The sequence below is a fragment of the Carya illinoinensis genome, chromosome 7, assembly GCF_018687715.1.
Source record: "Carya illinoinensis cultivar Pawnee chromosome 7, C.illinoinensisPawnee_v1, whole genome shotgun sequence".
Classification (NCBI taxonomy): domain Eukaryota; kingdom Viridiplantae; phylum Streptophyta; class Magnoliopsida; order Fagales; family Juglandaceae; genus Carya; species Carya illinoinensis.
The window spans coordinates 17,048,095-17,120,183 of NC_056758.1; the positions used below are offsets into that span (position 1 = coordinate 17,048,095).

The 72,089-nt window shown below is 37.0% G+C and overlaps 4 protein-coding genes and 1 long non-coding RNA gene across 5 annotated transcripts; 4 read left to right on the forward strand and 1 right to left on the reverse strand.

The window, feature by feature from the left end:
- The first annotated feature begins 19,858 nt into the window (after nt 1-19,858).
- On the forward strand, nt 19,859-21,100 carry LOC122317173 (receptor-like protein 53). The gene is made up of 3 exons (XM_043134127.1): nt 19,859-20,422; nt 20,661-20,729; nt 20,820-21,100. Exons 1-3 carry the CDS (start codon nt 19,927-19,929, stop codon nt 21,014-21,016), a joined length of 762 nt encoding a protein of 253 aa, XP_042990061.1. The 5' UTR covers nt 19,859-19,926; the 3' UTR covers nt 21,017-21,100.
- Nucleotides 21,101-37,359: 16,259 nt separating this feature from the next.
- Nucleotides 37,360-38,673, forward strand: LOC122316825. The gene is made up of 2 exons (XR_006244312.1): nt 37,360-37,522; nt 37,607-38,673. It is a non-coding gene; the product is annotated as an uncharacterized LOC122316825 (long non-coding RNA).
- A 396-nt stretch (nt 38,674-39,069) lies between these two features.
- Nucleotides 39,070-49,859, forward strand: LOC122316210 (probable LRR receptor-like serine/threonine-protein kinase At3g47570). Its single transcript, XM_043132745.1, has 3 exons — nt 39,070-39,792; nt 49,016-49,145; nt 49,492-49,859. The coding sequence occupies exons 1-3, from the start codon at nt 39,070-39,072 to the stop codon at nt 49,857-49,859; spliced, it is 1,221 nt and encodes a 406-aa protein (XP_042988679.1).
- A 12,027-nt stretch (nt 49,860-61,886) lies between these two features.
- LOC122316211 lies at nt 61,887-62,525 on the reverse strand. The gene has a single exon (XM_043132746.1). The coding sequence runs from the start codon at nt 62,523-62,525 to the stop codon at nt 61,887-61,889; it is 639 nt and encodes a 212-aa protein (XP_042988680.1).
- A 2,551-nt stretch (nt 62,526-65,076) lies between these two features.
- Nucleotides 65,077-69,181, forward strand: LOC122315318 (tyrosine-protein phosphatase DSP5). The gene is made up of 6 exons (XM_043131173.1): nt 65,077-65,488; nt 65,862-65,955; nt 66,499-66,556; nt 66,647-66,690; nt 66,803-68,250; nt 68,469-69,181. The coding sequence occupies exons 1-5, from the start codon at nt 65,337-65,339 to the stop codon at nt 67,058-67,060; spliced, it is 606 nt and encodes a 201-aa protein (XP_042987107.1). The 5' UTR covers nt 65,077-65,336; the 3' UTR covers nt 67,061-68,250; nt 68,469-69,181.
- The last annotated feature ends 2,908 nt before the right edge of the window (nt 69,182-72,089 follow it).

The window sequence follows — 72,089 nt, forward strand, 5'->3', positions numbered from 1 at the left end:
TGAATGAGAGTAAACGATGGAAATAAACACCAAACACCACTTTCACTATTTGCATCATGACATTAGCAATAATATAGTAACTTTCTCGCTCTAGTATAAGGTTAGCCTAGCTAGAATCTGGGAACAAGATTACATTGCTTTGCCATTCTTCTGGATTTGGCTGCTCTACAATCCCCCTATTCTTTCCTACAATTAATGTGAGTACATGATGAAAAGAAACACCAAATAGTACTACTTTTACTATCTACATAATGTAATTAATAATGATTTAGTCACCTTCTGTCTCTAGTACAAGATCAGCCAAAATGGAGTCTTGGGCTAGGGCTACATTGCTTTGCCCCGTTCCTGCAATTAGTGAAGCTGAAATAGAGCCTTGGGCATGGGCCACACTATTATTCCCTTGTCCTTTTGGCTTAGCACTCCTATTCTTACTTTTTGCAATCAATGAAGTTGAAAAAAATCTTGGGTTGGGGCTACGCTTCTTTGCCCTTTTCCTTTCTGCTCAACTTTCTTCCTCTTCTTGGTTCTTGCAATAAGTGAAGTTGATATAGAATCTTGGGTTGGGGTTACACAAATTTGCCCTTCTTCTTTTTGCTCAACTCTCTTCCTCTTCTTAGTTCCTACCATCAATAAAAGTATACAATGTAAAGCGAAACTAACAATAAGACAGTTTTTATTTTATTTTATTTTATTTTTTTGGATAGGAAACATAGTCTACAGCAAGTAACTAACAACAGCATGATTACCTTTTAGGATAGTTTCTTCCATTTTAAAGTAATTAAGTACATGCTATATCCAAATATCATCAACCATTTTTCTTTTTATGGCTTGATCTTTAGACTCAGATGAAAACAATGTTTATTTTCTTGCTTCACTTCCATGGTTCAAGCTACTATTTGTACAATTGAGAAATTTCTCATATCAAACTGCTAACAAGTGCTCCACTATTTTGGATGTATATCTTTCATGAACCTTAGATGAGAAACATTTCTTCTCCTTATTTGATTTATAACTGCTTTTGGAAACTAGAGATGTCCACTTTCTCTTAAGACTAGCACAAAATAGGAGATTATTTTGTCAACTAGTTAAACAATGGAAGTTAGAGATTGAGACTCAGAAATATCACAAACAAAGATAAACTCTGATATTAGAGTTTTACTAATAAAATAAATAAATTATCCTTTGAAGCCCACAAACCAAGCTTAAATAGTTAATAAAAATGGTAAAATTGTAATTAAGGCCAAACAATAGAATATGGAATAAGATAACTATGGTTAAAATCTAGCCAAAGAATCTGGAATAAAATCGTTACTAAAGATAAGCATTACCATAAAAGAAAATTAACCAAAAATGAAAGAGTTAACTAAAATTGACGATTCAAAGGTAAAAAATGGCTAATTTTGGGGTCGACAAGGGGACCAAAATGTTTACGCTGAAGAGAGTTTTCTGGATTGTGGTCATATGCACGATTTTGACACCTGTAGCCAAACTTATAGTTAAAATACAATTGTCACTACTTCTCCTCGCCCAACCAAGAGATAAGTCTCCTCGCCCAACTAAGGGATAAGTCGCCTCACCCAACCAAGAGATAAGTCTCCTTGCCCAAATCTACTGCTTCTCGCCCAAATCCTTATCTCTTTCTGCCAAATTTGTGCTGGTCTACCTTCTTGAAGTAGTCTAGTGCTTTTAGCGTCGCATCTCTTAGCTAAGCCTCATTAGTCTCGAGTTTGGACTCAGTTCATCCTGCATAATCTCTTTAGTATTTTTATCATATATTCATATTTATGTGCCTGAAAAGATGTATGTACCATCAATAGAATTTACAATCACTATGGAATAATTTACTATGTAATTAATATATATATACAACTCGCTGAATCATCTCCTTCTAATGCTCCCTTGTTTGCCTTCTGTAGTTTGTCTGGATACGCCTTGTATAGTAGAAAGTTTTCAAGCTCAATGGTTGACCTAAACGTTCGGCACGCCTTTTCATGATAGTAATACGCATGCATGGAAGATTCCATCGTGTATATATATGATATGATTTACTAAAATTAACTTTGTAGTTATGATCCTTTCCACAATAAATAGGTACCTTTTGATTTTATATGTCCACATTTGAATTGATTTCATTAATAATTTGTTTTGCTTTAGAATTAATACTAGCCAATAAAAATAGTATTATTAGAACAAGAAGTGAACATAAGTACCAAGTCAAATCTTCCATTATTGTGTTGCCTATTTCAATTCTCCATCCTTCAAGCCTTTTAGGAAAGGAAAATTGATGTGTTGGCAATCTTTGTAACTGCAAGAAAATCAAGTAATCACTATGTAATCAAGGTAGGATTATAACACAAAACACATGTACACACACACATATAGCTAGTCACAGAAAGAAAATTTCCTAGGCAACAGCTTCACCAAGCAAGAACTCCCATCCTGTACCCAACACAAAGGAAAATCTACTTGTCCACTGCTTGGTGTTAGAGTGGCATACCTCTAGTTGAGTGAGTTGAAACATAGGATGACAGTAGAAACTGCAAATATTCCCCTCCCAGGAGCAGACAACATTGGTAAACAAAAACCCCTAGGCTGTCAGGTTGGGTTACTCTTCTCCAACAGACTCTAAGACCATGTGCCACGCCAATCTAAATGACGTCAAAATCCTCCAAGCATTGGAATGCACCTGAGCTAAGGCTAGTCCCAAGAAGTCCAAGGCATTGCAGACTGGGCAAAAAGTGATCATTAGACCATGTGAAAACATGCCAACGCATAGGGTGACCATCTCGGCATTACCCTCAAATCAACAGCCCTGCGGTCAAATTTTGGAACCTCTAAGAGAACAGAATTTGGAATTTTATGCTTGTTCTAAGAGGGAGGCTCAAGACCATCTATGCTCGTTATAAGCGGGAGGCTCATGACTAGAAGTGTTCTTAGAAGCCATTGAGGGTAGGTCTAAGGAATAGTGAAAGAGGAAGAGTTAAAGTTGAAGAAAAGGGGAAAAGGCTACTCCAGGAAGTTGATGGGACATGGAGATGTGACTGTTACACCAGTTCCCAAGGCATGGGGACGTGCAACAATGAAATGAATTTAAGAGGGGGAGTTGAAACTTGCAAGGAAATAAAGTTCTCGTCATGTTCACGTGGCAAAAATCGGTGTAATTGGAATTGAGTTTTTATAGTTGGCTGAGCTAGGCTCAGGTCACTCCAGCAAAATCCATGACCCATGACTTGGAGGGCTAGGAGATCACAGGGAAGAAGTCCAATTGGCCAAGAAGGAAGAAACAAGTGGCCCTCCCTTGAACCCAGTGCATTAATGAGGGAAAGATTGGTCGGGATCCTATCCTCTACAGGATCGGCACATTAAATGCGACGTCAAATGGTCAGCACCAAGGTAGAGTCCCTACTGCTGATAGGAATGGATGCATTAAATGCAACGCCATGTCACTCAGAATAGGAGATGATCATTACAATGATTGAAAGGTTATGGATCCTTCAACGAATTTAGTATAAATAGGAAAAGGCTGGTGACAAAAGGAGGTTAATCACTATTAGATCTCTCTTACTGTTCCATCTCTTGGTTCTCCATAAAAGAAACATTCTGACTTTTGCATCAGAGGTGTCTTGGACACACCGACCAACACTTCTTCCTCCCTTACTAGCACTCAGAGCATCATCGAAGCTGGTGGTTACAAAACACAGCTTAATAAGCATTTCTATGGAAAATGTAAATGAAGAGTACCCCAAAGGACTATTGATCTCCCACCACAAATAAGATATTGCATTATCCCTCGAGCATATTCTCTAAGTTAAAGAATTTTTCTCAATGCCTAACTATATCACCTAGAAGTTTAGGATGCTAGAAGCTTTAATTCATAACAAAAGTTCTTACCAAGTTGGACCAAACTGACTTATAGCTCTCTTTGCATGGCAATTTAATCAAGAGTACGCTTGATTCCAACACTCCAAATGCCTCACGCTAGGGCCACTTTTCATCTTTGGGAGCTAAACAATATCCTAAGAAACTTTGACAGATGGTTGCTTTCATAAAAAAGACCCGAGTATATTTTATCTTGTCTAATGATTGCTTTAGGTAATGGAAATACATATGGCCAATAGACTATAATAGCAAGAGGATCAAGTTTAGGAGCCAAATCTTGCCAACAAAGGATAAAGACCTTCAAGGCCAACTCTCTTAACCTTTGCAGGAATTCTCTCCATAAGGTTTGAACAATCTACTTTCTCAATTAAAAAGAGACTAAAGGCAGTACCAATGTCACCTTTATTAAAAATAATTTAGTTATTAGTAAAACACAACTGGGAGATCTTCCCTTTCTTGCACCTCCAATGGTATTTGAATTCCCTTAGCCATGGTGTTATTCAATAATGCAAAAAAAGCTTTCATAACCAAGACAAAGAGGTAAGACAAAGCTGGGGATGATCTTGAGGAAGAGTTTATTTGAAGTAGCTCACTATCAATAGTAGAAGGGGGCGGAGCACTAGTTAGAGAGCTTTTGAAGTAGCCAACCACAATGCTTGACTTTGCTTGTGTATGTTTGTTGCCATGGTTCAATCCTCTTTGCATATGGAGACAATTTTACTTCTACCATAGAGATGTGTCATAGCTCGAAAAAGAATAAGGTTGTGGTTTTGTCCGCAACGTTAAACCATGGATGCAATCATATATATTGCATATAAAGCCTCTCCTCTAATCTCTTGAACTCATCATAGTTTGTGGGGTACGATTGCTCATCCTTCATGTGCTCCTAAAGGTCAGATTGAAATTGAAGAATCATACTTAGTATCACCTCAAGTTCGAGCTTGGTTTGTTGGACATGCGACAATACATGTAAATTACAGTGTTCTTTGTTGAGCACCATAAGTGGAATCTAGCTTCTTGAGCTTTATAACCTGCTCAGTAGTAATCCATCCTTCTTTTTATTTGATCAAGTGAAAATCTTTCTTTCATACCTTAAAAAATCATCCAGTTTTACTTGAATTAATGTAGGTTGTAAAATTATTCAATAATATAGGTTGTAAAAGTCTGTAAATAATTTGAGATTTTTTCAAATATTAGTATCATTGATTTATAAGCACACAAAACTCAGCATAATTGTGCTAATATAAGCTTACAGTTAAAAGGCTTACATATTAAATTGTAGGATGACCAAAAAAGTAACATTTTAGGTAAGATTATTAACCATACTTAATTTGCTAATCACGTGGGGGCCACTATATATCAGTACACCATTCAGAGCCCTTTATCGTTGAAACAATCATACGTGATGTACAACAATATTCTGCATTTATCAGACTAATCAATGAGGTATTAATATTAGTAATTATTTTTTTAAAGAAACGAATTTGTTTAAAGTGGGTTGCATGTCTTGGGTAAACGTATCTAGTTACAAAGGTTTTGTAAATGTTTTACTTGTAATACTCTCAATCAATAAATTGGCTTTCCTGGTGTTGTAAAATTTCGCAAGTGTACGAAATCGTACGAAGTAATATAATGATAAGAAAGATGTCGAACCCATGAGAACTATTTACCTATTAACTATTGAAATTGTTCTAATTCTAAGTTATTTGAAAATCAAGAAAAGTGGCAGATTTTTAATTAGAAAAATAGCAACAAATTAAATTAAATCAACAACTAAAGAATTGACCAAACACTTAAAAAGAAGAAGATTTCACCCAAGAAGAAAACACTAAGGCATCCAACTCACCTAAGCAATCTAATCCTAACCATACAATCAATCAATTATTGTCCTATTTGACAATGAAATATTCTAACTTATCTAAGACCCTCTCTCGAGTAGAATTAGAATTACTCAACTTACGATAACCCGTGACATGTCTATGCAAATTTAAAAGCATTTGAGCACATTAAGTTTAATAATATTTCACATAAAAGCCGCATAAATCATGTTGGCACATTCCTGTCTTTCATTCAATTCATGGCATACATCATACGAAGCTAAACGACATGCATCATCTCTCGAATTAACATGCACAACAAATCATTCAACTATTGGCCAAATAATTGAAGGCATTAAACTCAATGATGTATACTCAAAAGGAATGATAAAATTATGATAACAATGAAATAAGATATGGTATTGTCATGAAGAGGCTACGTCATAGCCTTAGTAATAGAAATTAGTTCATAATCTAATTAAAACAAACCATAATAATTATGGAATTCATAATGAGAATTATACAAAGAGAATATTAAAGAGTTAAGAAGGAAACTATGTGTAGATCAAGAATCTCTATCGTTGATGAACTCCAATTCTGTAGATTTTTTACCTTCTGCTTGAAGTGCCATTTTATCCCTCAAGATGTTTGTTTTTGGCCCTCTGTTAACAAAAAAGTTGTAGGTTTTTATCTCAGCTTTCTGTAGACACAGAGATTGCATTTATTGGAGTTTTCTACAAAAAGTTATCCTCCAATTACCAAAGGGTATTACAGAAATTTCGAGAATTGAATGTTTTCTGTGATGCCCCCAAATCCCCACGCACAGACACGGGAAAATCGAGACGTCCGGATGATGACATCACGGGTCACCACCCTAACGACGAGTGCCAAGTGTGTGTAAAAACAACAAATGTGCAAAAGAAACATGCAGCGGATAACGAAGCCATATAACTAAGTACTAGAATTTTTCTTAGTCTAATATAAAGCTGTTCAAAACATACATAATAAAATATTACAAACTACAAATATTATTCAAATCCAACAACAAGACATTAACTTCCACTCAGAACTCTGACGGAGCCGCATCCTCGGGCTTAGCCTCCTCCTCCTCTTCCTCGATCTCTGCACCAAAATCTACGGTACCAGAAATGGTGCTGCAGGTAAGTAAAATCCAAACACCACTAGATAAAAATATATAAAACTCAAACAATATGCATGAAAGAAAAGCCAATGCACATGTCCAGTAAAACCTCATTTTTCCACGCATGCCAAAAACCCGTTTGGCCCAAAAACATAACCTTTAAAACCAGTCCTCGCCATTATCTCAGATAATGGCCCAAATCAATAATCCACCATTTTCCCAGAAAATGGATCACAAAGCCTCAACACATCCTCGCCATTTTCCCAGAAAATGGCCCGTATCCGAAAACCATAAAAGCAATCCAATTATGCATGCACCATGATCTCCCCTAGTGATCATCCGCAAACTCTGGCTCTGTGCCACACCGCAGGTAACGACTACACGTGTGACACCTAAACGAGCGATGCCTAGACTCGCGCCCAGCGCGTCCCTGGCCAGGCCATCCTCTAGTCCCTGCCACTCTAGGGACCATGGAGTTGACATGATAGTGTTACCGTATCGTGTGATCCAGTTGTCGCCCTGCGACAACCCAGGGGATGTCACTCAGTATTATCCACTCCCGAGTGACCAGAGGAGCTCCACCGAGATAATAACCCATCCCGGCTTGGGCTCGTGAGACACACGCACCCAAAATTCTATTTACGCCAAAAAAACATGATTTTCTCAATTTAAATAAAATGCACGTGCATGCACCATGTAAATGCAATCTCAATGGACAAAACAACCAACCAACCATAAATCAACAATCCAAGCAACTCCGTCCTCAATCCATCCGACCTCCGAACTCCTCGGACTCAGTGCGGAATCAACCAACCAATAGCAAATATTTATTGTAAGAGCAAAATATATTAAATCTAAAATAGAGTTTAGAAAATACTTACAGCGCTATACGGTATTTTTTGAAAGCTCGCGACGTTGCAAACGGTGGAGGAAAAGCAACGTAACAGTTTATTTTACACTATGGCCGTGGGTAATAAATTACCCACTTTCGAACAGGGACAAACCAAGGCACAAAATTGATAGGGAAAGGTCTTGAGATGTTTATGAAGCTAAAGGAAACGAGTTTTGGCCGTGGGTGGTGGTGGAAACGGCGGAGGAAGCGGAAAAAGGCCAAATCAGAGTTGAACTCGTGGGAGCTGCTCCGGCAATGTATCGAGGCCCAAAATGGGTGGGTTAGGTCGGCAAGAGGTAGGGGAAGGAGCTGTGAAGAGGTGGTGATCATTCGGGTTGTATTATTTGTATTATTTTTTTCATTTTTTTATTTTATTATTATTATTATTATTTTATGATAGAATAAGAAAACTTGCTCTTGCTCTTTTAACTCTTTAACAAACTTTTTCTCTTCTCCAATGATTAAGCAAGTAACAAATTTTCTTGCAAAGGTAGGCTGATTGTTTATGGTTTAAAAGGTATGGTATATATGGGTTAATGAAAGAAAAATGGCCAATGTGTTTAAGGCTCAAAGGAGTGACTAGAGATAGATAATTAGGGTAGGCTAGAAAAGCTCAAACATTCCAAAGATGGCCTAGATCATTTCTCTAATGGTGTGCTGTCTAGGATTTCACCTTGAGAGATTATCAAATAGGTTCTAGAGTTCAGTGAGATCTTAGAAAATATCTAATTCACGTAAATATACTCTAAACCAACAAAGCAACTTATTGATCATGGTATTGTACAAAAGTGTTCAAAGGAATTCAAATAACCCAACTTAACACAAGAATTAAGCACAAACAAGACAAATTTAACATTTTCCAAGAATCAAACTCAATTTCAATCAAGTAATATCATAGGCTTGTGGTCATCAACCCAAAAATAAAATAAAAGGAAAATAGGATATTTTGGTGATTTTGAAAATTTTTCAATAATTTTTTTTTTCTTTTTTTGTTTATGAAAATAACTAGATAGTCCCAAAATAAATGACACCTACCCCCAAACTTAAAGAACACATTGTCTATAATGTGAAAAATCAAAAGAGATGACAAATTGAAAGGATAAAAGTAAACTTCCCTGAAAATGTTACATGAGTGCAATGCTAGGTCTGGGGAACATTTGAGGCAATCATTTAGGTGCTGCGGTGCCGACTCTCAAGTGTGTGTGCCTAGGTGTGTTTCAAAGGAATGTTGTGGAAGGCTTTTCTAGCACAGTGGTGCGGAGTTGCACTATTTGAAAAGTGAGAGCATGAAAATTTGGAATAATCAAAAAAATAAACAGAAATAAAATAAAATAATGGAAAGAAATTTGGGTTGCCTCCCAAAAAGCACTTGGTTATAGTCTTTAGCTTGACATTTCTTTCTTTGAATCACCAATCAATCAAATCAATGGAAACTTTTTGCTTGTTGAAATCTCCTTCGAAGTAGGGCTTTAGACGTTGAGTTTGCGGTTGTCTATGCACACTCTCCAACCCGTGACTGTTCTTGCTGGGATGAGTTCATTATTTTTATTCTCTACCACTTTCACTTCTCCCTTCTTGGGCACTACTTGCACCAGACTTACTCATGAGCTATCAGAAATAGGGTAAATAATTCCGGCATCCAACAATTTGAGAACTTCATTTTTTACAATTTCTTGCAAGTTCGGATTAAGTCTCCTTTGTGGCTGCACCGTAGGCTTATAATTATCTTTCATTAAAATCTTGTGCATGCAAAGTGAATGTCTCATTCCCTTAATATCGGCTATAGTCCATCCCAAAGCTTGCTTTTGAGCTCTCAAAACTTGAAGTAACTTCTATTTTTCAAGACCTGTCAAAGATGAAGAAATTATTATTGGTAAAGAAGAATCATGTAAATAAACATATTTAAGATGAGAATGAAGAGGTTTGAGTTCTAAAGATGGGGCCTCAATAATGAATGGTTTTTGTAGTGTAGTGCTTTCGCCCAATGTTATGTTTTCCAACTTCCCTTTAGGCAAGTAAGGTGGAGATGCTTTCAAATGGTATGCACAATTGCTTATCTTGGAATTCTCAAAATCAGAAGTGTCAGATTGAACAAGACATGCCTCAAGTGGTTCATTAGGATAACTCTCTTCAAAAATTTCTACTACAAGTTCATCAATCACATATATGTTGAAGCATGTATCAGTTGTTGACAGATATTTCATTGGCTCAAACGCATTGAATGTAACTTGTTCATCTTGCCCGTAGTATTAGTTTTCCTTGTTGCACATCTATGAGAGTTCTTCCCATGGCTAAGAACGGTCAACCAAGAATAAGTGGGTTTCTCTATCTTCCTCCATATCTAAAACAATAAAATTTGCAAGGAAAATAAACTTGTCAACTTTAACAAGAACATCCTCTACTGCTCTTGGTTGTTTAATGGATCGGTCCGCCTATTGAAGTGAAACGATAGTGGCCTTCACCTCTCTTATCCCCAATTGCCTGAAAATAGAAAAAGGCATCAGATTTATGAAAACACCTAAATCACACAAGACTTTTTCGAAATAAGAGTTTCCAATGGTGTAAGGAATAGTAAAACTCCCTGGATCTTTAAGCTTTGGTGGCAACTTATTTTGCAAAATGGCGGTGCACTCTTCGGTCAACATCACAGTCTCATACTCTCCTAATTTCCTCTTGTTTGATAGAATCTCCTTCATGAACTTCACATAACTAGGCATTTGTTCCAATGCATCTGCAAAAGGAATGTTAATATATAATTTTTTGAAAACATCAAGGAGTTTAGAAAATTGTTTATCTAACTTATTTTTCTGAAGTCTTTGAGGAAAAGGTATAAGAGGAACATAATGAGAAGTAAGAGAAGAAGACTCGGGAGGATTTCCCGAGTCTTTGAGGGTAGGTAATGCGGCTCTCACAGTCATCTCCTCTTTTTCAAAATTTTTTTTCTTTCTCTTCTAAAGTAAGCTCCCTTCCACTTCTTAAAGTAATGGCCTTCACTTGCTCTTTTGGGTTGTTTTTAGTGGTGCTTGGAAGTGATCCTTGAGGCCTTTCAGACATAAATGTTGCCAATTGACCAAGTGTCCTTTCAATGCTTTGCATAGTATTGTCATTATTCTTTAAAGCAATGTCATGTTCTTGAAATTTAGCATCCACCTTGCCCATAAGTTGTGCCATTACCTCCTCCATATTCATCTTCTTCTCTTATTGTTGATTTTGAAAACCTGGTAGAGGCTTGACAACATTTTGGGAGTTGCTCCATGAGAAATTTGGGTGATTTCATCATTCTGGATTATAAATGTTGGAATAAAGATTTCTTTGTCATTGGTAATTCGACACAAAGTTTGCTTGCTCCGAACTATTGTTGGCAAATGGATTTTCCACTTGAAAATCTACCCCCATACGATTTCTTGCACAAAATTCACAAATTGCATTAGTAGATTGAATGGAACTCACATTGACATTGTCTAATTTCTTAGATAAAGCTACAATTTGAGCAGCTAAAGCAGATAAAGAATCAATTTTGTGAACTCCCTGAGTTCTTTTTGTCGTCACTCGATCCACTAGCCATTGATAAGAAAGATGTCGAACCGACAAGGTACGATAACTCGTGACATGTCTATGCAAATTTAAAAGCATTTGAGCACATTAAGATTAATAATATTTCACATAAAAGCCGCACAAATCACGTTGGCACATTCCTATCTTTCATTCAATTAATGGCATACATCATACGAAGCTAAACTACATGCATCATCTCTCGAATTAACATGCACAACAAATCATTCAACTATTGGCCAAATAATTGAAGGCATTAAACTCAATGATGTATACTCAAAAGTAATGATAAAATTATGATCACAACGAAATAAAATTCAGGATTATCATGGAGAGGCTACATCGTAGCCTTAGCAATAGAAATTAGTTCATAATCTAATCAAAACAAACCATAATAATTCTGAAATTCATAATGAGAATTATACAAAGAAAAGATTAAAGAGTTAAGAAGGAAACTATATGTAGATCAAGAATCTCTATCATTGATGAACTCCAATTCTATAGATTTTTGACCTCCTGCTTGAAGTGTTGTTTCGTCCCTCAAGATTTTCATTTTCAGCCCTCTCTTAAACACAAAAGTTGTAGGTTTTTATCTTAGCTTTCTGCAGACACCAAGATTGACCTTATTTGAGTTTTATACAAAAAGTTATCCTCCAATTACCGAAGGGTACTTTAAGAATTTTGTGAACTGAATGTTTCCTATTTTCTTGATGACTCCTTCAATTTATTTATTCCTAAACAAAAATAAATAAAATAAATAAAATCTCTAATGAATAAGAAAATTAAACACAAATAGCATAAAATTAAGAATAAAAGTATGACAAAACTTATATAGAAATTAAGCATATCACCTGGGTTTAGTTGCCTTGTAAGGTTTTACCTTTCAGAAGTTCTTCAAATGGTTTCCCTTCATAACTAAAGTATTGGGTTGATATTCTTAATATTTTATATTGGTTACTAATTCATGCTAATAGCTTTTATTCAGCATTAACGTGTATAACTAGGGGTACTTGAGAAATTTTAGTACTATATATATATATCTGTCCTACCAAGGTAGAGAATCCACCTTTGTTGCCCCCACCTATCAATTTTTAATTTTATTTAAAAAAAAAATCAACCAAATCAAAGGTGGTTTAACCTCTTATTCTCCACACCATATTTTGTTCATTATAATGAGCTCTATTTACAGAAGAGTTTTGCAGCAAAAAGAATAGTAAATAGTTAATGGAAACATCATTAATGCTTACATAAGCTAGAGTAGTTCAAGACATAATTTGTCAACATTCTCAAGCTTCTCATATCTTTTTTTGTTTTTTAAACTTCTCCAACCACTTCTAACTTCTCCAGCTTTTTTTTTCAAACTTCTCTAGTTGTCAAGTTTATTTTTTCAACATAGACGGCCGCATGCAGCATGTGAAAGAGAGACATTTGTCATAGAATATGTTGACCAATCTCTTTAAACATTTCTCTCCTCTTAGTAGTGTCACTGTAATACCCACTCCTTCTTTCTTGTAATACCTGCTCCTTCTTTCTTTTTTAATTACGGGCTTTGATCTACACGCCAAGCGTCGATGGCGTGTTTTAAAATATATCAAGTAGATTTTAAAGCAAGTTCGGTATTTTAAGACTTACGGATATTTTAAATATTCTAAAAATGTTTATATGTGATATTTTTAATGTTATTAGACTAAACTTGTTTTTAAATAACACAATTATAATATTTTGATGAGCTCTAAAAAACTATTATAATTGTGAAAATTTATTTAAATTAAATATTTTAGTAATTTAAAAATATTAGATTTAAATTTATGTTGAAAACTCTAAATTAATTTAAATGGTTTTATTCTCTTCGAGTGATCAACGAGACTTCATCATTTTAATTAATGATGAAGGAATATTCTTTTATAAATTTTAGTTTATAAAATAATATTCTATCTTAATTATTCTCAGTTTAAATAAAACACTTACACGTTTTCAAATCAGTATTTAAACTCACCGTTAGATTATTTTGTAAATCCTGAAATGAAGGGCCTGGATTAAATACCCAAACCCCTCTCTTTTCTCCTCACTTTTCCTCTCCTCTCTCTCTCTCTCTCCTCTCCTTCTCTCCCAGACGACGGAAGTAACTCCTCCCCCTCCACCTGTGCTTGTCCAACCCAGCCTCACCTCACCACCATCATAGCTCCACCACCCCACTGGCAACTTCCCTCACGCCGGCAAGCCCCATGTACTCTCTCTCTCTCATCCCATGGTATCTCTAGTCGAAATGGGTGAAAACCCACTCCTCTCTTCCACAACGCCGGTCACCAGCTGCCCCTCTCCCTCCTTCCCACTAGCAAGCTCTCACGTGCTCTCTCTCTCCTCCTAAAGCAACTCGACCAAAATGGGTTTCACACCCATTTCTCCACTGTAGCACCACCATACATGACCAGCTTGGCCTTCGACCACCACCAACGGCATCCTCACTCCATGGGCTTCATTTTCATGTTCTCATTTCCCCTACCTCTCTCTCTCTCCGATGGGCCACACGCACGCACACACACAATTTCACCATCGTGCATCGTCGTGCACGGCTATACATGCCACCTTACCACCACCACCATGATCCTCTCACCACCACGACCTTCCCCAACCATTTTCATGCCCAACCGAGTTACCCATAGCTCTCACTCTCACCCTCTCTCTCATGCACGATTTACACTACTCATGGCCAATCAGCCGCCATGAGCCACAGTCCAGCCACCACCTTGCCACCACAGCTCCACCAACCCTCTCTCAAGCTCTTCTATGTCTAGCCATAATGTCCAGCCCGTCCCCATCTCTCTCACGCACTCTCACACTTTTAGGTGCACTGTTCACTGCGGGATGCCGCCATGCTCTACCACCCAGACCACCGTGAGGCCAGCTTGAGCCTTTCCAAGACCGCGCCTAGCTCCCAAACTCAAACCGCCACTTTATGTGGTGGACAGGCACTGTACATGGCTAACTGTCATTGTACGCGGTGCTAACCGCCACATATGACTCCTCCGATGTCTTGATTGTGACAGGAAACAAGCGATGTACAGGTTATCCCATCGATGGTATAACCCTCTATCTCTCATTATTTATGATATATGTTAGTTGGTTGGTTGGACTGTAGACTGTGTTGTTAGTAATTGTGGAGTTCGCTACATAGTTGTGAAGTGAAGTATGGCTGTGTAACGAAGTGTTGTGCATAATCATGTAGTGTTGTAGAATATACTATGAAGTATGGGTGTGAGGTGTATGTCGTAGTTGTGATGCAATGTGGTGTGAAGGGAGTACACGTAAAGTGTACTCCATGTAATGCAGCGACACACTGTGTAACATGTGCCATAGTGATGTGTGGCATAGAGTGAAGAGAGTGCACGTGGTGTGTGCTCTGTGTTGTGTAATGATGCACTGTAAAGCGTGTCACATATAAAAGGATGGTTGTGTAGTTGAGGAGCATAGAGTGTATTATGTAGCATCGGGAACTGTGTAATAGTGTCCTGAAGAAACTATGACGTGGCCTGTAGTTTCAAGGTGATGGGTGTCACTTTGTGGTTGACTTATGGTTGAGAGTATGTGAAGTGGTGGAAAAGTGTAAGAGTAGTGCAGCAGAAGCATGATGGGCATCATGACGTGACTCGGGATTTGTCTCGAGCTATGTAACATGACAGGGGTGCATTTGTGGATGCAATCCTCTTGTTAAGTGTTGGGATGAACTTGTATAAGGCCAAGAAGTAGGAAGAGTCCTATCGATCGGGTCTAAGCAAGTTGGTATTGAAGTATGGAACTTGTTTATACAAGCGGGCGTTCATTGGACTATAAGTTAGTCTTAGGTGATAAGAGGGACAAGATACACGTGCATCTGGCGAGACACATGTGCCAAATATGTTTACCATATGTAATGGGTAATCTATCCTCAGCATAGTTGCACGATGTTTAAGCCTCAGAGTTGGCTTAAAATCATGTGGCATGTATGGATGGAAATGAGGATTGAGTAAGGGCTAGGATACATGAAGGTAGTAATGGGTAAGTTGTCTAAGGTTGGAACGTGTGACTCTGTCTATCAGAATTATGTGTCGAAATGTGGAAATAGAAGAGTAAGACAAAAGTCTTAGTGTCTTAACCCTAAGGTGAATTACGGAGGTTCACTTTAAGGAATAGGACCCCGAAGGTTTTAGCAAAGTAAATGGCATGTAAGAACCTAGGGATGGATGGAGAGTGTTCCAAGTGAGGCATAGTTCTATTTCTAGTATAGTTACTTATGCATTAAATAGAGAATGATGTGAGTTTATGTGTAAGCATATAGGTTGCTATCTGACACGCACACGAATGGACTGCATACTTTGAGTATGGCATGAAGTCCAGGTAAGTATTGCGTTCATACTCTTATAGAGTTTTCTTAAATAAATGAAGACAAAAATGAAACACTTTCTCTCTAAAATGCTTTACGAACTGAAATTTTCTCTACGAAACACGCTTTATGAAAAAGAAAGCTAAGTATAAGTTTTCAAGTATTCGTAAGTAACGGCCCTCCTTGGCCACCCCTTTTCACGCACCCAAAGTAAGTAAGTGTATGCATGTGGATGGATGCTATAAGTGGTACGTATTGTATGTATGTTCATGAAAGGAAATGAACTAATGCTTTAAAAAATGATGCACGAACTGATCTTTTAAACAATGCCACGAAAGACAAATTTTTTTAAAAATGTCCAATGCTTTTAAAATGACTTTTTTGAAGGAAAGGACTAGAAGAACTATAAGAACTGTAAAGAACTGTAAGAACTGAATGAAAGGAATGAAAGAACTATAAAGGACTGAACGGACTATAAATGAATGAAAGGACTGAAAATGGATGAAAGGACTGAATGCTTAATGTATGAAGATACGTAACGGCCACATGAACGGAATGGAAAAGCTACCAAATGACTGGATTGGGCAGATTGAAATGACAGGTAAGTAGTACTGGTAGTGCACCCAGTGCTACACCCTGACAGAATGGATTCCCAACCCGTGGCTATGGGTGGAATCAGGTCCAAAATACCGCTAACCCCAACACGTGGGGTGCAACAGTGTGCAAAGGCTAATGAAAGCGATAAGAAAGAATGTATCCATGTTAAGAAAGAATGCATGTATTCTATGAAAAGATGTATGCATGAATGTATGTAAGAAAAGATATATGCATGAACATACTCTTTAAGAAATGAAGGCAGCGAGGCGTGGGAAATTGTTTTAAGAAAGAAAATATTTTTAAAGAAAAAACCCCACCTCGCAACGTTTTTCAAATGAATTGCATATCTATGCATGATATGTATGGAGTGATGAATGCATGACTGAAAACCTATGTTCATATATGTTAATTGTATGAAGTAATGTTTACAAGTCATCGACTCATTTTAGTTTTTATGTGTGCCCTCCCAGGGACAAGATAAGCATGATGTGCGACTCATTTTAAAAATTGTTTTAAGAATTACTCCTAAGTATAAGAGTTGTCAAGTAGTAATAGGGATTCCTAAGTCATTTCCTCCAAGAATGATTAGTTTAAAATGAAAATTCATTTACTATCGAAAATAAAATAAAATTATTAACTAAGACTATCCACAATGATATTCACAATGAGAATTGACTTTTTTTTGTGGACACTATCAAAAATGCCTTCATTTCCTTTTGCATGAGATAGTGAATGAGTGCTAAAAAAATATGCAAGAAAAGTGAATAAAATAAAATGTTGAACACGAGTGGAGAATAGGAAATATTTAGCTAGCATGTAATACTTTTTGCTCTAATGCACCTTGACGCTACTTCAATCGCTCCCATATATTAAATGGATTCGTGAATGTGCATTGATTAAATTATGATTATCCTCGCTTAAGAAGCTAAACCACATTCATCAATGTCATCTAATCCAATGTTTCCAAGCAATAAAAGGAAGCTCATGAAGTTTACATTCTAAGGGACATTTTCTCAAATACCATGTGTGCCAATCAAAAAGCCACTATTTTCCATCCAATAAAGTTCAATCTAACCCAGAAAAAAAATTACAATACTTAGACTAATCAACTCCAATGAAGATAATCCAATGTAAGGGTCCAAACAATCCCAAGCAACCAACGTAAATCAAGTAAGAATGGGCATGAAGATGACTGAAAATTACTGAAAAACAAACCAAATACTACCGAAAATAAATTCAAATGAAATAACTACTGAAGGTATTTGGCTAAATTGAAAACAATTTGAATGAGAATAATTTAATGTAGGTGAAATGTAAATAAAAGCTTGAATCAAACATAGAGCAAGGGAAATGTAAAAACTGAAAACATGGAAAGGAGAAAAAAAATGGGTTTCAGAATCTGATGAATTCTCCAGCAAAAACCACCAAGTGCAGGCTCCCCTTTCCATTTTCTCTCACTTTTCTGGTAACCACAACATTACCTTTCTGTGATTTGGACCAACAGAGTTCAAAGAAGCCTCTTTCGTGACTCTCCTGCCGCGTCTTCCCAATAGAGTAAAACTGCTCTTTGCCTTTCATTTTTTTCAAGACATGAAGAGACCCCAATACAAGTCTGAAATTGCACCTGTGTTCTAGGCTGGGGCTGGCGTGATTTCTGTTTGATGTAGGGGCATATGGCAGAGTATTTTCGCATGGAGCAGGGGCTGTATGTCCAAGAAGGGAAAGAGGTGCAGGACTTTTCGTGAGGTGCTTCCATCTCCATTCATTTCCGTTGGTTTGACGAGATGAAGTTTATGTAAATTGCGTGTGATGGAAATATAAAGTATGCTCCATCGATCAGTAGTAGGGGCTGAATGTGAAGGTGAAAACTGTTGCAATTTGCTTTTGACACAGAATTGAAAGCTTCCGTTTGGGTTGAAGAGAGGCCGTGGGGTCCACTTCCATCTAACTTGAAGCATATCGCAAGAATTGAGGTGTGGTGATGAAAAGTCAAAATGTGCATGCACACTTGAAGACAAACCAACTCATGCATCCAACTTTTTCGTGTGAGGTTGGAATTAAATCCATTGAAAGAAGAGTCAAAGTGGGGTCCAGTTTGAAGATAAGCCAAACTTCTTCATGTGGTGGTGTGAATTTGCTTTTGATGCAGGTTGAAGACACGCCGTGGGGTCCACTTCCATCAGCTTGTAAAGTAAAGAGTCTCTGTCCAAAGTAGTTGCATTTTCGTGTGATTTATTACATGTAATGCTTTAGTTGAAGTCAAATGGCGGGTTCCCACTTTAAAGACAAGCACGCATCCCTTTTCACACAAAAAACTGTGTTGCGTGCCTTCTGTTTGATGCCAGATGCTTATGTGAAGTGCTTTGGAGTTTCGTCAAGCCTGCGGGGTCAACATGGGGTCCACTCCCAACAGCTTGTAAAGAGTCTCTGTCCAAATTAGTTGCTTTTTCGTGTGATTTATTACATGTAATGCTTTAGTTAAAGTCAAAGGGCGGGTCCCCACTTTGAAAATAAGCATTTATCCCTTTTTACACAAAAACTATGTTGCGTGCTTTCTGTTTGATGCTGGAGGCTTGTGTGAAGTCTTTGGAATTTTGTCAAGCTTGTGAGGTCAACATGGGGTCCACTTCCATCAGCTTGTAGAGTAAAGAGTCTCTATCCAAAGTAGTTGCTTTTTCGTGTGATTTATTACATGTAATGCTTTAGTTGAAGTCAAACGGCGGGTCCCCACTTTGAAGATAAGCATGCATCCCTTTTCACACAAAAAGATGTGCTACGTGCTCTCTGTTTGATGCCAGAGGCTTGTGTGAAGTGCTTTGGAATTTTTTCAAGCTTCGAGGTCCACGTTCAGCAGCTGCTTTTGAAATTGCAATGTCTGCGTGAGTGAAAGGAACTGCTATGCTGCATTTTTAGTCGCATGAGTCCGTCAAACGTGTGTCTTCCCTGTGGAAATTTCTGCACGACTCACCTGCATATATGCACAACAATTAACTTCCTTAATTTTATGTAATAAATTAGAGATTAAGATCATAAAATTAGGTTGTTATCAATTGAGTTAGAAATTATTTATTGAGGCCTAGCCCATTCAATTACTAGTAAGAAAAGTGTGATTGACTCAAATTTAAGTGTAAAATAATCACAATATTATAGTTCAATCAACGTGTCCAGACGGGCACAGCCCAAGGGGAAGAGCACGAAAGCCTAAGCATAATATTTTGTATGAAAGACTTTAATTATGAAATTTAATATTTTCCGCTATAGCCTTTTTAATTAAGAAACGAGTTTTATTTATAAACATGGAGTCTTTTATATCCTGGCACGAAGGGAAAGAAAATTTCAAAAGAAACCATAATTTCTGTCTATTTTTATTAAAATCATTTTCTAAATGACCAATCATAAGGACGGGCATTATAGCCACTTTTCTCTCCAGCTTTTTTTTTCAAACTTCTCGAGTTGTCAAGTTTATTTTTTCAACATAGACGACCGCATACAACATGTGAAAGAGAGACACTCTTTGTAGTATATGTTGACCAATCTCTTTAAACGTTTCTCTCCTCTTAGTAGTGCCACTTTTCTCTCCTCTTAGTTTTTGATTGCTGCAATCTCTTTAAATGTTAATAATTCCACTCGTTCAATCTTCCTTTGAGTCCAATACAAATCCTACTTCTCCAATCGGCATACGTTCTTCATGGCAGATAGAGTTTGTTTCCTCATACCCTATTTTCTCACTCCCTTCTTGGTACAATCTTACATTACTGCCTTAGCCGGGGCCAATGTTGCCATTCCTAACATTACAACCGATCAATCTGCTCTTTTGGCTTTGAAGGCTAGTATTTCTTATGATCCTCACACTATTTTGGCAAACAATTGGTCAACCAATACTTCTGTTTGTGATTGGGTTGGTGTCACCTGTGGTTCTAGACATCTCCAAGTCACTGCCTTGAACCTTTCTTACATGGGTCTCGATGGTACCATTCCTCCACATATTGGGAACCTCTCGTTTCTTGTTAGCCTAACGATCAGAAACAATAGCTTTCACGGTTCAATTCCGAATGAGTTGTTTCGTCTTCATCAGCTGCAATTCTTAAACTTCGGATACAATGAATTCAATGGAGAAATGCCATCATGGATAGGATTGCTAACCAAACTTCAACATCTAGCGTTTTTTGGTAACAACTTCATAGGTACTATTCCACCATCTCTATCTAGCTATTTTATCTTCAAGACGATTGCCTTGCAAGGAATTTATCTTGGATCAAATAAGTTTTTTGGTCCAATGCCTTTTGTTTTCTCTTCAACTTGTCGACACTGTAATTTATTGAACTTTGAAGTAATATGTTAGTAGTTGAAGTACCAAAGCATTTGTTTAATCAGCTTCCCAACTTGACAATATGTTTTTTGTCTCTCCTAACAATTTCTCAGGTGAACTCCCAGAAATGGAGAACTTAACCATGCTTACAGAATTAAACCTTAGTCAAAACAACTTTGCAGGTATATTTAGTCTTGATTGGACAATTATAATCTTTATAAGTTGGATTTTCAAACTCCAATAATTTTTTCTAACTGGTAATTTTTTCATAGGGACCATCTCATTAACTTTGTTCAAGTGCAAACAGCTGCAAATTCTAGATTTGGGGAAAAATAATTTCAAAGGAGTAGTACCCCGAGAAATAGGGAACTTAAGCATGCTTACAAAATTAAGCCTTCGTGATAACAACAATGAAGGTATTGTTTTTGTTGTTTTAGTTCAGTTCCTTTCATTCGAAAGCACAAAGTAATTTGTCCACGACATGTGAGAGTATCTCAACACTTCTCAGCATATTCAACTTCTACTCATTACTTTATTATTAGTTTTCAACTACTTTTTATTACTATTCATTATCTTTTACTACCATTCAATATTCTATTATTACTTTTCATTTACTTTCTCGCTACTATTCACAACATACCTCAACACTTCTCAATACTCAAACCTAACTAGTTGTATGTTTAGTTGTGACACCCCGTTTTTACGTGTATTTTCACTGAAGGAATATTTTAATTTAATTAATATAATAGTTCCTTTATTTTAAATTATCGGATTTTAATTGGATTTTAATTGTTGTTGAATTTAAATTGTTGTTTAATTTATTTTAGCTTGTCTTTGGATTTAAAATTAAATAGTTTGTTTTTACAAGTTATTTATTATATTTTAGCTCTACGTTGTGTTTAAAATATTTTCTTAGTTTTATTACTTTTAAACTTATTTTCTTTGGATCAGTTGTTGGACTCCAGAGGTGAGGATTGGACCTCATTTTTTTTCCTTTCTTTTTCTTTTTCCCTTTTTCCTTTTCTTTTTCTTCTTTTCTTTCTTTTCTTTCTTTTTCTTCTTCTTTTCCTTCCCGTTTTCCCTCTCCCCGTGCGCAGCAGCAGCTCTCCTTTCCATTTCGTCGCCACCCCTTTGACCGCCTGGTGCGCCATCGTTTGGCGGCTATGTTGTACACCACCCCCACCATTCTCTTCTCCCCCACCAAAGATCATCCCCGCCAGGAGCCCCAGTAAGTCACTACACCTGCTCTGTTTTTCCCCCTGTCGCTGGAGGCTTTCGCAGCCCAGAACTGCTGTTCACCGGTGGCGTGGCCAACACCACCCACCCAGTTTTCTTCCCCTCTCACCGGTGAACATCCCCACCAAGTTTCACCTCCATCCGAGCCACCTTTAGCCACCACGAGCTCCTCCAAGCCATATGGTTTTTCACCGATTTCGGTGCCGTCACACCACCTCCGGCCACCATCTCTTCACAACTTCTTCCCCTACCTCTTGTCGACCTAAACCACCCATTTCCGGCCTCGATCCGTTGTCGGAGCAGCTCCCACAAGCTCAACTCCGTTCAGCCCCTTTTTGGCCTTCGACCGCCATTTCCACCACCACCCATGGCCAAAACTCATTTCCCTTAGCTTCATAAATATATCAAGGCCATTTCCTATCAATCCCAAGCCTTGGTTTGTCCCCATTCGAAAATGAGTAATTTATTACCCACGACCACAGTGTAAATTACACTGTTACGTTGCTTTTCTTCCGCCGTTTGCAACGCCGTGAGCTTTCGAAAAATACCATATAGCGCTGTAAATATTTTCTAAACTCTACTTTTAGATTTAAATATATTTTGCTCTTACAATAAATATTTATCTGTTGGTTGGCTGATTCCGGACTGAGTCCGAGGAGTTCGGGGGTCGGATGGTTTGAGGACGGAGTGCTTGGTTATGTTTGTTTGTGATTTGGTTGGTTATTCGTGCCATGAGGTTGCATATTGCATATTTGTGCATTTCATTTTAATCGAGAAAATCCCGTTTTATTGGCGTAAATGGTTTTTGGGTGCGTGTGTCTCACGAGCCCAAGCCGGAATGGGTTATTATCTCGGTGGAGCTCCTCTAGTCACTCGGGAGTGGATAATACTGAGTGACATCCCCTGGGTTGTCACAGGGCGATGACCGGATCGCACGATACGGTAACGCTGTCGTGTCGACTCTGTGGTCCCTAGAGTGGCGGGGACTAGAGGATGGCTTGGCCAGGGACGCGCTGGGCGCGAGTCTGGGCATCGCTCGTTTAGGTGTCATACGAGTAGTCGTTACCTGTGGTGTGACACAGAGCCAGGGTTTGCGGATGATCCCTAGGGGAGATCATGGTGCATGCATAATTGGATGGTTTTTATGGTTTTCGGATGTGGGCCATTTTCTAGGAAAATGGCGAGGTTTGGTTTCGAGGCTTTTGATCCATTTTCTGGGAAAATGGTGGTTTGGGCCATTTTCTGGGATAATGGCCAGGTTTGGTTTCGAGGCTTTTGATCCATTTTCTGGGAAAATGGTGGTTTGGGTCATTTTCTGGGATAATGGCGAGGATGTGTTGAGGCTTTTGATCCATTTTCTGGGAAAATGGTGGTAGCGGTTTTGGGCCATTATCTGGGATAATGGCGAGGAATGGTTTTAATGGTTATGTTTTTGGGCCAAATGGGTTTTTGGCGTGCGTGGAAAATTATGATTTTATGGGACATGTGCATGGCATTCTTTCATGCATATTGTTGAGTTTAATATGTTTTTATCTAGTGGTATTTGGATTTTACTTACCTACGGTACCATTTTTGGTACCGTAGATTTTGGTGCAGAGATCGAGGATGAGGAGGAGGAGGCTGAGCCCGAGGATGCGGCTCCGCCGGGGTGCTGAAGTTAAAGTTAAAGTTTTGTTATTTGGTTTAAAACTATATTTGTGTTTTGTAATATTTTATTATGTATGTTTTGAATAGCTTTGTATTGAATTAAGAAAAATTCTGGTACTTAGTTATTGACTTTGCTTTTCGCTGCATATTTCTCGTGCATATTCGTCGATTTTACACACACTTGGCACGTCGATAAGGTGGTGACCCGTAATGTCATCATCCGAACGTCTCGATTTCCCCGTGTCCGTGCGTGGGGATTTGGGGGCGTCACAGGTGGTATCAGAGCGGTTCGGCTCTAGGTAAAACCATATGTCCCATAGGTGGAGTACCAGAAAGTTTTAAAAGCTTGTGTTAAAATTATTTTAATTTATTTAAGTTGAATTGTTTTTCTTTAACTTGATTCGATTTTATTTGATTTGAATTTATTTTATTTATTTCCATTTGATTTGGTTTGGTTTGATTTGATTTTATTTGAATTGCAAGTATGTTGTTTTATTTGTTTTATTTATTTTGTTTTAAGTTGTTTTGTTTTGTTTTGTCCGGAATTAAAAAAGTGGGGTTGAGGATTGTGCTATGGCAAGAGGACGGTACTATAGAGAATGTCGTTGATAGGAATAAATACTTAGTGTCGTAGGGTTGAATTTTATAGAGGTGGGTTACTTTTATAATATTGTGGCTAGAAGGGAACGACATGGATTAGGCAATCTCTTGGGAGTAGGAATGTAAGTTGCAACTAAGGAGGGGAGTTAGCTTTAAGTCGCCTAAGATGGTTGAGGTCTTAGGTTTTGTAGAATTTATGTAATGAGGCTATAGAATAGGAGAGTATAGGTTCAACAAACTTTAAGGATTGGTTTGAGATAATTTTATCTAAGGTTTGAGGCCTTACAGATTTTAGGAAATAAGATTTTGGTAATTAAGGTGTTAGGTTCGACAAGCTTTGGGAGAAATAATTAAATTTTAAGTTTTAAATTTTGCTGATTCGGATGAACAATTTGGTGGCAATTGGGGTTTTAAAATTTACAAGTTTTAAGGTGAATGTTTTGGATTAAAGCCATCAATCTCATGGATTTCAGAAAATGATTTATTATCCGTTAATGTATTAGATTTTAAAAGCTTTGGGAGCTGATTGTTCTATTATGAGGTGTAAGCTCATTGATCTTAGAAATTCTAGAAATTATTCTTATTTGATTTAAGGTTTTAGAATTGCAGAGTTGAAGGACCAATTTATAATAAGAGTTGAATTCTTAGTTTTACAGACTTGGTGTGCTAGCTTGATCCACTCTGGAGAGTGATTAGTTTGCAACCATTAAAATGGGGTTGATCAGAGTTTAGTTAATAATATGAAATTTTTCTGGGGTACATTTCTTTGAGAATGGAAGGTAATGATTTAGCTCATATACTTCTTTGAGGATTGTAGATATTGACTTAGTTCAGAAAATGACTATTGTTAACTCGAGTTGTAGTAATCGATTTTAGGAAATGATTTTTATCGGTTCGGAAGAAATAGATCCATTGAGGTTTTGAAAGAAATAGTTTAATTGTTGGTATTGAATTCGATTGAAGTTGAGACCTTATGTTCCAGAGACTTTTGGGAATGGATTATTAGCAGGTTTAAGGTCATTTTCAGTACAAAGCTTTAAGCGATAACTATTTGGTGATGTTAAGGGTATAAGTTAAGCAGATATAGGAATGATTCATATTGATTTGCGGATATAAGTCCAGATGATGGAAATAGTAGTAATGGATTACGTGTACGTTGGAATGACTATTGGTTTCGGCTAAGGACGTATGAGATCGACACGTGATAGTGGTGAATCGATTGGAGCATTCAGTCGAAGCGTGTTACTTAGTGGAATGTTGGTTGGCAATAATTGTTATAGCTCGAGGTTATAGTGACAAGTTTTAGGATTGATTCATACCGAGTTGAGGATAATAGATGATGCAGGTTTTGGGAAATGAAATTTTGTTTATTTTGAGGATAAGGTACGGATGTTGGAAATGGAAGTAATGGATCACTTATACGTTAGAATGATTATTGATCTTAGCTAAGGGTACATGAGATCCATTTATAGTGGTGGTGAGGGTGTATGGATTTCGGAGAGTACAAATCCTAGTCCCTTTTTGGCTTGAGAGAAGTGGCTTTGGTGAGTACTGAAGTGGATTAGATGTGATAGTATTAAATTCAATAGATTTTAACTTTGAGTTCTTAGTGAGTTGATCAGAGTGTACAGTTGAAGTGGGTTACCAATTGGAGTGATGGTTGGCATTTATTGTTGAGACTATCTTCGAGAATTAATTGTGACTTGAGGTCAAATAGGAATTTAAATTTTGAGGCTATACTTTCCTTTGGAGTATGAGTGTCCAGTTGGGAGAATTATAGACATTTTATTTAACTTGAAGAGAGATTGTTGGGTCGCCATGTGTAGTGGATAATAAAATCTTGAAAGTGGAAGTTTGGGAATCAACGGTGATTAGCCTAAGCAGGTACGTAAGGTAATAAGCAGTAGGAGTCAGGAGGGTAGTGCCATAGTTTTGATGGATTGGAGGTTTGGATAGCATGGCCTATCTTGAGATTTAATTTTGTATGCAATTGAAGGAAATAGTCGTGCTAATATTAGGGTTATGAGAATAGAAGTAGGTAAGTGAGTTTACAAGAAGGGTTCATTAAGGTTATGGTGAATTTAATCGTGGTTCGTAGTGAATTTAGTTATCTTTAAATTAGACGATATTCAGAATGTAGGTGATGATCTTGAAAGTGTAAGTTGTTAGGTAGGAGTTATAGGTGCTTTATTAGTTGGTCGGGACGGATTCGAGCCCTAGGTTCTTTATCTAGATGAGATTGGCATATTTTGAGATAATGATACTTGTTTTTAATTTGGAAGGTTGCAATTGATTGATATCGTCTTCTTTGTTGATGATCATGGGTGTCGTTGCGGAATTTTGATTTAATTAAGGTAGCTAGAGATAATTGAGGAATAGGAGTGGTTCATGATTTTGGGAGACTTTATTTTCTATCAAAATGTGGTAAAGGATTTTCTTGCTTCCTGGTGTTAGAGTTAGCTTGTACTCAAGGGTGTTAATTTATGAGGATATAGTCTTTTTGCTTTTTGGCGAGTTATCAAAGTGCGCATGGAAGCGTGAATTTTGGAGATAATTAGGTGTGCTGATTTTGAGTAATTAGTGATGACTTATAATTTCGAGAAGGTGCTTGTAATTGGAGAGTAATATTTTGTTTGGGCAAATTATGTTTATTGATGGTTTATTTTGGAAGTGACTATTAGGTTACCAAGATATAGTATACAATGGAAGTTTCGATGATATAGCATGAAGGTTGATTGAGGTTAATACAATTCATTCTAGAAGTAATAATTTTTAGAATTTTCTTGGGTGTGGTTTTGAAGTTCTTGACGATACAGTGATTCCAGTTTACGTGGCTGCTTTAGGAGTTCTAGACGTGATGCGTCGCTGGGAGACTAGTACGAATATGATGGAATTGCTTTAGGAGTATAATTGGAGAGAGCTTTAATCAAACTTGTGTGGAAATGGCTGATGGTATGATTTTCTCAAGTATACTCTAAGTTGCGTATTGTATCCTGCTTGGCGCTGATATTGATCTCACAAATTTCGAGGACGAAATTTATTTTAACGGGGGGAGGATGTGACACCCCGTTTTTACGTATATTTTCACTGAAGGAATATTTTAATTTAATTAATATAATAGTTCCTTTATTTTAAATTATCGAATTTTAATTGGATTTTAATTGCTGTTGAATTTAAATTGCTGTTTAATTTATTTTAGCTTGTCTTTGGATTTAAAATTAAATAGTTTGTTTTTACTAGTTATTTATTATATTTTAGCTTTACGTTGCGTTTAAAATATTTTCTTAGTTTTATTGCTTTTAAACTTATTTTCGTTGGATCAGTTGTTGGACTCCAGAGGTGAGGATTGGATCTCATTTCATTTCCTTTCTTTTTCTTTTTCCCTTTTTCCTTTTCTTTTTCTTCTTTTCTTTCTTTTCTTTCTTTTTCTTCTTCTTTTTCTTCCCGTTTTCCCTCTCCCCGTGCGCAGCAGCAGCTCTCTTTTCCATTTCGTCGCCGCCCATTTGACCGCTCGGTGCACCGCCGTTCGGTGGCTGTGTTGTACACCACCCCCACCATTCTCTTTCCCTCCCACCAGAGATCATCCCCACCAATGTTCAGAGCCATCAGACTAGCCGTTAGCCGCCAGGAGCCCCTGTAAGTCACTGCACCTACTCTGTTTTTTCCCCTGTCACCGGTTGCTTTTGCAGCCTAGAACCGCCGCTTGCCGGCGGCGTGGCCTACACCACCCACCCAGTTTTCTTCCCCTCTCACCGGTGAACATCCCCACTAAGTTTCACCTCCATCCGAGCTACCGTTAGCCACCACGAGCTCCTCCAAGCTATACAGTTTTTCACCAATTACGGTGCCGTCGCACCACCTCCAGCCACCATCTCTTCACAACTTCTTCCCCTACCCCTTCCCGACCTAAACCACCCATTTCCGGCCTCGATCCGTTGCCGGAGCAGCTCCCATGAGCTCAACTCCGTTCAGCCCCTTTTTGGCCTTCGACCGCCATTTCCACCACCACCCACGGCCAAAACTAGTTTCCCTTAGCTTCATACATATATCAAGGCCATTCCCTATCAATCCCGAGCCTTGGTTTGTCCCCGTTTGAAAATGGGTAATTTATTACCCACGACCACAGTGTAAATTACACTGTTACGTTGCTTTTCTTCCGCCGTTTGCAACGCCGTGAGCTTTCGAAAAATACCATATAGCGCTGTAAGTATTTTCTAAGCTCTACTTTTAGATTTAAATATATTTTGCTCTTACAATAAATATTTATCTGTTGGTTGGCTGATTCCAGACTGAGTCCGAGGAGTTCGAGGGTCGGATGGTTTGAGGACGGAGTGCTTGGTTATGTTTGTTTGTGATTTGGTTGGTTATTCGTGCCATGAGGCGTGCGTTGCATATTGCATATTTGTGCATTTCATTTTAATCGAGAAAATCCGTTTTATTGGCATAAATGGTTTTTAGGTGCGTGTGTCTCACGAGCCCAAGCCGGGATGGGTTATTATCTCGGTGGAGCTCCTCTAGTCACTCGGGAGTGGATAATACTGAGTGACATCCCCTGAGTTGTCACAGGGCGACGACCGGATCGCACGATATGGTAACGCTGTCGTGTCGACTCCGTGGTCCCTAGAGTGGCGGGGACTAGAGGATGGCCTGGCTAGGGACGCGCTGGGCGCGAGTCTGGGCATCGCTCGTTTAGGTGTCACACGCGTAGTCGTTACCTGCGGTGTGACACAGAGCTAGGGTGTGCGGATGATCCCTAGGGGAGATCATGGTGCATGCATAATTGGATGGTTTTTATGGTTTTCGGATGTGGGCCATTTTTTGGGAAAATGGCGAGATTTGGTTTCAAGGCTTTTGATCCATTTTCTGAGAAAATGGTAGTGTGGGCCATTATCTGGGATAATGGCAAGAATGTGTTGAGGCTTTTGATCCATTTTTTGGGAAAATGGTGGTAGCCGTTTTGGGCCATTATCTGGGATAATGGCGAGGAATAGTTTTAATGGTTATGTTTTTGGGACAAATGGGTTTTTGGCATGTGTGGAAAAATTATGATTTTATGGAAAATGTGCGTGGCATTCTTTCATGCATATTGTTGAGTTTAATATGTTTTTATCTAGTGGTATTTGGATTTTACTTACCTGCGGCACCATTTTTGATACCGTAGATTTTGGTGCATTGATCGAGGATGAGGAGGAGGAGGCTGAGCCCGAGGATGCGACTCTGCCGGGGTGCTGAAGTTAAAGTTAAAGTTTTGGTATTTGGTTTAAAACTATATTTGTGTTTTGTAATATTTTATTATGTATGTTTTGAACAGCTTTGTATTGAATTAAGAAAAATTATGGTACTTAGTTATTGACTTTGCTTTTCGCTGCATATTTCTCGTGCACATTCGTCGATTTTACACACACTTGGCACGTCGATAGGGTGGTGACCCGTGATGTCATCATCCGGACGTCTCGATTTCCCCGTGTCCATGCGTGGGGATTTGGTGGCATCACATTAATAAAAGGAATGAAAATTGCAGAGGATGCCAAAAGAAATCCAAGCCTCATGAATTCCATTTAAAAAAGGTATGATGAGTTATGAGAAAATAAAATTTTCATATAGGTCCAAGAGTGTTGCACTTTTCTTAATTAGAATATCTTTGGGTAATGAGAGGATATGACATGAGAATTCTAAGAATAATAGTGTAATGGTCTGAGTTAAGGAGTTTTATTTGATTTTTAGGAGACAAGAGTAAAAGTTCATTAAAAAAATTATAAACTTAAAAAAATGTTTGACTAGTTTTTTAATATTATTTTTGTTTTAAAAATTGAAAAATCTATTGGAAGTTTGGAAAAATTGTAATGATTAGATCAAAAACTTGAGAATTTGAAATTGAAAAATATTTTATATTTGGATGATGTTTGGAAAGAAAATTATGAGAAGTTTTGAGATGTTTTCAACTCATCTCAATTCTCAAACATAACCTTGAATTCTTAATTAGGCTACGAAGGATTTGCACACCTTAAAATAAAACTATGTATATCATTTTCCGTTTTATATGGGGCTTCTACTTATGGTTCCTACCCACATTGGAAACCTTTCATTTATCATTAGTCTATACTTTAAAAAAAAATGAAAAAAAAAAAAAAAAATCCTGATTCTATGCTAGCTGAACGAGTACCAGCTAAAACGCTAGCTAGTTTGAGCTTCTTTCTCTATGCAACATAAAATTAATTGCAAAGAATAAGACGTACGTGCATATTACCAGCTTTCGTGCTCCGTACGTGCCTTCTTCTAATATTCAAGATGTCTACCTACTAATTGCTAAATCTCTCTCTCTCTCTCTAAGTATAGCCATTTTATGGTGAAATTCTGGAAATGGAAAACTTAACCACGCTTACAAAGTTATACGTACCTTGTCCACAACATGTATAAGCTTTAAAGTTATGTTTAATTAGTATTGATTGGCCAATGTATTATTCACTAACTAGCGTTAATTAGCGAGCGAACCGCCAATATAATTTACTTCTAAATACACTACAAGAAATCAGGTCATTTGCAGCGCTTAAAATCGTTGCGAAAAACCATCTAAAATGCTGCATATACCCATTTCCAGAGCTTTTATATTCCTTGCACAATCACCACTATAATCGCGTCTTTTAAATTCCTTCCTTGCACAATGTGGCAGCTTCTTACTGCATGGGAGTTTTAAGTGATCTGACTCATTAATTTAATATTTACTGTTTTTTTTTTCCTGGCAATACTAACCCATTCATTAGGATAATAACTTTGTTTCTGAGTTTGAGTCCTCACAAGCATGTGATATCAATTCAAATTAACAGGCACGAAAAGAGATTAGATCAGGGGAAGAGAGAGAGAGAGAGAGAGAGAGAATCTTGGTAATAGGTAAATACCGTAAGTTACATGCCAAATAGAGAGTATATCACAAGAAGATATAAAACAACACTGACTCCAAGAAATCAAAAAATATATATATTCGTAAATTCCACTCTTAATCTACATCCAGACAATAAATTATTAATCTGAAACAAAATAAAAAATTAAAAGGAAACTCCTCATGGACAGCATGGTTCTTAATAGAATAAAAATATTCCTTTATTTTGGTTGTTTCTAGGTATTCATTGCAATATATATGGTGGATATGTTGCTGTATGTAAGTGTACTAGATGTGCAGTTTGATCTTAGAAATCGAGGCTCCAGTCTTAGTTTTGTGATTTATCATGTGGCCATGGACCATATCCATAATTCATGTAAAGTGTTGCTTGGGTTTTATATGAAATGTTTGGATTCAAGGAATTTTAAAACATAAGGAATAATTTCATATCAATATGTACTTAATTATGATCGATTTTATACCCAACGAATTTTACTAGCTACACATGAATTAAATTAAACACCATATTGCTTATATTCCAACAAAGTTCATAAAGAAGAGAGATTATAACATACGGTTAGTTAATATATGTAGGTGCATAAAGAAGAGAGATTATATATTGCTAATTGAGACAAAAAGTGCTATGCTAGGGGAATTGAGGAGACAAGGCAACAAAGCTCTAAAATAATTTAGAAAGGATGGTCCAGGGAAAATTCTTCTGCAAATTACTGCTTGATATTAAGTCTAATGTTCCCTTAGCATAAGGCCCTAGTGATATAGGTTGTCTAAGCTGACAAATATAATGCATGATATTGGATGGATGCAATGTTAAGTAGTCATGTAGCATATTGGTGCATTTCAACAGTACATAAGTTACCTTGGGCCAGAGTTGGAATACTAGCAAAACTTGTGGGAGATGAGAAAATGTTAGATGAAAATGTTTTCAAGTTTTCAATGGTCTAAATCTCCATGGCATGTTGTGCTCATTTTCTTGTAGTGCATATAGCATAAAACAATGAGAGTTACTAGTAATGATAGCCTTATCTATCAATAGCATGCGTACACTTGGTATAGGTTGGCATGTACACATCCCATACAATTACTTAAATTAATGAGCCTTGCACAGAAACAGTCATGTGTAATATAAACGAAATTAAAAACTAAAGATGAATCTAAACTAAAGATAAAGGCTAAAACCAAGTGCATAATAATTGCACATAGGCTTGATGAAATCATGCCATGGAGGTGTTAATAAATACTAATTTTCCTGAGGAGCAACCTCAGTATTAGAGTTCAGTTGGTGCTTCTAATGTCACCTCTTGAGGTTGAGCTCGGGGGATGAGATAAAAGAAGAGAAAATAAAAAATAAGAGGCTGAAATGTTAACAGTACTAAATATACAATCTATTGATATATATATATATAATTTCCTCTACTGCAAAATGAAATTATTTTCTGTCATTGCAGTCTATTTGGGATCAATTAGCTATATATTGAACATGTTTAATCATGAGCATATGAGGGGATTAAATGGTGGAATCTTGTGTAACAAAGTTAATATCTTATAGTAGGTCCCCAGTCTGAAAAAATTGATCGTCATGTAAAAGCAAAGTAACCATACGGTGTGTTCCCAAGTCATTCTAAACTTACTATTTGGTATGATATCCTTGTTTTTCAAAAACTGAAAAATAAAGTACTAAATTACTGCAGGAGACAACTTTATAGAAATGAAATATAGACTAACTACGAAATTATGTAGCTTAACTATTGCATAACCAACACATGACCCCATATAATCATATACACAAGACAACCTATAGAATATAAAGTTCTTAAAAAAAAATATTTCATGGACCCATCAAGTTGGCCACTAGCCTGAAAGGAGCAATACAACCCCTTTTGAGGTAAAAATTAAGAGGAATTAGTAGAAAGGAAAGAGAGGAGCTATAATTAATGTTCCTCTCAGATCTAGCTACTTAGAGCTGGTTTTGGTCTGAGATTTTAAGGTCATTTGGTATTCCTAATGTCACATATTGAGGTTGAGTTAAAGAGATAAGATAAATGCGAACTAAGGGGCTAGAACAAAATCGTTGTCAAAGCTAAAGTCATGTCAGACTTTCTGCACTAGCTTGACAAGCTAATAAGTTAGCTGTATACTTGTTTCAAACCCCCCCCCCCCCCCTCCTTCAACTATAATCCCAACTATACGAAATTATGTAGCTTAACTATTGCATAACCAACACATGACCCCATATAATCATATACACAAGACAACCTATAGAATATAAAGTTCTTAAAAAAAAATATTTCATGGACCCATCAAGTTGGCCACTAGCCTGAAAGGAGCAATACAACCCCTTTTGAGGTAAAAATTAAGAGGAATTAGTAGAAAGGAAAGAGAGGAGCTATAATTAATGTTCCTCTCAGATCTAGCTACTTAGAGCTGGTTTTGGTCTGAGATTTTAAGGTCATTTGGTATTCCTAATGTCACATATTGAGGTTGAGTTAAAGAGATAAGATAAATGCGAACTAAGGGGCTAGAACAAAATCGTTGTCAAAGCTAAAGTCATGTCAGACTTTCTGCACTAGCTTGACAAGCCAATAAGTTAGCTGTATACTTGTTTCAAACCCCCCCCCCCCCCCCCCCTCCTTCAACTATAATCCCAACTACACAAGCAATGAACTAGTGTTTAGAAAAATTAGGAATAAGCATGATTTGTGGGTAGACATAGAACAAACCGAGGAAGAGATAGTTCTTAATAAACCAAGGATTTCTATTGAAATCCTTAGTTGATTACTTAGTTATTAGCTTGAGTAGAAGGTTTGGAAATTCATACTGATATCTTAAAGTTTAACACATAAATGGAGGCCTAAACATATTTGAAAAGTGATTCAAATAGAGCATACTAATATTGTTAAAACTATAGCAGAATAATTATTTTAGAAACTGTCGGCATGGAACAAAATAGGGCAGAAAATCATCTCATAATCTCAAGCAGACTCTAGCACGAATTTTGCATGTTTCTACCTTCCCTCCACATAGTTACACACCCAACTAAACAAGTATTAGGGGGAAAATGTAGGATAGATGAAGTTGAAAGAAACCATGACAGAATCTGTTGCAGAAAATTTCAGAACTTGGAAGTGTGTTTGCTGCTATCTTTTTAGGTGCTAAACGTGAGGTACGAGAGGGAAAAAGGATGGAGTTTTAAATATAAACTGAACTTAGTCAAGTTACAAATGAAATTTAAGCCAAAGCTCCAGCCTTGCAAATACAATTAAAAAGGAAAAAAAGAAGAAGAACATGTGTAGTAATTAAAGAAGAACATTATTGCTGTAAAAATTGGGTGATAGAGCAATTCACAAAATGGACTGACATTCATGTTAGCTGCAACATACAAAGCCATGGTACCATGGTAGCATATTACATGTCCGATGCTTAGAACCCCAAATAGCATATTGGATTCAGCTAAAGTGGACATAACAAATGTTAGCTGACATCCAAATGGCCACACACAAATCACTGTAAGAAAATAGTTTAAGCTTCTCTTTCACCATAAGTGTTACTCAGGAATTACTCTAGAAAGAAAAGTTTGAAACACATAAACTAGGAGCTGCTGCTCTCTTTAGAGTGCATAGATGATGATTAGGCTTAAAATCTCTTATTTTTGTAACATAAGAACCAAGCCACTGTAGCTTGGATTCAGCTACAGTGGCTTGGAAATTTAAGTGACCTAGAAAATCCTAGCATGTAGTTTACAACTTGCAACTAGAACATATCACCAATAAATAACAGCAAATAATAACACAACCATATATTTGTAACTAAAACAGTCTCTCTTCCTGCAGTAAAACCATCATGTAAAATCCCCCTTTATCCCGCTTTTAAGTTGTGCTTACCACAAAAGCAAAACAACTAGAACATAGCATCAATAAATAGCAGCAATTAATACTTTTGGCTTTAGGTAGTTGATCGGAAGACAGAGGCTCATGGAAGAGTTAATTGATTTTTCAAGATTTTTTTGGGAGATATGGGAGAGGGAACAATGTGAGTAAAGCCATATTTATATGATGTCTGCAAACACACAAAAAATTGGTAATGTTGATATACACACAGAGTTTACTTAACAGAAAACAAACAAGAAACCATCAGAAAAAACCTATTACAAATCAAACTTTGAATTACAACATAGAGCATACCACCAAACTTCACCAAGGGATAGGGAAACAAATAACTGGAAAGTCAGCTAGTTCGGTTTTCAATATGCACAAGATGCATGCCAACTCCTGTAACTTTAATGGAGTACTAATAATTACATTTATTGATTAGGTACTTAGAAACAAACCAAAATATATTCTAACTCAAGAAATTAAGCTCTAACAGATCAAGTGCATGCTTATTGCTCTAAATTGAGGAGGTCTTCAATTTAGATCAAAAAGCATAATTTGGACAACCCTCCCAAAAGCTTTTAATAAACCAGAATTTGCAAAAGTAACCCCTTCACAAATTCAAATCATAAAAGTTTGCTTGTTTTTTGAAGAGATTAGAGATGATTTTTGTTCACCCCAGCTACCCTATAATTAAAATGATTAAACAGATAATGAGTTTATACAAGAATTAGTTTATGCACCAGAGAAGTTGTAATGTTAATTTATTCAGACTAAATCTATAGCACACTGAATGTCAATATGAAAAGAGGCTAGGCCATAGCAAAAACGTGCATTGATATACTTAAACTATGTGTGCTGTCTTTGCAACAATAAGTGGTTTAAGTTTTTCCATAATGGAGGTGTGATAATCAAAGGTTCTAGGCTTTATGAGGCTGGGCAATAATTTTGAATGTTACACTCTAACCTGAATAGTTTTTGGTGTAATTAATTAGGAAAGCCATAATCAGGCTTGTATGGTAAAAGTGCATATAATACCATGCACTTCATCTTCCTATATTGATTGAAAGAGATGCCCATAGTGGGGGTAGAAGGATACATGTTATTCTAGTTTAAAACATCAATCAAACTCTTTAGCTAATAAATATTTGTAAGTATTTAGAGCAGCCTAACACCCAGACCACAATATCGATGCTCCTATCTTATTTATAGAGTATGGCAGTTTGATCTTCTTGGCATGAAGTTGGTGCTTTCTACGATTCATTAATTACAGCATTTATTTGCTTGGCCCTTGTATATTTTAATAAATAAGCTGGGAAAACAGGACCAAATCCCACTAGTCATGAGATGGAGAAAGGAACATTCTGCAGCATAAATGGCACAACTTGTTAAAATGTGATTATTTTTCTTTTTAGCATTTCAGTTCAATATTTTGATGTTAAAAATATAATGTATCTATATTATGGATAATTTTCTATCATACAATACTAGGAAAATATGACGCTAGAAACCCAACCACAAATAAAAGTTGTTCCAAAAAACTAAATGGGTATTGTTGTTAAAATCCTTGCTTCTGGTTTAGAATTACAGAAGTTCTATTTGCTTAATGCTATTAATTATCTAATACACACAACCTTTCCTCCAAACACAAGAGGCAGCTACACAACCAGTATACTTCAAACACACACACATGCACATCAGTTTCACATCACGTTGCAAAAAATACAAGTGTACATCTGAAAAACGACAACGTTTGTAATGCAACCTACTCGTAAAGAGGTTTCATAAATTCACAAGAAATAGGAGATACCTGGAGCCTCGTTTGATGAAGTTGGGAAAACATAGGACTAGGCACTTCGGACTAGAAATGAAGGCATGGGATCGTCTATTCCAGCGAAGGTGGAAACGTAGTCATTCAGCTTCCCAAACGGAGACCACAACCAAATAAAATGGAAGGACGTGTGCACACTAGGGTTTATGATTGGGAGATTTCAAAATCTTCTTTGAAAAATCTGAACGAAAACAACACTGAAAATGGAACGAAATTGTTGGAAAGTGGCTAGAGGTGGAGCTCAAGCCACTCGAGAACGCAAGGGAACTAGGTTTTCGTTGGGGTGGATTGAGCTACGACGAAGCTTGATGGGAACGAAAGGGAAGTGAAGCAGAACTATTGCAAATCGGCCAGAGTGAGCAAACGTGAGGGAAAAAAACTTGGGGGGAAATATAAAAGTGAAATAAGGTGTTTGGCGCGGCCACAAGTTGTAGTGGCGAACAATACAGCGCTACAAAATCATTTTCCTAACTCGAACAGAAAAAATCGTTGCAATAACACTAAAAAGCGCTGCAATATTCGGTAATGAAGAGGTTTTTTTTTTTTTTTTGCAACAATAATTTTCATTGTAATATGCAAAAAATCGCTACAAATAGTAATAAAAGAAAATTACTATTTTAAAAGTATGCAGCGTCCTGTCCTCAAATTGCTGCTTTTAATATGCTATTGCAGCGATTTTATTTTCAACAAAAACAAAATCTCTGGAAAAGGCCTGATTTCTTGTAGTGATAGTAAATGGTAACTGTTTCACAGGTTCTATCCCATCCACTCTGTTCAAGTGCAAACATCTGCAAAGTTTGGATTTAAGTAGTAATAATTTCAAAGGAAGTGTACCCCTGGAAGTTGGAAACTTAACAATGCTTTTAGATTTAGACCTTTCCAACAACAACTTCAATGGTACACATGCATGCTTAGTCTTTTAGTGAATGATTATATTTTTTATTCTCCAGTTTTTGTTTCTAAATACTAATTCTTTCACAGGTACTATCCCATCGTCTTTGTTCAAGTGCAAATGGCTCCAAACTTTATATTTGTTTGTTAATAACTTCACAGGAAGTCTATCCCCGGAAATTGGGAATTTCACCATGCTTAGAGTGTAAAGCATTTCCTACAACAAATTTCAAGGTTTGCTAATTAGTCTTGTTCAAGTCAATTAATTGGATAATAGTATAACACCATGCATGCATTAATTTAGTAACATATTCTATGATTGTATATGATTTGGTACCTCTTAATTGAAAGCACAAATACTTTCTAGCTAGCTCCGGGTAGGTTGGTACTATATATGTGTCATGCCTAGGTAGAGAATCCACCTCCGGTTGCCCGGCCCCTCCTACCAATTTTATTAAAATTATAAAATTAAAAAATTAAAAAAAAGTAACTCAACCAAATCAAAGGTGGCTTAACTGATAAATTTTGCCAACATAATCAATAAATGAATCACCTCCATGCGTCTTGGTTGTTTTCTTTACAGTTAACTTACATGAACGTGTCACTCATTATAATTAGTTCCCTTCATTGTTTTTAATTAGAAGTACATTTAATCATTTATATTGTGAGAGGTGCAATACCAAGTGAAATAAGTTATCTACAGAAGCTAAAATTCATGAATATTGGAAACAATGGTTTTGCTGGCTCAATCCCATTCAAAATCTTCAACATTTCAACATTACAGTCTATGGGAATGGTTTTAAATAACCTCACAGGGCATCTTCCATCAAATGTTGGTCTCTTCCTTCCAAATCTTCATACACTTACTCTTGGGGGAAATGAATTGAGTGGAACTGTTACTAATTCTATCTCCAATGCTTCACAGCTCATTGTGCTAGGCTTGAGTCAGAACTCATTCTTAGGATTAATTCCAAAAACACTAGGTAATTTAAGGTTGCTCCAGACACTCAACCTAGAAAACAATAATTTGGTCGTTGAATCTCTAGAACTTGAGAGCTTTTTCTCTGATTTGTCAAACTGTATATATCTTAGAACTTTAGCTTTATCAAAAAATCAACTTAATGGGATCCTCCCAAGTTCTATTGGAAACCTCTCAATCTTTCTTCAAGACTTATTGCTATATGATTGCAATATTAAAGGAGACATTCCCATTGAGATTGGCAATTTAAGCCAACTGATTTTTTTTATCCTATCCAACAATTATTTGCTTGGAACTATTCCAACTGCAATAGGAAAGTTGATGAAACTCCAAGTTTTGGGCATTGGAAATAACAGATTAAAAGGTCACATCCCACCTAGTTTATGTCATTTGGGGAGCTTGGGTGCATTGAGTTTAGTTGATAAATGATCTAACTTCCCTAAGAAGTGTCTTCTTAGGTTTCAATCAATTAACATCTACATTTCCATTGAGTTTGTGGAGCCTTACAGATCTTTTGGAGGTAGACGTATCATCAAATTCTTTAAGTGGCCCCATTGCAATGCAGATCAGAAATATGAAGGTCCTAACAACATTGAATTTGTCGAGAAATCATCTATCTGGTGAGATCACAAAAACCATTGGTGGGCTCAAAAGTCTTGTTTATCTCTCATTGGCATTCAATCAACTAGAAGGCTCAATTCCTACAATTTTTGGTGAGTTGGTAAGCTTGAAGATCTTAGATCTCTCTAATAACAACTTATCTGGAGAGATTCCCGTCTCATTAGAAGCATTCTTATACCTCAAAAACATAAATGTCTTCTTCAATAAACTAAGTGGAGAAATTCCTACAAGAGGACCGTTTGTACACTTCTCAGCTGCATCATTTATGTCAAACAATGCACTTTGTGGTGTGGCTCGACTGCAAGTCCCCCCATGCCAAAGTGGTGCTCCTAGAACAAAAAAGGCCAAAAGAGCTAGTGGTATACTAAAATATCTTCTACCAATAATGGGGTCAATGATAGTAATATTGTGCCTTGTATTTGCCTTGAAAAAATGCAAGAAGCGTAACTCCAAATTGCCTACTGACGAGGACACATCACCTTTGGCCACATGGAGAAGAATTTCGCATCAAGAAGTTCTACAAGCAACAGAAGGGTTTAGTGCAAACAACTTACTTGGAGAAGGTAGTTTTGGGTCAGTTTACAAAGGACTACTCTTGGATGGTAAGATTGTTGCAATAAAAGTTCTAAAGTTGCACGTAGAAGGAGCATTCAACAGTTTTAACATAGAATGTGAGGTATTAAGCAATACTCATCACCGAAATCTTGTCAAAATAGTTAGTGTTTGCAGTAAAAATGACTTCAAAGCTATTGTACTGGAGTACATGTGTGACGCCCCCAAATCCCCACGCACGAACACGGGAAAATCGAGACGTCCGGATGATGACATCACGGGTCATCATCCTATCGACGTGTGCCAAGTGTGTGTATAAGCAACGAATGTGCACGAGAAATATGCAGCAAAAAGCAAGTCAATAACTAAGTACCAGAATTTTTCTTGTTTAATACAAAACTATTCAAAACATACATAAATAAATATTACAAGACGCAAATATAATTTTAAATCAAACACAAAACATAACATCAGCATCCCGGCGTAGCCGCATCCTCGGGCTCAGCCTCCTCCTCCTCATCCTCGATCTCTGCACCAAAATCTACGGTACCAAAAATGGTGCCGCAGTAAGTAAACTCCAAACACTACTAGATAAAAACATATAAAACTCAAACAATATGCATGAAATAAAAACCAATGCACATGCGCCATAAAACATAATTTTTCCACGCACGCCAAAAACCTATTTGGCCCACAAAAACATATCCTTAAAACCAAGCCTCACCATTATCCCAGATAATGGCCAAAACCACCATTTTCCCAGAAATGGATCAAAAGCCTTGAAAACCAAACATCGTCATTTTCCCAGAAAATGGCCCACATCCGAAAACCATAAAAACAATCCGGTTATGCATGCACCATGATCTCCCCTAGGGATCACCCGCACACCCTGGCTCTATGCCACACCGCAGGTAACAACTACGCATGTGACACCTAAATGAGCGATGCCCAGACTCGCGCCCCTCGCGTACCTGGCCAGGCCATCCTTTAGTCCCCACCACTCTAGGGACCACGAAGTCGTCACGACAGCGTTACCGTATCGTGCGATCCAGTCGTCGCCCTGCGACAACCCAGGGGATGTCACTCAGTATTATCCAGTCCCGATTGATCAGAGGAGCTCCACCGAGATAATAACCCATCCCGGCTTGGGCTCGTGGGACACACGCACCCAAAAACCATTTACGCCAATAAAACGGGATTTTCTCGATTAAAACAAAATGCACATAAAAACAATATGCAACTCATGTCTCATGGCTCAAATAAACAAGAAAACACAAACAAGCAAAACCAAGCACTCCGTCCTCGATCCATCCGACCCCCGAACTCCTCGGACTCAGTCCGGAATCAGCCAACCAACAATAATTAATTATTGAAAGAGCAAAATATATTTAAATCTAAAAGTAGGGTTTGAAAAATAGTTACAGCGCTATATGGTATTTTTAAAAAACACGCGGCGTTGTAAACGGCGAAAGGAAAGCAACGTAATAGTGAAAATTCACTGTGGCCGTGGGTTGTAAAATACCCACTTTCGAACGGGGACAAACCAAGGCTCGGGATTGATAGGGAAGGGTCTAAGGATGTTTATGAAGCTAATGGAAGTGAAGTTTGGCCATGGGTGGCGGCGGAAACGGCGGAGGAAGGTCAGATTTTCCAAAATGGAAAGCTAGCTCGTGGGAGCTGTTCTGGTGACTATTAGAGGCCGGAAATGGGTGGGTTAGGATGGCAAGGAGCCAGTGATGAAGTGGTGAAGAGATGGTGGCCGGAGGTGGAGCGACGGCGGTGGATCGGAGCAAAATCCGTGAGGCTTGTTGGGCTTTTTCCGGCCAAACGGCGGCTCTGTTGGCGGTGAAAATTGGTGGGGTGGTTCAACGGAGGGAGGGAAAGATTTTGGTAGAGGTGGTGTGCCGCACGGTGGCCGGTGGCGGTGGGTCTGGGCTGATGATGGTTCCGGCGTGGGAGAGTAGAGAGAGAGAGAGAGACGAACGGGGGGGGGGGTTACGTGCGGGAAGGGGAGGGGAATAGGAAGGGAAAAAGAAAAAAGAAAAAAAGAAAGAAAAGACAAAAAGAGAAAAAGGAAAAAGGGAAAAGAAAAGATGTAGGAAAGAAATGAGGTCCAATCCTCACTCTGGAAAGCAAAACAAATCCGCCGAAAACGAGATTAAAAAATCGTAAAATGACTAATTAAATAAAACGCAACATCAAATAAATAAAAACCAATTAAAATACATTAATTTAAAATAAATAAACTAATATATTAATTAAATTAAAAATAACCTTTCAGTGAAAATACACGTAAAAGCGGGTCATCACTCCTCCCCCCTTAAAAACAAATTTCGTCCTCGAAATTTGCAAGATCAACCGCCAACTTAAAACAAGCTACATAAAATCACATAGACCAACTGTGACTAAGATTAAGAAACGTACCGGCTTTACTCAAACAAGTATGGGTATTGTTCCCTCATGTCCGCCACTCGCTCCCAAGAGAAGTCTTGAGCTAACGGATCTCCCCATGCCACCTTAACCAAAGGTATCTTCTTGGACCTCAACTGTTGCTCCTTCCAATCCATGATCTGCGACGGAACAACTTCATAAGTGAGATCCAATTGCAACTGAATACTCTCTAGGTCGACAAAGCGTGGCTCTTGTTGTCCAAATCTCTTCTTCAAGGACGATACGTGGAAGACATCATGAATATCCCCAAAATACTCTGGCAAAGCAACTCTATAGGCAACGGACCCTACCTTCTCCAGAATCTGAAAAGGGCCGACATACCTCGGATCCAGTTTCCTCTTCTTACCAAAACGCTTAACACCCCTCATGGGAGAGACTTTGAGATAAACCCAATCACCTTCTTCAAAGATAACTCTCTCCTCCTGGTATTAGCGTAGCTTTTCTAGCGACTCTGAGCTGCCGTCATTTTATCCTTGATGATCCGAACTTGGCTTTGCATCTCTAGAATTATTTCGGGTCCAATTATCCTACTCTCCCCGACTTCATCCCAACACAAGGGCGATCTGCACTTCCTCCCGTAAAGAGCTTCATAGGTCGTCATCTGAATGGCGCATGGAAGCTGTTATTATATGCAAACTCTATGAGCGGCAAATGGTTTTCCCAACTCCCTTGAAATTCCATGACACGCGCTCGCAACATGTCTTCGAGGGTCTGAATGGTGCGCTCCGATTGGCCGTCTGTCTGTGGGTGGTAAGCAGTACTGAATTTCAACTTAGCACCCAAAGCTGCCTGCAAACTCTTCCAGAACTGCGACTTGAACCTTGGGTCTCGATCCGACACTATACTCTTCGGTATGTCGTGCAGCCGCACTATCTCCTTGACATACAAGCAGGTCAACTTACCCAAGGAATCTGTGTTATTAATAGGCAAGAAATGAGCACTTTTCGTTAACCGGTCAACAATCACCCAAATAGAATTTTTCCCACTAGGCGTCCTTGGCAAACCCACTGCAAAGTCCATCGCGATGTCATCCCATTTCCACTCAGGAATAGGGAGGGGTTGGAGCATACCAACGGGTCTTTGATGCTCGGCCTTCACTTGACGGCATGTGTGGCATTTCTCAACATATAAGGCAATATCCCTCTTCATGCCATCCCACCAATAATTTTTCTTCAAGTCCCGATACATCTTTGTACTGCCGGGATGAACTAAATAAGGGGCCACATGAGCTTCTGCCATGATCCGCTCCTTGAATTCTGAATCTTTGGGGACCACTCTGCGATCTCGGAACCGAAGTATTCCATCTTTATCCATACTATAGTGCAGCGGCCCTCGAGATCTTCTGACTCTTTTTCTTATATTCAGCAGCTTTGGATCCTTCCTTTGAAGAGTCTTCAATTCCTCAAAATCAGTTACCCGAACATCAAGAACTGAAGATAGAATCTCTTCTTGCTGTGAACTTTCAATAAGGAGCCTCCTCATCCCACAAAGCAAAGAATCCAATTCCGACAGCTTGACTTCATCTTCCAAGTGCGATTTTCGGCTCAAAGCATCAGCAACTATATTAGCCTTCCCCAGATGATACTTGATCTCACACTGGTAGTCACTGATTAGCTCTAGCCATCGCCTCTGCCTCATATTCAGATTTTTCTGGGAAAACAAGTGCTTCAGGCTCTTGTGATCGGTGTATACTTCACATGCTTCCCCATACAAAAAGTGCCGCCAGATCTTGAGAGCAAAAACAATCGCAGCCAATTCCAAATCATGCGTCAGATAATTCTTCTCATAGTCCTTTAGCTGACGAGATGCATAGGCAACAACCCGTCCTTCCTGCATAAGGACACAACCCAAACCAAACTTAGACGCATCACTGAAGACTACGAATGGCTTATGCGGTTCTGGAAGCGCTAAAACTGGTGCCGTCATCAACCTGTTCTTCAATTCTTGGAAGCTTCTCTCACACTTATCTGACCAAACAAATTCTGCATTCTTCCAAGTCAAAGCTGTGAGAGGTCCGGATAGGCGAGCAAATCCCTCCACAAATCTTCGGTAATATCCGGCAGGCCCCAAGAAACTCCGGATCTCGCGCACTGTAGTCGGACGCGGCCATGATAAAATGGCTTCCACCTTAGTAGGATCAACAGCCACTCTGTCTCGGGAAATCAAATGCCCAAGAAATCTGACTTCCTCCAGCCAGAATTCACACTTGCTAAGCTTGGCATATAACTGGTGTTCTCTCAATTTCCCAAGTACCAGACGAAGATGATACACATGCTCTTCAACATCTCGGGAATAAATCAGAATATCATCAATGAATACTACCACAAAGGAATCCAGATAAGGTCGAAATATTCGATTCATTAAATCCATAAAAGCAGCAGGGGCATTAGCTAGCCCAAACGGCATCACCTTAAATTCATAATACCCATATCTCGACCTAAAAGTAGTTTTAGGCACATCCTTGTCTCTAATCCTCAACTGGTAGTATCCCGACCTCAAATCAATCTTCGAGAACACAGCTGCTCCTTTAATATGATCAAATAAATCATCTATCCGCGGAAGAGGATATTTATTTTTGATGGTCACCTTATTTAATTCCCGATAATCAATGCACATACGGAGGGTTCCATCTTTCTTTTTAACAAACAAAACTGGCGCACCCCACGGCGACGTACTAGGTTGAATAAATCCCTTATCTACCAACTCTTGTAATTGAGTCTTCAACTCTTTTAATTCAGCCGGTGCCATGCGATAAGGAGCTTTATGTACCGGAGCTGCTCCAGGTTCCAAGTCTATAACAAACTCCATTTCCCGAACAGGGGGTACTCCGGGCAAGTCATCCACAAACACATCGGGAAATTCTTCCACAACTGGAATGTCTGCCAAAGACTTCTTCTCAGACGGCGTAGACACCATCTGAACTAAGAATGCATCCGTTCCCCATGCAATCTCTCTTCTTGCTTGAATTGCCGATATAATTACCGGCTTTTCTTTTAACTTACTCCCCGTAAATTCCAGACAATCACCATCTGGAATCTGAAAGGTAATTACCCGACCTTTGCAATTAATACTCGCAGAATATCGGTATAGCCAATCCATCCCGAGGATGATATCAAAACCCAACAGCTTAAACACCACCAAATCAGCATCCAAGAACCTTTCATCAAAATTTAACGGGCATCCCAACGCAACCTTGGAGCACCACACCATTTCACCATCGGGTAAAGCCACTACCAATGACTTTGGCAAAGGTTCCGTGATCAAATTACACATCTGTGCAAATGTGGAAGATACAAATGACTGTGAAGCACCGGAATCAAACAAAGTGCAAGCATAAAACTCATACAAACGAACTCTCCCTGAACCAAACACATTAACCCATGAAATCCAAAAACAAAGGAGAATGCAAATACACCAAAAATTAAATCCAACATAAAATTGAATTAATCCATACCTGTAATTACTCCAACATCATGGGTCGCAGGTGCCTCATCATCCACATCTCCGGGTGTGACAGCATAAACCCTGGCTTGCACTGCTTGCCTTGGATTTGTTCTTCCACCGCGTCTACCTCCACGGCTTCCTTGAATTGGTCTTGGACACTCTCGAGCAAAGTGACCCGGCTGGCCACAATTATAACATCGAGCCCCACCAGAAGGGCACTCACCCACATGAGCTCTATTACAAACTCCGCAAACAGGCACACGTCCTCCCATGCAAACACCTGAGGATGCTTGCGGTCGAGTTCCGGTCCGCTGAACAAATTTCTGAGGCGAACCCGAGCTGCTTCCTTTACCAGAAAAACTCCACCTCTTATGCCTTGGAGGGGAGCCCATACTCAGATTATTCTCTCACTCCACAAGGGTGGCCACATCCACTAAGTCCTGAAAAGTGGATATCCGGTGGCTGACCACCATACGGCGTATATCAAGGCGTAGTCCCTCCTGGAAACGCTCAGCTCGCATCTCCTCTGTGGCGATAAGGTGGGGAGCAAATTGCCCAAGTTCTATAAACCTTCGGGCGTACTGTTCCACTGTCGTGCTCCCTTGAACCAAATTTGAGAACTCTCTTGCCTTTTGCTTCCTTACCGATGCGGGAAAGAAGCAGTCGTTAAATTCTTTCTTGAAGCGCTGCCAGGTTACAGCAGCGAATGATCCCAACTCTGCTTCTAGCATCACCCTCTTGGTATCCCACCAATCAAAAGCGATGCCTTGCAACAGATAGCTGGCGTAGAGTACCTGTTGCGCCTCGGTGCAACCACACACCTCAAAAGTTCTTTCCAGGTCTTTGATCCACTTTCCAGATTGAAGCGAATCCTCTTCTCCAGTGAAATGTAGGGTCCTATGCGCCAGAAAGCGCTTATAGGTGCATCCGTCTTGCACCATGCTACTAGATCCTCCCGGGTAAAGCCAAGGCCCTCCCTGATATGGCCAAGGACCTCCTGGTTGCGGCCAAAGTCCTCCTTGTTGCGGACAAGGCCCTCCTTGTGGCGGCCAGAGACCCCCTTGTTGTGGCCAAGGTCCTCCTTGTTGTGGCCTAAAATTTTGCTGCATAAACTCCCTCATTTGCCGTATTGCTTGGGCAATGGAGTCATCTCTTGATGTATTGTCCCGTGGCTCCTAAGTAGATTTCCTTGGTCTCACCATTTTTCCTGCCACCACAACCTTTGGCCCCCTTTAAGAAAACAAAATCAAATAAAACCAACAACAAACAAAAACAAAACCAAAGACCAACACCATATCACAAGAAACAAAAGAAACCAGCTTGCAAAAACATAACTAAATAAATAAACAAACACAAGCAAACTAGCTCAAACAAATAAAACGAATAAAACAAATAAACAAAACAAATAACAACTTTACTTAACATAATTTTTTTTTTTTAAACACAACCTTAAAAATATTCTGGTACTATCTGCGGGACATGTGGTTTTACCCAGAGCCAAACCGCTCTGATACTACCTGGGCTGCCCCCAAAAACCCACGCACGAACACGGAGAAATCGAGACGTCTGGATGATGATATCATGGGTCATCATCCTATCGACGTATGCCAAGTGTGTGAATAAGCGACGAATGTGCACAAGAAATACGCAGCAAAAAGCAAGCCAATAACTAAGTACCAGAATTTTTCTTTTTTAATACAAAGCTATTCAAAACATACATAAATAAATATTACAAGATGCAAATATAATTTTAAATCAAATACCAAACATAACTTCAGCATCCCGGCGGAGCCGCATCCTTGGGCTCAGCCTCCTCCTCCTCATCCTCGATCTCTGCACCAAAATCTACAGGACCAAAAATGGTACCGCAGGTAAGTAAACTCCAAACACCACTAGATAAAAACATATAAAACTCAAACAATATGCATGAAATAAAAACCAATGCACATGCGCCATAAAACTTAATTTTTTCACGCACGCCAAAAACCCATTTGACCCACAAAAACATATCCTTAAAACCAAGCCTCGCCATTATCCCAGATAATGGCCAAAACCACCATTTTCCCAGAAAATGGATCAAAAGCCTCGAAAACCAAACATCGTCATTTTCCCAGAAAATGGCCCACATCCGAAAACCATAAAAACAATCCGGTTATGCATGCACCATGATCTCCCCTAGGGATCACCCACACACCCTGGCTCTGTGCCACACCGCAAGTAACGACTACGCATGTGACACCTAAACAAGCGATGCCCAGACTCGCGCCCCGCGCATACCTGGCCAGGCCAACCTCTAGTCCCCGCCACTCTAGGGACCACGGAGTCGTCACGACAGCGTTACCGTATCGTGCGATCCAGTCGTTGCCCTGCGACAACCCAGGGGATGTCACTCAGTATTATCCAGTCCCGAGTGACCAGAGGAGCTCCACCGAGATAATAACCCATCCCGGCTTGGGCTCGTGGGACACACGCACCCAAAAACTATTTACGCCAATAAAACGGGATTTTCTCGATTAAAATAAAATGCACATAAACACAATATGCAACTCACGCCTCATGGCTCAAATAAACAAGCAAACACAAACAAGTAAAACCAAGCACTCCATCCTCAATCCATCCGACCCCCGAACTCCTCGAACTCAGTCCGGAATCAGCCAACCAACAACAATTAATTATTGGTAGGGAAGGGTTGTAGGCCACGGTGGCCGGAAATGGGTGGTTTAGGACAGCAAGAGGTAGGTGATGAAGTGGTGAAGAGATGGTGGCCAGAGGTGGAAAGACGGCAGTGGAAATGCACAAAAATCGTGCGGCTTGGAGGGGCTCTCGGCAGCAAACAGCGGCTCAAATGGAGGTAAAACTTGGTGGGGAGGTTCACCGGTTGGAAGGGAAGAGAACTGGGTGGGTGGTGTAGGCCACGGTGGCCGGACGGCGGCAGTCTGGGCTGTAGAAGGCAAACAGCAACAGAGAGAGAGAGAGAGAGAGAGAGAGAGAGAGAGAGAGAGAGAGAGAGAGAGAGAGAGAGAGAGAGAACGTGCAGCGCGCGGAAAAGAAGAACGGAGAAGAAAGAAAAAAGAGAAGGAAAAAAAAAAGAAAAAGAAGGAAGAGAAAAAGAAAAAAAAAAAGAGAAAAAGAAAAGATGGGGAAAAGAAATGAGGTCCAATCCTCACCTTTGAAGTCCAAAAATTGATCCGACGAAAACAATTTTAAAAAACTATAAAACGACTAAATTAATATAAAGAAAGCTCCACAAAACAAATATTACAACTAAATAAATCCAATTAAAATACAATAATTTAAAATAAAACTAATATTTTAATTAAATTAAAATACTCCTTCAGTGAAAATATACGTAAAAATAGGATGGCACACTAAATATAATGATTGATGTGGCAACGGCACTAGAATACCTTCATCTTGGTTACTCAATACCTATTGTTCATTCTGATTTGAAGCCAAGCAATGTGCTATTAGATGAAGATATGGTCGGACATGTTGCTGATTTTGGCATCTCCAAACTCCTCGACAATGGAGCTTCTCTCATGAAAACAATGACCCTCACTACAATTGGCTATATGGCACCAGGTGAGGTGAAGTATGTTTATCATTCTAGTACTCTCACATATAGTTGTTCTCTTTAATTAGTAACTGAATGAAGACCATGAATTTTGTTTAGTAATTTTCTTTTTCGATTTTAGTACAACATAGATGAGTAGTGCTTTATATAGTTATAATTTTTACTTACACTTTTATTTACAAGACTCATTTTATTAGTTTTTTTTTCAAATTCAAATTTTGAGTTTCAAATTTTATAATTTTAGCGTATCAATAACTAACATATAGAGAAGTAAGTTTTTTATAAGTTTTTCTTTGGTACAAATAGCATTTCTCATGTAAGATATTCTCATGAGAAATTTTAATGTATGCATAGAGTATGGATCTGAAGGAATCATTTCTACAAGTGGCAATGTGTATAGCTTTGGCATTTTGATATTGGAAACTTTCACAAGAAAAAAGCCCACAAATTCATTAGCCCGCTCAGTACTTGAAGTGAGCTTGAAGTGTTTGGTACAAGATTCATTAGCCCGCTCAGTACTTGAAGCTGTTGATACCAATTTGTTAAGAAACGAAAATGATTGTGCTGCGATAGAGAATTGTTTATTATCCACTTTGGGATTGGCTTTGCATTGTTGTGCAGATTCACCTCAACAGAGAATTGGTATAGAAAATGTTTCAACTAGACTCGACAGGATCAAATCCAAGTTTCTCAAAGATATTGGTGGAAATGTGAGAAAGTGAAGTTTGTTTGCATCTCTTGATTTCATGATTACTCTCAATTGGGACACTCCTAATACTCACTTTGCCATGCTACATACGAATAATAGTTAAAAGTTTACGTAAAATGTTGTGGTCGATGATTCTTGTACGTAGTTGATTAATTATCAGTAGCATCTAATGGGTATTGAAATTAAATTCAAAGCAATGAAGCTGGCTAGCTAGCAAAAACATTAATGTTTCTATTACGTATTTAATGGTCATGAGGTTTCCTATTCTTCTACTACTCAACTTTCTCAAAGTCTCATTTAAACTTTAACCCTTAATAAATTAGTGATACCTGGTTTTTGGCATTGAAATGTAAATAGTATAAGCGTATAATTTATTTATTATAAGTTTTTTTTTATAAGTGTGATGGTTTTCAAAATTCTGTAACCCCTAATTAGCTCAATATTGTAACGGGTAACCTTTATAAAAGATAAATTAAAGGTTAATTAATAAAATTGAGTACTTACTTCTTTCCAGCAACAGAAAAAGGGCATGCTAGCATACAGAGAAAAATATGCACTGTTGGCTTTCTTTGTAACAAAATCCAACACCTCAAGTGCATCGCGCCAACATTTGCTCTTTATATAGTGTCGATTATCAAGTGTAAATTTTTGTCAACCATGGCAAAAAGAGACGTTGCAGTTTAAGGTGAAAATAGTACTACAACTGCCACAGAAGTTTCACATGCCAACAAAAAATTTCAAACACACTCTCAAATCGAAGATACACATTTTTTGAACTTTTTGGGAACGTCTGTCTCAACCCATACCTTATTGGTGTTCATGATGCACAAGAAAGAAAATCACCTCGAAACCAGGTTTAACACACTAATATCAATTTTTTGGAAGAGAACTTATTCAAGCAAAAACAAGTTTTCTTTCTTTTTTTTTTTTGCCAAAAGAAAAAGAACAAGTTAATAAGCCAATTAATATGACAATAAGAAATAATATTTGCAGTCATGGTTATGCAAGCGGCGCGCAGTCTCTTTAAAAAAATGATATAATATGGAACCCACATGAAAAAAAAAAAAAACTAACTTTTTAATCGTGGACCTCATTTTTTTTCAAAATGATTACACGACGTTTGTATATTTTACGACTGTATATAATATTACTCCAAGTCAATATCCAACCTGACTTGGCCATTTTAGGGGGCCTGGGGTTTCGGTGTATATAGGTTGTGAGGCCCTGTAAAAGGGGGCCTTTAAAAAAAATTGGAAGCCCTCAGTTGACCCAAGGCCTTGGAGGCCCAGCCCCTTTCCACTAGAAAACGGAATCGTTCAGCTTAGGGGAAAACCCTTTCTTTCTTCCTTCTTTTTCTCCTTTCCCTCTCATTTCCTCCCTCGTCGTCCCTCACCTGTGTCTCTCAATCTCTCATTTTTTTTTCACTGTCCCAGTTGCTGTCATCTTGCGCTGACCAACGGTGAGAACTCAATGCCCCCATCTCTCTTGGCTTCTCAGTCTCCTCTATCGTTGCCTTCTACCTCATCTCGCTTTCTCCATTGTGTTTTCGCACTACACCGAGCCGTTATTCCCTTTCTTCTCCGCATCTACTACTCGCCGCTGTGCCCAACCCCACATTTTCGTGTTACGCCGCTCTCCACAGCTCCGACCACCACACGCTGCAGCTAAGCATCTCCCTCTTTGTTTCTCTACTCTCCGTCTCTCTCTTTCTCTCCTCGATACCATCCTCCTTGCCGTTCAACAATAAGGCTATACCCTGGCCACCTCCACTATATTGAGGATCCCCTTTGGGTTGAACACCACTCCCCACCGTCCACAAAGAAAAACAAGTTGAAATGCCTTACCCTGAGTCGATCGTCCACTGTCTTTGTCGCTATCATCCGTCGCTGATGTATAACCACAAGAACCACCCCAATCGAACCATCACACCCAGATCCATCTAGATTTGTGGCGTTTCTCCTCCATCCCAAGCTCCACCACCAGCCCTTAGATCTGCCCTTCCTACTTAAAGTAACCGCACTGATCTAATACAGATTTTTGCTACATTGTATCACAACTAACAGATCCGCAAATGTGGTCACTGTTGCTATGTCATTCACTGATAAATTAGGAAAAATCTAGTTATAAGTGATTTTGTGTATTAATACGAGCATTTATTCAATTTGATTGGTCAAAAGTCAAATTTTAATAAAAATTGTGCCAATTTGAATTTTGAATATGAAAGTAACAGTATTAGTATACAGATTAGTACACAAATTCACTTATACATAACAAAACTCAATAAATTATTCCATGTTTGTCAGCATTATATTTGTTTACTTGTCATTAATATTCATGTAATTTTGGTTTGATTATGTGTAAACTAAAACTGGTGGTTTTTGTGTCAAATGATTTTGTGGGTGCGTGTGTATCACGATCCCAAGCTAAGATGAGATATTATCTTATTAAAGTTCCTTTGATCACTCAAAAGCGCATAAAACATAATGATATCCCTTAGGTTGTTGCTGGACGACAACGGGCTCAGGCGAGATAGTAACACTCTCGAGTCAACTTCGTTGCCTCTCTACTGGCGGATGCTAGAGGATACCTATAATTATGTATGCACTAGGTGCGAAAATGGGCATCGTGTGTTATGAAGTCATATGCACTGTTGTTATCTATGATGCAATGAAAGCTAATGTGTGAAGATAGTCAATAGGGGAGACCATGTTGTATGCATTACTAAAATGATTGTATGGATTTTGTGTGAATCACGACCCTAAGTCAAGATGAGGCATTATCTCAATTGAGCTCCTTTGGTCAAACTAGAGTGCATAAAACTGAGTGACGTATCCTAAATTGTCGTCAGGCGCATAAAACTGAGTGACGTATCCTAAATTGTCGTCAAGCGATAACGGGTTTTGGCAAGACGATAATACTCTTGGATTGACTCTGTTACCTTTCTACTGGCAGAAGTTAGAGGATGTCTGGTCAAGTACTTGCTGGGTGTGGAGTTGGGCAACACTTGTTATGAAGTCACACGTATGGTCGTTACCTATGGTGTGACGGGAGCCAAAGTATGTGGATGGTCCATAAGAGAGACCATGTTGCATACCTTAATCAATTAGATACTTTCAAAATAAAAATGAAATTTTCGAGTACATGGTGTCTTGTGTGAGAAATGTGTTTATACCGATACTTGACAATTTCAAATGTTATGATTCTCTGAAATTTTCTATATTGCATGGTTTTATATTTGTCTATATGCTTGTATTTTGAGTATTAGTTTTGGTTTTATTTATTGAGATTTTGCAAGATTTTGAGATTTTCCTGTAATATCCGCTCCTTCTTTCTTCTTCTTTACGTACGAGCCTTGATCCACGTGTCAAACTTCGGTGTATGTGCTGAGCCTTGCTCTACGTGTCGAGAGTCAGTCTATCTGACTAGCCTCGATCTACATGTTGAATCTTATCCTACGTGTTGTATCTCGATGGAGTGTTCTGAAAGTTATTATGCGAATTTCAAAGTAAGATAGATATTTTAAAGTTTATGGATATTTTAATATTATGAAAATATCTATAGAAAATATCTATGGAAAATATCTATGGAATATATCTATAGAAAATATCTATGGAAGATATTTTCAGAAAATATCTATAGAAGATATTTTCAGTATTATTAGATAAGCTTGTTTTAATGTAGCACAATTATAATATTTTAATGAGCTCTGAAAATATTATAATTGTGGATAATATCTTATATTAAATATTTTAGTTGTTTTAAAGTATTAAGATGTTTAATTTTACGTTGAAAATTCTTATTTAAATTAAATGGTTTTATGCACTTTGATTAATTAATGATACTTTATCATTTTAAATAATGATGAAGAAATATTATTTTATAAAATAATATTCTATCTTAATTCCTCTCAGTGTTTTGTTTAAGTGTTTTATGCACTTTGATTAATTAATGATACTTTATCATTTTATATAATGATGAATAAAATATTATTTTATAAACCTTAGTTTATAAAATAATATTCTATCTTAATTTCTCTTAGTGTTTTATTAAAGTGTTTTATTTAAAATAAAACACTTACGCGTTTTCAAATCAGTGTTTTAATTCATCGTTAGATCCTTTTGAGGATCCTGAAGCGTAGGATTGAAGATAAATACCCAAACCTCTATCTTTTCTTCCTCACTTTTTCTCTTTTTCTTTTTTTTTCTTTCTCTTTTTTTTTCTCTCCCTCGTGCATGTCCAGCCGATCACTGTGCATGGACTTCCTCCATGCCCGTTCGGTCCAAGCCTCCCAGCCGGCACCACCTCCGGCCACCGTGCCTCACCTCCCACACCGGCGTGACCCTCTCTCACCGGCGACCACAACTGCACCGGTGGTGTGTTTTTCCGGCCACCGAGTCTCTCTCTATCTCCCTTGAAAGAAATGGGTCTTCAACTTTTTTTTCACCTTTTTGGACCACCATACACGGTTGAAACGACCACCAAGCACCACCAATGGAACCACCATGTCAAGGGCTTCCTCCCCATGTCCTTCTTTCTCCCTAACTCTCACTTTTTCTCCGATGGGTCTTCACACACACACGTTCGGTTGCACCGCCGTGCACCACCGTACACGGCCACCCATGGTGTTTCACCACCACCACCTTGTTCCTCTCATCACCACGAACTTCCCCAAGAAATTCCATGGCCAACGGAGCTATGTGTAGCTCTCACTCTCCCTCACTCTCCAAGGCCGAAAATGACTTCAAACGGCCGATCCGCCGCCGTGAGCCACCTTATGGCCACCACCTCGCCACCACAACTCCACCACATGTTCCTCTACCTTTCCCTAGCTTCCCATGAAGTTCTATGGTCTTCCACCACCTCAAGCAAACACCCACCATTCGGATTTACTGTTCACGGCATGATGCCGCCGTGCTCCGCCACCCTTGACCACCACGAGGCCACCATGAGCCTTCCAAGGCCACGCCTAGCTTTTCTCAAGCTCAAACTACCACTTTATGTGGTGGACAGCCACCGTACGCGGTGTTACCGCCACGTACGCTCCACCGACGCTTAATCGTGACGCGCAGCGAGCGACGCACGGGTTAGCCCGTCGATGGTATAACCTTCTATCTCTAGTTATTTATGTTTAAAGTAGTTGATTGGTTGGATCGTAGACTGTGTAGTTAGTATTTGTGGAGTTCGCTGCGTAGTTATGAAGCGAAGTGTAGTTGTGAAGTGTTGGGCTTCATTGTGTAGCATTGTGGATTATGTTGTGAAGTATGGGCGTGAGATGGATGCCACAGATGTGATACGGCGTGTAGTGTGAAGAGAGTACGCGTGAAGCATACTCTGTGTAATGCAGCGACGCGTCGTGTGACGTGTGCTGTAGTGATGTGTGGCATAGAAGAAAGGGAGTGCACATGGAGTGTACTCCGTGTTGTATGGCGATGCACCGTGTGATGTGCATCGTGATGATGAGTGTTGTAACGAAAGGAGTACGCGTGGCACGTACTCCGTGTCGCGTAGCGATGCACCGTGAGGCGTGTATCGTAGTGATGTTGTCATAGTGTGGATGGAAGAGAGTTCACGTGAGTGTACTCTATACGAGGCCGTGATACACTGGATGGTGTGTCACGAAGGGTTGGATGACGTAGCAGAGAAGTGTGGAGTGTATGGTCTAGTGTCAGGAACTGTGTAACAGTATCCCGAAACAATGGTGACATAGCCTGTAGTCTGGGGTGACGAGATTTACCTTGTGGATGACTATGGCTAAAGGTATATGGAAGTGGTGAAAAGGTATCAGAGAGTGCAACAGAAGCACAATGGGCCCCGTATTGTAACTCGAGATTTTGTCTTGAGCTGCATAATGTGATAGAGGCACATTTGTGGATGCAGTCCTCTTGTCAAGTGGCGGGAACTGTGTAACAGTGTCCCGAAGCAGTAGTGATGTGTCCTGTAGTCCAAGGTAACGGGTATTGCCTTGAGACTGACTTGTGACTAAGAGTATAAGGAAGTGATGGAGAAGTATCAGAGCGTGCAGCGGAAGCATGATGGGTATCGTGATGTGACTCGGGATTTATCTCGAATTACGTGACGTGACAGAGGTGCATTTATGGATGCAATCCTCTCCCATTAAGTGTTGGGATGAACTTATAAAGAGCCGCGAAGTAGGAAAAGTCCTATCGACCGGGTCTTAACAAGTTGGTATTGGAGTTTGGAGCTTGTTTATACAAGCAGGCATTTATTGGAATTATAAGTTGCTCTTAGGTGATAAAAGGGGATGAGATACATGTGTCTCTGGTAAGACAAGTGTATCAGACAGATTTATCATATGTAATGAGTAATCTGTCCTGATCATGGTTACATGGTATTTTAGCCAGAGAATTGGCTGACTTCATGTAGCCTAAATGGATGGAAATAAAGATGTAGCGTGGGCTACGATACGTGAAAGTAGTGAAGAGTATATAGTTTAAGGTTGGGACGCATGGCTCTGTATGTCAGAATCATGCGTTGGATTGTGTAAATAGAAGAACGAGACAGAAATCTTAGTGTCTTAACCTAAGGTGAATCACAGAGGTTCACTTTAAGGAATAAGACCCCGAAAGTTTTAGCATAGTAAATAGTACGTAAGAGCCCAGGGATGGATAGAGAATGTTTCAAGCAAAGCATAGTTCTATTTTTTTTCTAGAATAGTTACTTATGCATTAGATAGATGATGACATAAAGTTATGTGTATGCATGTAGGTTGCCATCTGACACGCACATGAATGGACTGCATGAATTGAGTATGGCATGAAGTCCAGGTAAGTGTTATGTTCATACTCTTATAGAGTTTTCTGTATAAAAATGAAGAATAAGGCGAAAACTTTTCTGTAAAAAGGAAAATAAAACGTAAGTTTTCAAGTATAAGTACGTAGCGGCCTTCCTTGGCAGCCCCTTTTTATGCACCCAAATTATGTACGTGTATGCATGTGAATGGATGCTATAAGTAGTACGTATTGTATGTATATTTATGAAAGGAAACGAAATGAAGCTTTAAAGGATGTTAGAACTGTTAAGGAGTGTAAGGATTTATAAAGAAAGAAAACCATCTTTTCTAAAATAAAATAACTCTTTTTAAAATAACTTTAAATGGAAAAGAAAGAAAATCAGTTTTCCTCTTAAAGAAACTTCTCTTAAAGCAACTTTTATGAAAAATAAAGAAAATTATGCTTCAAACGATACGAATGAAAAGGAAAGGACTGTAAAGAAATGAACGGATTGAATGTATGATGTATGAAAATACGTAATGGCCACATGGACTAGACTGGAAATGATATCAAAGAAATGGGCAGATTGCAATGCCGGGTAAGTAGTACTGGTAGTGCACCCAGTGCTGCACCCTGACTGAATGGATTCCCAACCCGTGGCCACGGGCGGAATCAGGTCCAAAAGACCGCTAACCCCAGCGCACGGGGCGTAACAGTGTGCAACGGCCACATGAAAGTGATAAGAATGAATGAATGCATGTTAAGAATGGATGCATGTATGTATGTATGAATGGATCGAATGCAAGAATGTACGTAAGTAAGAAAAGATGATTTAATGAACGTGTGTATGCATGAATGTACGTAGAAATATAAATGCATGAAAAGATTCTTTAAGTAACGAAGGCAGCGATGCGTGGGGATCTGTTTTAAAGAAGAAATCATGTTTTAAATAAAAACCCCACCTCGAAACGTTTTCAAATGAAAAGAAAGACGTATGCATGCTACGTAAGATATGTATGTATGGAATGATAACTGCATGACTGAAAAACTATGCTATTATATTTTAACTGTATGAAGTAATACTTACGAGTCATCGACTCATTTTAGTTTTTATGTGTGCCCTCCCAGGCATAAGATGAGCATGACAGGTCAGAACAGGCACAGCCCAAGGAGAAGAGCACGAAGGCCTAGGCAAGATGTTTCACATTAAAAGCTTTAATTATGTAACGTAATGTTTTCCGCTGAAAGTTTTAATAAAGAAAGAAAAAAATGAGATTTTATTTATAACATGGAGTCTTTTGTATCCTGGTATGTACGGAAAAGAGAATTGAAAAGGAATCGTAATTCCCGTCGGTTTTTATCAAAATCGATATGAAAAAGGACCCACCACAAGGACGGGCGTTACATTTCCATTCCAAAATTCTCATCTCATCTTGTATCATTTTGTTTTCTTTCTAAATATTACTTAAATACAAATACTTTCAAACTAATTATTACAACTTCTCCAAACTTTCAAACAAAAAATAAAAAATATTTTCACTTTTTCAAATCTTCAAACAAAAATAATATTAAAAAACTATATTCAAACAATATTTAAACTTTATAATATTTTTATTTAACTTTTTCCTCTCTATTTTTCCAAAATCCTATAAAATATTAACTTAAGCTATCTCACTATTATTCACAAATTATTTTACTATAATTCATAAAATTATCATCTCATCTTACTCCTCAAACTTGTCCTTAGAATTAATAATATCATGTTTATATTTTTTGCTGTGAATTAACTGCACATTATTGTATTACATATTTGCACACACTTCATTGCAATGCACTGGGGGTGTTTGTCCAAAGTGACCAACATCCCGGCATCTCAACTACTATCAAATCACAAGCAAGGGTCAAGGGCACCACATATATTTTGATCAAAATGACACAACTTGATCAGGTTCATTCTTGAACACTTAGGAAAATGTTTAAAAAAGAAAAACTAATAAAAGATTTAAAATAAGGTTTTCCGGCAACAGTGTCACAATATATTAACAAGAAAAGTTCATGTTAAGAATAAAGAAACATGGTCAAATCCCCTCTCGCCATTACTGTCCTGTATGGCACTTCAAAATTCATGAATTCAAATGAAGTAGAAACTGAAGTGCGGCATAAAAATAGAAAATTACTATAGACACAAAGGTTCTCATAAAATGAATCTCACAAACTGAAGTAGCATTGTGTCATGTCAGTCCAGTTTATTTTGTCATTGCCCCCACCCCAGACCCCCTCCCCCCTTTCCTTTCCCAACCAGAACCCCCCAGGCAAAGAGCCACTAGCTAACTTATTCACTGTCCAGAGATAATATAAAATCAAGAATTGATATTATCAAATCAAGAATTTAATTTGATATTAGCGGGATTTGATTTTTATAATTATCAAACGTTTCATAATTATTAAATCAAGAGCTTTAATTTTTATTATAATGTCATGGAGATATATATTTATCTTATTTGACACGTGTATCCCTCAAAGTCTATCTTCCTCGTTTTCTCTTCTCCATCTCCTTTTATTATTAGGAAAAAACTGGAGGGTCCGATAGATTGCACTGATGTGCATTTCTATATTTCTTTTTAATATTTAAAAAAAAAATGCAATCGATGCACTTCTTCGGTGCTAGCACCAGCCTTTAAATTATGTTTTGTTAATGAGAAAATAAAACGAAAAAAAGACACATGATCGCAGCTTTTAGTTGCACAATACAGTAGAAATATCATGTCATCCAATGACAACGATGGTTTCCTTATTTAGGTTAATGAAGGAGTGCCACACAAAGTCCATACGCGATTCGTTTGTGAATAGCTTTGGCCTACTTTAAAATCGCAATGAGCTAGTGGTTCATTGCGAGCAGGTATCTTCATCAGCAAGGAAGGTAAAAACTCTAGACTTTAATGCTAAAATCGATATATGATAAAATAATATTTCTATTAGATATAAGTTTGGTGTGTAACACAACACTTATTATATACATATTATATTTTTATAAATATATATATATATATATATATATATATATATATATAATACCAATATTTTTTAAAGTAAACTAATATGGTTGAGTAATTGAATTCAAAATCTGATAAAGTGAACACGATGGAGCTGAAACCTCATCTCTAATTAATTGAGTTAAATTCATAATTCAAAATTTCAATCCTCATCAAACAGGTTAGTTACGTCACCATATAAAGACTATATACCCACTTATTTGATAATTGAATGTAACACTATCCACAAATTATTTTTAATTAAAAAAAGAAGAAGTAATCTTAGATTAATGAATAATTTTGAAAGGAAAAATTCCAAAAATAAAAAAATTGTTGAAGTGGATTAGCATCCCACACACATTATATAACCTTGTTAAAATTATGAGTCTATATATAAATAATAGTTATAATGAGAGAAAATCTCTTCTAAGGGATTTTTTTTTATGGTCGGAGAATCTATTTAAGTTACAAACGGTCCAAAGTTTAATTTTTTTAACCCTGATCGTACCAAACCGAATGAAAAATAAAAATAAAAAATATGTTATAAATATTATTTATATAATAATTATACAATTTATTATGTAATTTTTATCTAATCTATCACTATTAATAATATAAAATTTTAAATATATTTTTAACAAATTAATATTTTATCAATTAACTAATTATATAGTAATTATATAAATTAATAATGTAATTTTCATCTAATTTATTACCATTGACTATATAAAATATTTTTTTATTGAATTAGTTACATAATCCACATTAATAAATCACTTAGTTTTAATTTAGTATTCTAAATAAAAATATTATTAATCAATTTAAAAAAATAAAAAGAAGAAAAAAAATAAAAAATAATTAGGTTGGACTGACCAAACCGGTAGCTACTGGTCCGATCCAATCCCTAGGGATGTTCGGTCCGAACTGATCTAGGAAAAATGATAGACTAGATCAGACCGTTTTCATCCATACTCTACATCAAATGATACTTTCTCAATAAACTAATTCGTTGTTCTCTAAATCGATACCGAGTGAAAGTTCCATTAATTTGGTAAACAAAATTGTGTGATCATTTTATGAATAATTTGATTATTTTGAAACTTACATCTACTTGTTAATGCCGAGCTATTAGAACCAAATGTTTTTGTATTTTAGGATTCACATGTTTTGAAATGAAAAAATAGTTTTGATTTTATTCAAGGAAAATGCTAGTTTGTCCCTAGATATACGCCCAATGGTAAGTTAATGCATATTTAGAATTGTGGTGAGAAATACAATTTATGGGCCTGTTTGGAATTGCTGTGAGAGATCTAAAAACTGCAATAGAACGATCTAAAGTGTTTAAATGACAAAATATATCTGTTTGGTAGTTTTCCATTAAAGTATTTATAAATCAAGAAAAAGTAGAAAATTACGTTTCAACAAAAGCATCAAAGTAATGTTTTTCGTTAAAAGCACTTTAGAAAAAGCAGTCCATATTTTATCATTTTAACACAATGACAATTTTGCCCAGCTATATTTTTTATTATTATCGTATAATCTACTCAAGACTTTGTCTATCAATATTTTTCATTCTTCTTCTATCACTTATGCATCGTTGAAAAGATTTTCTTTTTCGTTATAATTACTAAAAAATCTATTATACTATTTTTTTATTATTTTATAATAATATTGATTTTTATCAAATATATGCCATTTTATGTTATTTCTACCTCAAAAAGTGATTTTTTAATTTGTTTCCAAATAAATCTAATATTTTTTAAAGCGTTTTATATATACGGATCTCAAACAATAAATAGTTTTTTAATAGTAAAGTTTAACGTATTAAGTTTTAAGCTATAAGCCTTAAGTTAAAAGTAATATTTTCCACCACAACTCCAAATATGCATTATACCTTTAGAACTTATAACTTATAATTTTAGTAATAAGTTCTATTATTAAAATTTTATTTATTTTTATAAACAGACTTTCATTAATTCAAAATCAAGTATCCTTACAAATAGAGAGTTTATCAAGCCATATAGCTTGACTAACAAATGAAAGACAATAATCTCACCACATACAAATATCATCAATCATTCAAGTATGTCTTGCCAAATGATGAGCCACCAAATTGCCTAAACGGTTGACATGCACAACTTTAACTTCTTGAAAACTAGCCACAAGTCTTCAAATGTCTTGAAGAATGAATTCAAAATCTGTTAGACACTCAGAGTTTGCATTCAAAACATTAACCAATATCAAACAATCGGTTTCAAACATAATTTTTGGGACACCTCATTGAACACACAGCTGTAGACCTCTAAGAAGAACAATTGCCTCAATGAACTCAGCAGAGGAGACCTCTTTCTCAACCTTACTACAAGCCACTACAACCACACCATTATGGTCCCTCAACACCACTCCAATCCCAGCAACAGAATGATCAGGAAAAGTGGTCCCATCAATATTCAATTTCAGAAAATCCAAAGGAGGAGGATGCCATCTTACCACCTTATTAATCTTCTGATTTGAAACATCAAAAAGCTGCACTTGAGCATATTCTTGTTGTAAAGAAAGAGCATTATTAACAATCACATTAATATGCATAGAAATATTCTCATAAATCCGTTTATTCATTCTATACCAAAGACCCCACATAATAGCTACAAATCTGGCCAACAAAGAATCTGAACCTCTATCTCGGGCCAAATTTTCCAGATCCCAAAAAGACAAATCAGATTGCATGTTATCCATTTGAGAGCAAAAATCCCCCCACATATTCCTCACTTCAGAACAAAAATACAAAGCATGAGCAGCATCTTCCATACCTTGGTTAAATAGCACACAGGTTGCATCTTCCAGTACATGTTTCTTATTCAGATTCAAGTAGGTTGGAAGCTTCTCTTGACACACCCTCCATGCAAAAATCTTCATCTTCTTAGGGATTTTCAGATGCCATAATTATAAGTTATAAGCTTTAAGCTATAAGCCTTAAGTTAAAAGTAATATTTTCCACCACAATCCCAAATATACACTATACCTTTAGGAGTTATAACTTATAATTTTAGTAATAAGTTCTATTATTAAAAATTTATGTATTTTTGATAAACAGACTTTTGTTCATTCAAAATCAAGTAATAGCTACACGTAATAGCACTATACCTTTAGGACTTATAACTTATAATTTTAGTAATAAGTTCTACCATTAAAAATTTATTTATTTATTTATTTATTTTTGATATACCAAAGGCCCCATGTAATAGCTACAAATCTGGCCAACAAATAATCTAAACCTCTATCTCGGGCCAAATTTGCCAGATCCCAAAAAGACAAATCAGATTGCATGTTATCCATTTGAGAGCAAAAATCCCCCCACACATTCCTCACTTCAGAACAAAAATACAAAGCATAAGCAGCATCTTCCATACCTTGGTTGCATAGCACACATATTGCATCTTCCAGTACATGTTTCTTCTTCAGATTCAAGTAGGTTGGAAGCTTCTCGTGACACGCCCTCCATGCAAAAATCTTCATCTTCTTAGGGATTTTCATATGCCATAATTATAAGTTATAAGCTTTAAGCTATAAGCATTAAGTTAAAAGTAATATTTTCCACCACAACCCCAAATATATACACTATACCTTTAGGACTTATAACTTATAATTTTAGTAATAAGTTCTATTATTAAAAATTTATTTACTGTTTGATAACCATATGTTTAAAACACTTCCAAACATATTATATTTATTTGGAAACAAATTAAAAATGTGTTTTTTGAGAAAGAAATGACGATTATTTGAATTTTTAAAAATTATAATTATATCATTGAAAGTTTGAAAGTTGTAATTATCTTAAAGTTGTATGGATATTTTCGTCTATTAATAGTTTTTTAAAAATTCAAATTACATTCCGTATGATTTAAAAAATCACATTTAAGAAAAAGTATCAAAATAATGATTTTCCTCAAACGTATTTTTTAGCTTATTTGGGACTAAAAGTACCTTAATATGAAACACTCAAAGAATCTAATTTTTTAATTACAGATATTTTAAGATTATTTAAACACTTTTTAAGACTCTCACTGTAATCCCAAATAAGCCCTTAGTAACAGCTAGGCGGCACAATAGAAGGGCTCTTGTTGAAGCTGTTGTTGAATTGTTTGTAAGGATAGAACTGTATTTGGCTTTTGTTGAAATCTAATTTGTTAAATTAAAAATAGTTATAATTTTGAGTGGGAGAAGATTTGACTGCCAGCAATTCCTATCTTATCAAGTTTAAACTGGAACCATTTATAAGTTCCTTATCAAGAAGATCGAAGGGAAAGAAAAGGTTGCAAAACAAAATTTACAACAGTTCACATCAGTCCAAAACTATATGCTAATTGATCATCAACCAAGTATTGCAGTGAGACAACAAATTAAATGGAAGAAGCCAGATGGAACATGTGTTAAAGCCAAAGGTGGGAATAGGGGTTATAATTAGAAATTGGAAGGATATATTATAGCTTCTCTATGTTCAAGCTTTAATCAGACAATAAAGCCAATTGTTGCTTAAGCATGTGCCATCAAAAGACCTATGATCCTATGAATTATACTTCTTATTTCGTGCAATCTTTTTATAAAAAGAAAAAAAGAAAAAAAATTACACTTTAGAAAACTATTTTTTTTAAATGGAATTAACCTTTTTACAAATATTCTACACTATACTTATCTATTTAAAATTTGTAATTAGAGCATTTATCAGATATTTATTCATACTTATGATATTTAGATTCAGAGATAATATGATTTTATATGAAAGATAAAAGTAAAATAAAATATTATTATTATTTTAATATTTAAAAAAATTAAATTAATTATTATATTTTATTTAAAAATTTTAAAAAATAATAATAATGAATTGAGATACTTTTCAAATTTAAATGAGACTAATCACAATCCAGCAATTAACTTTATTTACCTAAAAACAGATAAAACAAAACAGTTGTCAGTTTTGTGGTCCAATGAAAGGTTCCGAGATCTATGAAGAGCAGCCATCCTCGTGGGCGGCCTCTCTCTTGTATTCAAGAAAACAAAAAAATAAACAAAAGAAATACAAAAAAAGAAAATTAAAATAAAAAAGTTACCAATTAAAAATAAAAAATAAAGAAAAAGTTTCCAACTTACAAGAAGACTCTACCCTTTTCAAAAGACTAGTTAGGTCAAGATAAGACTTTCCCAAGTCAGCAAATAAATCTTGGAAGCCACCAAACATTTGGTCAAACTGGAATTCTAATTAAAACAAGCCTATTTGGATTAATCCAATAAAATAAATAAATTTATAAGTATTTAATAAATAATAAATGATGATTTATTAAAAAAATGTTATTTTTTTTGTAAAATAAAGTTAATTGGCCATTTTAAAAAAATAAAAATAAAATAAAAAAATTAATAAACGGAAGTTTTATTTATTTTTTTCCCGCAGTATTTTCAACGAAGCGCCAACTATGATTCTGTCTCCCTCTCTTTCTGGGAGTTCGGAGACACGTATTGACATTAATAACGCCGATAGAGAGGGGCTTGCGATGAGCACCCAGAATTTGAATCAGAATGTGAAACGGAATCCCAGTTCCTAACTCCTACAAACCGGCGTCGTTTTCGTCTCCTCCTCCTCCTCCTCCTTTAAAGCCATGAAATCCTCTCCCTCCTCCTCTGTATCTTCTGCTTCTGCTGCTTCTTCTTGAACGTGCATTTACATCCGGAGCGATGGGACTCATTATATTGCAAGACCAAGAGAATGAAGCCATCTTGATCCCTCCCTCCAATTTCTCCATGGTCGAAGATAGCATTTTCAGATCCGGATTCCCTCAACCCTCCAACTTCGCCTTCCTCGAGTCGCTTAATCTCCGATCCATCATGTATATCCTTCTTTTTCCGCTTTACGTATTTCACGAAGAACACAGCTTCTCTTTCCGTACTTATATATCGGGTCTTAGTTTGAAGAGTTTTTACAAATAGTTATTGTGGACTCTGTTCGGTTTTGTCGCCTCGAAAATTTTTGAGGGAAGGAAGAGAAGAAGAATGTGAAATATATTGAATTGCTTTTTGTCTTGTCTCGCTTGGCATTGATTTCGAGAAATTTTTGTACCAGTCAGAAGTTTTTGGGGGAGCTTGTTTTCTTGAAAGAAAAATTAATTTTTCCATTTGATATTTCTTCAGAAACAATCGCATTACGATGCCTTGTATTTTCTTTTCTTTTTCTGCGATGTGTCTTATTACGATTTGGTGCAGATATTTGTGTCCCGAACCCTACCCGCAAGAAAACTTGGAGTTTCTTCGCTCTCGTAATATTAAGCTCTTTCAGTTTGGAATTGAGGGGAAGACGGTATAAACTCTGAACTTTCCTCGTTCATTATGTGTTTAACTCGAACGAATTCATTCTGCATGTTGACGTATATACGAAATTATGGCAATGCTTCAGAAAACTCTATGCTTGGTCATTTGTTTAATTTTCAAGATTGTGTATTTCTGTTGGTATTTCACATTAGATAGCAGTTTTACCATTTTTCATTTTTTCTTTTAGGGATTTTACAGCATATTGTTCTCTTTATCGATACTAATTAATTTAATCCTCAAAAGAATAAAATAAAATGGTGGAAATAATTATTCGTTCTTGCTATTTATTTGTTTGTAAAAAGCCAACTCCATTATGTAGTGAAAATTATGATTTGGAACGGTCAAATTGATGGGGCAAATTGAGGCGGCATATAATCATTTTCCTTTATTTAAATATTCGGAATTTTTTCCTTTTATAACCATATATTGACTATTTTACAACTCATTTTACAATCGTTTAATATAATCTTCATTTGATTTCAGTCATGTTTTTTTTCTTTCACTGTTTTCCTGACACTATTTGCATTTGCAGGAGACTTCTATATCCATTCCGAAGGATACCATCATGGAAGCTTTGAAAGTTTTAGTTGGTAAGATTAAATTTTCAATAAACTTTGGTTTAATTTAGTTAGGTCCTCTAGCTTTGAATTTCTTACCTCTCTTTTTTTGGGTGTTTCCAGATGTGAGAAATCATCCAGTTTTGATTCATTGCAAGCGTGGGAAGGTATGCTTCACATTCTATTTTTAGTTTCATCTTTTCAAACTGTTTGCTGCTGATAGCCACTTATGTACAAGATCCACTGATTTTTATTTTTTATTTTTTCCTTGTCTTGTAGCATCGGACTGGTTGTCTAGTTGGTTGCCTGAGAAAGTTTCAGAATTGGTGTTTGTCTTCTGTGTTTGAGGAGTACCAACGGTTTGCTGGTGCAAAATCAAGGGTAACAGATATGACGTTTTTAGAGACATTCGACGCAATGCGCCTTAGGCAGTGTCTGTACAGCATTATATATCAGTATCAAGGATTTGGTTCAAACAAGAGGCGATTGCTGTACAGAGAGGAGAATATGCAAAAGCCGCGAGTTACGTCAATTTAGCAGAAACGTGGACTGGCCTATTCTTTTTTTTTTTTTGTCCTTTTCCTTTTCCTTTTTTTTTTTTTTTTTTTCCGGATTTTTCTGAGGTGCTTTTTAGTCACACGCCTTTGTTGCACATATATACTTTGGAAAAATAATATTGATACAACCAAATTTTACAATTTTTTTTTTTTTTTACAATATTGTTTTACATAGAGGATATTTTTGTAAAATGCTCTCTTATACCTATTTTTCTAAATATCTTTTATGTAAAATAAAGTTGTAAAAAGAGTTAGGAAATGGTTATATTGATATTATTACTGAAAAACCAGCCATTGTGCTCTTGATTTTTGGTTCATAGTTAATCATTCCATTTTTACACGCACAAAAAGGTTTTTGGGCGCTGTTTCTCTCTTCTACAACATTTCTTGAACATAATGCTGCAAGACCGACTATGTGTCTGACTCGTAAGACCGATTATGTGTCTGACTCTCGAAGTTGAGAGTTTTGCTCACCTATGTGGAAGAGTTTTGCTCATATGTTGAGGTTTTTAGGCTCGAGTATTTTTACTAAATATGATTTATTTTTTTAAACTTCAAATGCTGAGTGCCAGCATCAAAATTTACTTAAGAAGAGTTACAATTTCTTTATTTCTTAAAAGAATAATTTTATTTAAATATCTTTATACTATACACCCTTCACTTGACATAAAGAGTTTTGCTAGTATAAGTAAAGTTGCGTATTAATTTTCGTACTAATATTGATATATTTATATTCAAAATTTAAATTGATATTATTTTTAATAAAATTTACTTTTTAACCAATCACATTAGATTGGTACGCATATTAGTGCGTAGTTGTATTTCCAACTAGGTCTATGCATAAATGGTCTTGGGCTGATCCATCCACAAGGCTTGAAAGTGGCCCACCCGACAAAAGTCAAGTTCATCAGATCAAGCCGCAATAACGGGTTGGCTTCACCTAATATATATCCAAGCCAATAAACCAAATAACATTTTGAATCAAGTTCTCCAGATCTCCTCTCCAAACCCTAGCCTCTCTGTTCGTCATCTTCATTCTTCGTCGCCGTTCGTCGTCACAGTTCGTGGTCGCTGTGGGTCGTCACAGCTTGTAGTCGCAGTTTATCCCCTCTGTTGCTTCTCCAGGAGGTCCAGATCTGCCCCACTCTCTCATACTCTGATCCATCACAGGTTACTCTCTCTCTTAATTCTATCTCTAGCCGATTTTGATCTCTGGTAGATCTTATGGCCTCTGTTGCACTATCTTAAATTTAGATGTGAGACTTGTAAGAAGTTTGGTGATTTTATGAGAGTTCTCGAATAGCTGAGATTTAAAAACTTTTAAATTTTTGAGTATTTGTAGAAAAAAAATGTATTGTAAAACGCGCTATACTCTATTCTTTTTTCAGATTTGTGTGAGATTGTTGTACTGCATGCCATCTTAACTCTTTGGAAAGATATTCAAAGCTTCCTATGAGATGTACAACATTGATTTGTGGCATTGATTTGTCGAATCATTGGACTAAGGACCAGACTGTCGAGATTGAAAAGTCAATGGTCTAGACCACGACGGAGCAGAATTGGTTGGACTCGAGGGTATGGGTGTAGTCGAGACTTGGCTCTGCACAAGGACCTAAGGGTGTGGGTGTGGGTGTGGGTCGAGACTCGGTTGATTTGGGAGTGGGTTGACTTGGAGGAGCATTGGTTGGACCCGATGAAGAAGAAATAGCTCAGCATTTTCTCTTTTTATTTTTATTTTTATTTTAAATTTTTTTTTAAGACCAGCAGGTCATACGGGTTCGACCTGATTTTGTTCTAGCGGGTCGTTCGGATCGGGTTGTTGTCTTGTTATGGACGTGTCAAGTTGGGTCGGGTATAAACCCGGTTTGATCAGCTCAGGTTGCACTCGTACTTACAACTAGATTTTTCCGAATTTTTATTGGTGGGTTTGTAGATACTCTTCCAATTAAGATAGGTCCAGTCATAAGTTGAATTCAATTGCATAGAGAGCATACTGATAGAAAGGTGGTGATATTAGTGATAGAGGGTAATGATATATTTATAATTTTTGTATAATCATTTTACAAATGAATAATACTATATATCATACTTTTATCTTACTAAATAAGACGTGACACATTCATCACTATTAAATGATAAGGAAGCATCCAATAAATGATCATTTAATTGTAATACATGTGACACGGTGTCTTATTTAGTAGAATGAAAGTAGAATAGTAGTGTAGACTATAGAGTTTTCCCTTTACAAATTAATTTCAAATGACAAATGAAATCATGCTATTTCATTAAAAATAAATTTTAATATGGGTGATGATACTTTTACACTTCTTTTACTACTACTTTACTACACATTTATCATTTTTATCTTTTGCTCTTTGAATCTAAATTATAAAAGTCTTAGAATATGACATTCTTGCATAATTTAGAAGAAAATAAATTCAATTAAACCAATACAATTATATAATTTATTTAAAAATAAATCCAATTTTATAAAATTGACTCAAAGAGTAAAATAATTTCAATTTTTATTAAAGTGAATTTATTTTTAATTAAATTATATGATTAAGTTATTTAATTAAATTTATTTTCTTCTAAATTATGCAAGAATGTCATGTTTTAGAATTTTAAATTCACATTTAAATAGTAAAAAAAAAAAAAAAGAAGAAGAATTGAATGGTAAAACAGTAATAAAAAGGTAGAAAAGTATTATTACCCTGAACTAAATATATGGTGTGACTTCCTCCGAGGGTGGGAAGAAGGTTGGTCTATTCAAATTTTTTTCTAACTTTTTTATATTTTATTTTTTTAAATTTCCTTTACTTTTTATAATACTTTTTTTCTTATTAGTTGTCTATTTTCTATTTTTTATGTCGCATTTTTTCATATTTTGGATTTTAGTTTTTTTACTCTGTTATTTTATTTTATAATTTTATCTTGAACATGTGGCGTGGCAAACTTGTACGCGCGGTAGGTAGGTCAGACATGAGGTCGGCCGTACACCTCCTTAGTTCTTACGTGAAAACTTCTCGGATTATGGTTTTCTATGGGTAAAAACTGGGCACCGTCAATCTCATTGGATTAATGTTATATATACTATAAATATCGTGTATTTTTTTTAAATAAAATTTATTACCAGATATTAATTTTTTAATCTAAATCTTATATTTACTATTTTTTAAAAATAAATCCACAACACTTATGTATTTTATGATTACAAATATTATTTTTTAAAAAATATTCACAATTAATGCTAGATACAATTAAGGGCCGTGCATATGTCGCACTCATTTTAAAAATAGTGAAATTTATTATTAAAAAATTAATTTTTTCGTACGATTCTAATATTTACGCATTTTTTTCAAAAGAAATGCATAGTATTTATGCACTCTATAACTGCAAATATTATTTTTAAAAAAATACAAAACCCATAAACAAAAATTTATTTTTTGATTTGAGATTTAGTTATCAATTTATTTTAAATTTGGGGACTTAAATTTTACTATTTTTTATAATAGAATATTCCTATTAGCATCATTCCATATAAGAGTACAATTACATGATGATTCAATTATTACATATTATTTGATAGGGCTTTGCTAGATACAGTCGGCAAATACAGTTGGCGTGCAGTCGGCTGTACGGAATGAATAAAAAAAATTATAAAAAAAATTATTTTATATTCAGGGGGACCTACATGAATAAAAAAAAGTTATAAAAATAATTTTTTTTTCATGTAGGTCCCGTATTAATTCACTTTTTTCTCCACGACTGCACGCCGACTGCATTTCCCGACTGCAAAAAGTATTTCTCTTTGAAAACATCTAGTATTGCTACTACCAAAATTCACCATCCTCTACATCCTAGCCGAATTTAGCCAATATATTTACTACATAATTTGCTTCATGACCAACTTCTCTTTCTTTTTATTTTTTTGAAGAGAAAGTAACATTTACTGAATGAACTTAAATCAAGGCTTGGATACAATGAGGAATAGCATATGTAAAAAAGACACTATCATCACGACTTAAAGCATGAGCTTACTATATTACTTCCTCTTATAGTATGCCTCACAATCTAAAACGTAAAGGATCTAAGGTAAACATAGTGTCCCTTATCAGTGTACCAACGTAAGAGTCAGTATCTGTACTAGCTTGTAGGTTGTTGACCACTTGTAAAGAGTTACCTTCCATGATTATGTCCTGCCAACCTAGTGACTAGCAGAACAAAGAGGCTTGAAGAGCTACAAAAGCTTCAGCCAGCAAAGGGTTAGGAAAGAGATCTCGGTTCAATCTCATGGTTGTCTTCAGATTGCCTTCCCAATCTCAGATTACAGCTCCAACCCCGACCTTACATGTGATGACTCGCTTTTACGTGTATTTTTACTGAAGGGTTGTTCTTAATTTAATTAATATATTAATTTATTTATTTTAAATTAATATATTTTAAATTGATTTTTAATTTATTTGATGTAGTGTTTAATTTATTTTGTCGTTTTACGGTTTTTAATACCGGTTTCGACGGATTTGTTTTTGGTTTCTGGAATGAGAATTGGACCTCATTTTTTTTTTCTTTTTTTCTTTTTCTTTTTCTTTTCCTTCTTTTCTTTCTTTTTCTTCTTCTTTTTCCCCGGTTCCTCTCTCCCCGTGCGCTACTCCTTCTTTTTTCTCCTTCCCGTCGCCGCCCCTTTGATCACCCAGTTCTCCACCTTCCGGCCATCGTTTAGTGCACCACCACCACCATTCTCTTCCCCTTCCACCAGAGATCATCCCCACCAATTTTTAGAGCCATCGGACCAGCCGTTAGCCGCCACGAGCCCCTGGAAGTCACAGCACCTGTCTGTTTTTCTCCCCTATCGCCGGTTGCTTTCGCAGCCCAGAACTGCCGCTCGCCGGCGGCGTGGCCTACACCACCCACCCAGTTTTCTTCCCCTCTCACCAGTGAACATCCCCACCAAATTTCACCTCCATCCGAGCCACCGTTAGCCACCACGAGCTCCTCCAAGCCATACA

What these genes read in the sequence shown, in the direction of transcription:
- LOC122317173 (XM_043134127.1), top strand. Translation starts at nt 19,927, where the DNA reads ATGGCAGATAGAGTTTGTTTCCTCATACCCTATTTTCTCACTCCCTTC. An exon ending in TTTTGGTAACAACTTCATAG is followed by an intron (nt 20,423 to 20,660) that starts GTACTATTCCAC and finishes ACAATTTCTCAG; the next exon opens with GTGAACTCCCAGAAATGGAG. An exon ending in TAGTCAAAACAACTTTGCAG is followed by an intron (nt 20,730 to 20,819) that starts GTATATTTAGTC and finishes ATTTTTTCATAG; the next exon opens with GGACCATCTCATTAACTTTG.
- LOC122316211 (XM_043132746.1), bottom strand. Translation starts at nt 62,525, where the DNA reads ATGAAGATTTTTGCATGGAGGGTGTGTCAAGAGAAGCTTCCAACCTAC.
- LOC122315318 (XM_043131173.1), top strand. Translation starts at nt 65,337, where the DNA reads ATGGGACTCATTATATTGCAAGACCAAGAGAATGAAGCCATCTTGATC. An exon ending in CTTAATCTCCGATCCATCAT is followed by an intron (nt 65,489 to 65,861) that starts GTATATCCTTCT and finishes GATTTGGTGCAG; the next exon opens with ATATTTGTGTCCCGAACCCT. An exon ending in TTCATTGCAAGCGTGGGAAG is followed by an intron (nt 66,691 to 66,802) that starts GTATGCTTCACA and finishes CTTGTCTTGTAG; the next exon opens with CATCGGACTGGTTGTCTAGT.
- LOC122316210 (XM_043132745.1), top strand. Translation starts at nt 39,070, where the DNA reads ATGAAGGTCCTAACAACATTGAATTTGTCGAGAAATCATCTATCTGGT. An exon ending in GTTTTAACATAGAATGTGAG is followed by an intron (nt 39,793 to 49,015) that starts GTATTAAGCAAT and finishes TCTGATTTGAAG; the next exon opens with CCAAGCAATGTGCTATTAGA. An exon ending in AATTGGCTATATGGCACCAG is followed by an intron (nt 49,146 to 49,491) that starts GTGAGGTGAAGT and finishes ATGTATGCATAG; the next exon opens with AGTATGGATCTGAAGGAATC.